Genomic DNA, 70,860 nt, shown 5'->3' with positions numbered 1-70,860 from the left:
GCGGGGCTGCGCGGCCAGGCCGGGCCCTGCCGGCCGGGGCCGTTGCGGGGTCGGGGGGCGCAGCAGGGCTGGGCGCTGCCTCCGGCCCTTCCCGAGAGCCGTTGACCGAGGTACGTGGGAACGGAGCGGGGACGGGGGTGTTAAATCTCCTCTCCGCTTTGTGAGGGATCAGCTGGGGGCTGACAGCAGCCGGGATGGCCGGGTGGGTGGCCCTGCCTGCCATTTCAGGTGGTCCCCGCCGTCCCTTTCGGGACCTCAGGGGCCCAGGGAAAGGGACGGTGGGAGGGGACTGGGGGCCGGATCAGGGCGCGGCGGAGCAGCCGCTGCGGCGGGGCTTTCCGAGCCGGTCCCCGGGCAGCGCGGGGCCTCTGCGGCACGTCTCCCCGCGGCGGCCGGGCTCGCCTCGCCTGGCCGGCCCGGGGGAGGGCCCGGAGCCCTACCACGGGGCCGTGCCCGCTGCCTCCCCGTTGCGCGGCTGACCCTGCCGCCGCCCTCGGTTTAACTCCCTCCTCCAGCATCGTTCCGGGGGGAGGCGAGCAGCTTGGGGGCAAAGTCAGGACCCCCCCTTCCCCCCCGGGCTCTGCCCCCATGCCCCCAGCCCGGCGGCCGGGCTGCTGGGCCAGCGCTGGGAGCGCCGGGCGGGCTGCCCCTCTTTCCCTGTTGCACTACTGTCACGGTCGCAGCGAGCAGTGCAATAATGAAAGGGCGTCAGTGCGCCGGGGAGCGGCGAGCGCCGGGGACGAGCCGGTGACAGCGGGCGGGGACGGGACGTCCCGCCGCCCCCCGAGAGCCACCTTAACGGGGGGGGGGGGGGGGCGGCTCCGGTTGCGCGGCTTTCTTTGTTTAAACACGCGGCGGCGGCGAGCGTGTGCGCAGGGGCAGGGCCAGGTGAGCGGCCCCGCGCCGCCCCGCCGCCCCGCACCGCCCCGCCGCCCCGCACCGCCGGCCCCGGCCGCGCCGCGGAGCCTGGGGCGGGAGGCCCCCCTGCTGTACCGGCCACCGCCGAATAAATAAAGTGACTCCCGCCTCCCCTGTCGCTGCCTTTTCTTCCTGGGGGTTTTTCCTTGCAGGTCGCCAGCCCCCTCCCACCTCCCCGGCGGCCCTGGGCAGATAAAGTCCCCTCGACGGGCTGCAGTCCGGTGGGCTCACCGCCCGCTTGGTCTTTGTGCGGAGAGGTGGAAAACGAGCTCCTTCCTTCACTGTGGAGCCTGAAAAACGGGCTCACTAGTGCTGGGTTCAGCAAGAGGGAAGCGAGTCTGGGGGGTGGGAAGGGAAGGGTTTGCAATAATGGAGATGAAAACAGCGCTCTGCATCTGGGAGCTGCGCTGGGAAGGCCAGGAAACAGCCCTTTGATTATTAGTGGCCATGGTGAAATGGATACTTCTGTAAAAGAGGGCTGGGGAGGGGTATTTCCTTTAGCAAAGGACCTTTCCACTCTGGCCTTTTGAACCTGCGCTTCTCCCTGGCACTGTTTCTGCTTCATCATGACTTTTTGCAGAGGAAGGTGAGTGCAGAAAGCAGGCTGGCTGTAGGAGGGATGCAATCTAATCCTGATGAAAAGGCTTTAACAGTCTATGCTTCATTTCCTATTTCTTTTGGATTCTCTCTTCCGTCTCTCACATGCACAAGCAGATATAAAAGCCGAATCCTTCCCCACAGTCTTTCTCCCAGGGAAAAGTCAGCCCCCTCCCCAGCTTCACCTTCAGGCTTTGCGCACACAAAATGGCTGCAGCAGCCTGTGGGTGGGCATGGAGAGCTCAGGAAGCCGCTTTTCTTTTTCCCACCCTGCCTGCCAAGGAAGCCCTTCTGCTTTTATTTTCGGTGGCATTTTGCTCTTGCATAGCTCTGTGCAAATCCAAGGGGGTCTCCTATGTGTAAGCTATGCATGGAATGGGAGCCGGGGAGGGAAACGGCCAGTTTGCATGAGAAGGGGACCTGTCGGGCCCCACTGTTTATTTTTTTGCTGACCTTCTGGGGATATGGTCAGTGAGAGCTGTGACAGCTGCTGGAAGCGGCAGGGGCTTTGAAGATTGTGAAGGTTGTGACCTCGAGGCCCCTTTCCTCCCTCTGTCCCAGGAGCTGCTGAGTCAATCAGGGAAAAGGGGAGGTGAAATGGGGGCTGCTCTTTAGCCATTTTTCAATCGGTGAATGAAACAGGAAAGGACAAATGCAAGGAGAAAAAAAGAGCGATTACTTCCACTTTGGTGCATTACTGAGAAGGGGGGAATCTCTCTTTGGCAAAAGATTATAACAATAATGGGAAACCACTGTGCTCCTAAGATCCAGCACCTTGAATAAAGGATTTAACTGGGCAAGGAGCTGATGGCAGATCAATAACAGTAAATTAGGGGGAAAGCCTACAAACTCCTCTTGGTTCCAAGCAAGAGGAAATCCACCTCTCATTTCCACCTGATACCAGCTCTAGATCTAGCAGCGGTAACATGTTCCCAGTTGGCCCACCATCTCACACCATCTCCTTGACCCGACACTAACGCATCTTCATCTTTGCTGAGCTCAGCTGGACCCTGTGACTGAGGTTACAGAGGCCACCGAGAACGGCTGCACCACACATGCCAAAATAAAACAAAGTACAAATGGACAAAGTACATTGTGCGGGGCTATATCCTTGATGTGCGTGCGCTTTCAAGTGGCACAAGCCCCCTTGGCAATCTGCGCCCCTGGGCAGCCCACGAGAAGGCTCTCGCTCAGCCCCAGAGCCCTCTCTAAGCCCAGTGAGTGGGGTTTAAGTCTTTTTCACTTTCTGGATAACATGATCCTATGGATCTTTCCTTTTAAAATAGTAATCAGAACAGCAAACAGAGCACCCAGCTTCGGTTGACCAATACACAACAGAGGCAAGGAAGGCAAACAGCAGGCTTTTCAGTTAGTTTACACAGGGGGCACTTAAATACTGTATTGGTTACATAATACCATTTAGGGGTTGGGATTTTACACATTCTTCTACTAAATATATCTGAGAGATTTGTTTTAAAGTGATCAACATAAATCCAGCCACAGCTTTGAGGGGAAAACTCCTATGATTAGACCTCATGCCACTAGGTAGCTCAGAGCATATTTACTGAAAACCAAGGCACAACAGAATTTTTTTCCTAGACCTGCTGGTCAGCACTGTGCTCGCTCCGCTGCCGTGGAGGGTGTACACTGCCTCTAGAAGGGCTGCTGTAGACAGCCGCCTCCCCGCAGGAAGCACAAGCTGGTGGTTTTTAGGGCTATGTGCTGCCACTGCTCCACATCCAGGCCTCAGGATTCATCCCAGCACAGACTAACCACGGGATGTGTTCTGGCAATTATGACGAACTAAGTGCTAAGAAAGAGGGTGAGGCATGTAAAAAATTTAAATCCTAACTGCGACTGATTAGGGAAAAAAAAGTATGCACTGTTAAGTCCTCTGGAGAACCCCATTCACATGGGATACCTGAAAGTATATTCCCTTCCTGATAAGCCCTCCAGTAAGCATCCTGTTCCCATCCAAAGGGAGTAGCAGGTGGCCAAACTGCTCCAACTGGAGGCTTGACAATGGCATTATCCACCCAGCTTTTCAGCTGAAGCCTAGCTCAGTCTGTACACAACTTCTGAGACTCCCGCTAAACCCTTCCCGGGAACAGCAAGCTTCCCCAGGCAAGGCCTGGATCCAGCAGCCCTGTGTCCTTGCAAAGGACCCATCCCCTCTGCTCAGAAGTGAACAGATGGGAAGAAGAGTCTCAAAGCATCAGAGCTTTAAAACTGTGCTCTTCTCTTTAGTGTGTTGTCACCAGAAGCTCCGCAGGCAGAGATCTCTGCCATAAGGAGCTAACAGAACAGCGGGCGGGCAGCTAATTGAGAATGGATGTTCCTTGGGGCAAACCAAAATAGTCTTTGTGGCGCTGCACAGAACTAGGTATGCTGCTTGGGCTCAGCATCAAACACCTACTCAGTAAAAATCCTGCTTACTCACTCACCTGGGAGGTGGGCGAGCCCTCGTCTTGTAAACCTCCTTAGACACACGGAGTAATCAGGTGACAACGCTAAGCTGTGGCACACAGTGCAAACTCAGATGTACCATCTTGCATGGCTGTAATAAGTCAAATATTTTAAAGAGTCACCCTGCTACTACTACGATAAACGGCAGACTCCTGCCTCCCTCAGACACTGATCTGCTGAGAAGCAACACCTTTGCCAGGAGTTGCTACAGCTTTGTGAGCAGTTTGCCCAATTAAAATCAATAGGGAGTTACACTGAGTACAAAAGTCACCGTCACATAGTGCTAGAAGACAAACTGGTTTGTTCCTCCACTGTGAATCCCCATCATATTTCACAACAAGTTTAGGGTGACAGCAATCTGGTTTTTACACAGCCTACCAGCAGAAAATACTGTTGCTTGGTTTTCCTTTTACAGTAGTCACACCTTTAACACACCTCTAAATTATTTTGAAAAGTTCAAACAAAAGGGAGGGTCTGCTCTGAGAGAAGCAGAAAGTGAGAGACTTCCCAGTCTGAAGGAAAAGGGGATCTCTCTGCAGCCCTGGGCAAGTATGGAGGCCACCTTCATGTGCAAGCTGTTACAGGCACCAAGCACCAGCAAAGCTAAGGGTTCCTCACTGCCCACCCCCAAACACCAAGTGATTCATTTAGGACAGTCAGAACAGCGTTTGGAGCAAGTCAAAGGGTAGTTTTGGTACTCCCCTGTTGAATCCGGCCAAATTCTGATCAGAATCGATTCCTTCTTCCCCTTCTTTCCCTTTTCATGCACAGGCATCCCTCCTGAAAGGTAAATGTTTACAACAAAACAAAAACCACAAACAAACCAACAACCACCAACCCCCAAAAACCATCTCACGTGCACACACACACACACACAAAAAAAAAAAAATCAGGAGGGAATTTAAATAGGGGCGGGGGGAATCAGGATAATATTTAAATCGGGAAGAGTGAAACCGAACTGTTTTCCATTTGTACTCTGTATAAGGGAGCTACTGGGGTAAGGGTTCTTCTTTAAAGCCTCGACCAGCTGAATGGCTCTTGGCACTACAGCAGGAAAACCCTTCGCAGGCGGGGTAAAGGTTGTCTGCCAGCCCCCTCCGGCACAAGAAATACGACGGTGCCTCCCCGCGAGGGATGCTCTCCCCCGGCTCGGCTCGGCTCTGCTCCCGGTGCCCCGACGGCAGGGCGAGCATCCGAGCGGCCGGCGAGCGGGACGGGCAGCGCCCAGCCGCCGGCGTTAAGAAGGGGCTGCGGTGCCGGGGGCTCATCTCCGGTGCTCAGCAGCCGGCCGAGCCCGGCAGCGGCTGCCGAGTGAAACCGACGCCCACCGAGGGACTGCACGGGGATTTCGGAGGGTCTCTGGCTCGTGGCTCTTGAAAGGACCCCGCTGACAGTCAGCCCCCCCGCTTTGTTCGCACGGCTCCGGCCACAGGGAAGGCGTCCGAGCCCGAGGAGCTGCCCCCGCCGGGCCAGAGGGATGCAGAGGGCGGCCCCCCTTCCGTCGGGGAAGGTGCGCTCGAAGCCACCGCCTTCCCCTCCGTGCGAGGCTGACGCAAAAAGTCACGTCCACCGTGGAGGCGAGGCTCAGGCGGTGCAAAGGGGACGTCGACTAAGGCCACTTCTCGACACAGGCGTCTCGAAATACTTTTATTAACTTGGGGGCACACAATAAAATAGATTGGAGGGGGGGAAGAGACACGCAGGAGGAGAGACGGTTCAGTAAGCATTCACGGGCTATTCACTCGCGCATTGCGGATTATTTCTGCCTAAACCGGCCCCGAAATCCAAGCACATCCTTCCCCGGCTCTTCCCTATTCAACTGCAAACCCACTCACGCACACAAACGCCCGAGAGACCCGCGCGGAGGGAGCCCGCTGCTGCTCCGGCCGTGCCGCCGGGAGAGCCCCTCCGGGGCACCGCGGGGCGACCCTGGCGCCGCGCTGGGCTTCGCCGCGCTTCCCGCAAAGAAGCGAGCGCCGCGGCTCTGCCGCCCGCAGCCGGGCGGTGCGGGAGGCGGGGAGCACGGCGCGGAGAAGGGCTGCGGGGAGTGGGGGACCCCGTCACCCCGCGGCGCCGAGCAGGGGCCAGAGCAGCCGCGGCAGGGGCGCTGGCTCCCGGCAGGGCACCCAGCCTCCCTCCGGCCGGGCTGCGGCGGCAGCGGCCGTGCCCCCGGTCGCCTCGGAGCCCCGAAGCCGCTGCCTTCGAGGGACAGGGTGGCCTTCGCCATTTTCCCCTGCTCCGAGCAGGCCCGCAGGAGAGAGGCAGCGGGTGATCTCCCGCCGCTCGGCGGAGCTGCGGGGGAAGGCGGGGGCTCGGCTGGCCAGCCAGGCCATGTCCCCCAGCCTTCCCGCCGGCTTCCCGGCCACCGCACCCCGGGCCCAGCGCACCACTCACAGACAAGGCAAAGAAAACCTACAGTTTTTCTTCCAGGTGGGATGAAGAGGTATGGCACGCTGCTTGGGATCACCCAGTTCTGCAGCTAGGACCCGCGTCCTGGTCATCGGTCCCCATCCAGTACCCTAAGCATAGCTCCACCTATTCCTACCTAAAGATCCCTCGACTTTAGCTAGCACTTTATGAGGATGGATCTTTTTTTAGGTTAAGTATTAAGCCATTCTTTCAGTATGAGCCATAGTGTCTCAGAGTGAACAACAGATCATCATTTTCATTCGGTTTCTTAAGGCACCAGATATAAGAAAATACAATCTAGCGTGAAGGCGGTTTTCTGGCAAGAACGGTCTAGACTGGGCAACTTTCTGCTGCTGGGAGAAGAGCGCAGAAAACAGCCTGGAAAGAGAGGAGCCATTCTGCATTATTATTTTCCCTTCAAAAGCATCTTTTAATGAAGCGTCCCACCCGGCAGCAGCCCTCCCGGCGCCCCGCTTCCCCGGCGAGGCCGGGCCCGCAGCCCGCGGAAGCTCCGCTGCCGGTGCTCAGCCGCGGGGCCCCGGCCCGGGCCGTGCTGCGGGGCGGGGCAGGGCGGGGGTTGCCCCGGCGGGCAGGGAAGGGCTGAGGATGCCGGGGCACCCTCCTCCGGCCAGCACGTCCCCTCCACGCGTGCGCCCCGCCCACGCAGCCCCCGCCCGCCGGCCCGGCCCCCTCCCACCGCCGCCCGCCTCCAGGTCCGCGCCCCCGCCCCGCTGGGGACCGCCGGCCCCGGAACCCTCCTTCCCCGAGGGAGCGTCAGAAGCCCTCGTTCTCCGTCGCTGGCGCTTTGCGCCGCTCTTTCCCACGTTCGGGGTCCTCCTCCCGCTCCCCCGTCCCCGCAGCGCCGCGGGGAGCCCGCGCCCAGGCGGGGCTCGCTGCCGGGCGGCGCCGGGGAGGGCGCTGGAAGAGCGGCATCGCGGACTTCCAGCCTCGGGAGGGTCTGCGAGGCTTTTCCCTGCTACCCACCACAGCTCTCCCGGAGGAGGGTGTCCCTTCCACTCCGTCTGCCGCTTCAAAAAAAGTCACAATTACCTCTCCCTTTCTGGGCAGGGAGGCAGGCAGTTGTGCTCCCCCAGCTGACAATGTATACCCTCAGGAGCAAACGCCTCTGTTCCGGCGGGTCCGGCCACCCGCCGCTCTTGCCGAGCAGCATCCCTCCTGCCCTCCAGCGCCCGGCTTTAGCCCCAAGACAGACAGCTTTCCTAAGGGACGACACGAAGCAGTTTTATCCCTAGAGCCGAGCCCGGGGCGCTCCGAGGCTGCTGTCGAGTCACTGCTGGGACTTTTTAGCATGGTTTCGTGAGGGAAAACAGCGGCCGTGTAGGGAGACAGACCAAGATTTTAGCATTTTAAGCTAATTTGCACCGGAGACTGAAGTCTCTAGGCTCGACTGAGAGTCACCCTCACCACCGTGCGTTTGTATTGCTGAGGAAATACAGCACAACAGAAACGTGTTTTGCTGTGCAGCTTTATAGAAAATTGCCTCCAGCTCGACAGTAATCATCTCCACACCCGCACCCAGCGAAGGCAGAGGTAATGCATTCAAAGGAATAATATTTGCAAGAGAGACAGCAGATGGTGCTCCTTTGGGTGCAATTTCAGGAGAAGCCTCGCATTCTGCACTTTCCGATGTCTTTTAGCCACACAGGTTTAATGCTACAGCAGCCTTTTTTTGGCGATGGAGCCACAAGCACACATGACACAAGCCCGGTATAAGATGTTGCTGAGAGGAATCGTGAGCCGTCCCGTTTTGAACAAGCGGGGAGGGTACCAGTGGAGTAGACCGGTGCTCAAAGCAAGCACCTATACAAATATTGTATCACACCACATCCCGTGCACCCCCCGAAGCCAGTTACCGAGCTAGACCAGTCTGCAGCAGGACGGGAGCTGCCGGAGGTGCGCTAAGGCACGTTTCCCTCGCCGTGTCAGCAGCCGGACAGGGCTGGAAACCCTCTCACAAGCTCTGCAACACCACAGTTAGAGTCTCCGCAAGCACGGAGCCCTCCGGACCGCTGGGAGCGGGACTGGCGCCCGGCAGCGCCCGGTGCCCCTCGGCTCTCCCTGCCGCGCAGGCACTGCCGCGCCGCTGTGTGTTCTCGGCACAAGGAGGCACCGCTCTCCTGCAATTCCCCAGCCCAACGCTCTTGTTTGTAGCCTTTCGGGCTCCTGAGCTACTGGGCTTTAAACTTGCCACCTGGCCAGAGGAAGGCGGGTGGAGGCAGCGAAGGAACCGGGAAGAGACCGCCGGGGGCTCTCCGCCGGCCCACCGGCACGGCGCAGCCCCGTCCCCAGGGCGCAGCCCCGCCACGGCCTTGCGGCAAAGCGTCGCCGCGCCCGGCCGGCGAGGAGCTGTCCCGCGGGTGCCGTGCGGCGCGGCGCCCGACCTCCCCCGGCTCCTGCCGGCAGCCGGGCTGTCCCGCTGCGGGGGCCGGTGGCGGCGGGGCCGGTGGCGGCGGGGCCGGCACGCGTGGCTCGGGGCCGCGCACACGCGGTGGGACCCCCCCCCCCCCGCCGCGGCGGGCGAGGCTGCATACAGAGGTGCCGGCCGCGCCGGCGGCGCGGGGGAGAGGGAGGACGAGGGGAGGGGGCAGAGCGCGGCGTCAGCACAGCTTCGGCTGCGGGAAAGCGGGGCTGGGAGGCAGCCTCCTGCGATCACCCGAGGATCGCCGTTAGCAGAGGCTGGCTCGCAAATACCGGCGCCCGGGGGCGCAGAAGGCGGCTATTCGAGATCATCTCTCCGCTAGACACGAGGAGTATCGGCGGGCGGCCGATGCTGAGAAACCCAAGTTGCACCGCCGGGCGGATCTGCAGAAAAATCCACGTCCCTCTGGCAAACGAGCGGAGCCCTCGGCAGTAGCTACGCCGGCAGGGAGGGGAGCTGGAGGCGGCAGCCCGCGGTCCCCACCGAGGACGGCTAGCGGGGCGCGGCGTGGGCGACCCACGCAGGCGGCGGGAGCTGCAGCCCCGCAGAACGATGGGGAGGAGCCGACGGGTGCAGCCCGGCAGCAGCTCGCAAGCCGATACCGCCTGGGCAAGAGACGGCGGCTCGGCTTTCCTCCGAAGGCCCGAGGGAGCCGGGGCGGACGGATGCGGGCCAGGCAAGAGCCGAGGAGCGGCGGGTTAGTTACGGCAGGGAGAAGGTGCGTTCGCCTAAGTATGACCACTGGCGTGCAACGTATCTTACACTGGCTAGAAACAGATCGTTCGATTTTGGCTTTTGCTTTCGAGATTTCGCAAAATGCAACGGGATTGTTGTAGACGACGGGAGGAGAAGAGAGCTCCCCAGTTAACGATCCTTTTGCGTCCTTCCTCCCCGCACTGAGAGGAAACCGGTATTTCGTTTTATGATACAGGTAACTGCCTTAAACGTCCGCTGTAAGCAAACAGACTTCAGCCCTGGCCGCACTTTGTCGATCCTACAGAAAAACGGTAAACAGAAACGCCTGAAGCCTCGCTTTATAGCCTGCGCTCACGTTCTAAACCTCCCTTTCCAGTAACCGAGTCGTGCGTGACGCGGCGGGGCGCGCCTCAGGCGAGACACGGCCGCCCCGGAGGCGCGGCAGCGGCTGATCGCCGCAGCGGTGCAACGCGGGGACGCCGATGTTATTTGTTTCCCCCGAAGAGCCTAAATCCGCGGGCGATCAAAGCCACGCCGCCGAAAGGCCGCGGGGCTGCCAAGGGCGGCCGGTTCCCCGGCGGCGCCCGGCGGAGCTGGCTGGCGGCCGCTCCCGGCCCGGTGTCGGGCTACCAGCGGGGGCGAGGGGCGAGCCGCGCCCGTCCCTCTTCCCACCGACCGGCCCTGCTCGCCTCCGCGCCACCCAGGCTTCTATACAGCCATCTAAAGGGCTGTCTCCTAGGCAGGACAGAGGAGTCACCCGGATTTACGTGCACAGAAAACAAACCCTACCGACAAGGGCTCCCTGCGGGCCACCTGCAAGCCGGGGAGCAGCGGAAGGCGCTGCGGTCCGCCCCAGCCTTCCAGCCTGCAGCGGCCGGGCGGCAGAGGTGGGGCCGAGGGGGCATCGGCAGAGGACAAACAACAACATCGGGTACCTGTTCTGCTTTGTGTTCAGCTGTGGTTCGACTTACACGAGATTCACCCCAGACACTTCCATTTTCAGCACAGCGCACACCTCTACTACTAATCGATACTCTCAGAAAATGAAGCTTAGGTGAGTAAATACATGACCATCACAAAGATCAAGCAAAGAGCCTTAGATCCAAGTCCAAGCTCGACAGCCCTCCAGCCATGCAAAGCCAGCACCTGCACGTTATTTTTATAGTTAGAAAAGCATATAGAAACTAATTAGCCAGCTTTATAGCTTGCACACATTATGATTAATTTGTAACGTGTTTAATGAGGGTTTGGTACCCTTGAGATGTCATACAGCTCCTAACACTTTTGACCCTAATGAAGCAGGACATCATGTTCCCAAAGGATTGAAGACAGCTGAATCCCTCACAGAACAGCAGCTTGAATCAGTATCCGAGCTGTCACAGGAGGGTTCCACTGTGAACTTCGTGCTAATTTAGAATTAGTACAATACCAAATATAGCAAAAGGTTTTTATAATCAGTTTAATTTGCTGCAATTTAAAGAGAAATAAGCATTGAACTGTGTGACTGTTGAAGTCTACTTTCAAGGTGCTCACTATATTCCCTCCTTGTGTCATACACACCCAGAGTAATTCAGTTCTGTCCTCAGAGGAACTGGTTTGGTTGCCCATCTCTCAATCAATTCCCACACACCACTGAAATTATTGCAAGTTTGATTAAGGAAACAGATTGGAAGGAGCTAACCCTGGTGTCCAGTCTTTTGCATAGAAGAAAAACAAGTTATTAGGTGTAATACTCAAGGTCCTGCTAAAGTATTTATAAACATGGGAGCACTGAGATGCTTAGAATGTCGGTGGAAGGAAGGGAGAAAGTATAAAATATTTATTCTTCTAAGTATTTAAAATAACCTTAGGACCCTAAAGTTTATTACTGCTTGTGACTTGCATACATAATAAACACTACATACCCTAAGGTAAGTTTGAATTGCCTTCTGTTTCCAATGCAATTCCAGGGTACTAAGGTTTAACATTTTATTCCTTTTTGAGGAAGTAACCCATGCCCTGTGCTTCAGAATAGAATCAAGGAGACTCTAAGAAGAAAGCGCATCCTTAGGTCTGAGTATTCCTGTTTAAGGGTAACTTTTTTTTTTCCCCAAACTGTTTCCTTAAAAAGCTTAATGACACAACCACGGGTGCTGCCTTGTAAGCCCAAACACATTGGTTCCTGAAAGGCAGCTGATGGAACAGCCATGTTATGAAGCAATTAATTATCAAAGATATTTGAGTGGTGGCCCAGAGCTGGATTACAGGAAGATGTGTTTGAAGAGAGAACTGCAAAATCAGAAGGGCACAGCTGAGAACTCAAAACTAGGAAAGAGGGGTGGGCAGCATCATGGCACCCTGCAAACACAAACCTCTCAGAGGCTCTTAGCCAGTTTCCCAGCTGCCAGCAGGGAACCTAACCAAAAAGCCAGCAAGCATGCCAACAGCGGGTCAGACACTGAGCAAGATGCTGCTTCTGGAAGGAGACAGTTCTAAGCTTCAGCCTCTGTCTAGTACAGCTGTGAAACATGGTACATCTACAGTGACAGCTAGTGCTTCAGTGCTGGAGAAGAAAGGCAGAGGAGAGAGAAGATTCAGCAAAACTAACAGGCTTAAAAATACTGCTCAGTAAGCATCACTGTTACAGGGTTGGTTTGATTGCAATGGTTTGTTTGTTTGTTTGGTTTGTTTTGACTTTTAAAAATATATGCTAATTTAACTTAATAAGAACAGATATACCCAGCTGGTATTCCCCAAAATAATAAATAAACCAATGTTTTAATTTCATCTTCAGCCTCGACAGTCAGAATGAAGAATCAATGAGCAGTACATCCCTTCTAGCACTTTTGAAGAACTAAACCCAGTTCTCATTCACACTGACCGAGAAGTCAAAACGTGTGGCAAGTGTCCATATGCTGAGCAGTTACACAGAGCTTTAAAAAGCTTCAGGAAATAAAGAGTAAAAATGTTTGTAGACACACACACTTGCCCTTCTAGTTTATTAAAGGAAGGGCAACAACATTGGCGCACCTTTTCAAAGAGTTCTTGTAATAGTAGCGAGCAAGAAATTGGAAAGCACCTGTCAGATATTTGAAAGAATTATTTTCTGCTAATATCAGAAGCCAAAATAAATAGTTTTCACTATTGTTTATACACCTTGAAGTGTATAGAGAATTTTGAATAAAATTTAGTTTATCACCTTAAAATAAAGAAAGAAGCAAAACAACTCTCATATCTACGTCTCTAGTATTTCATGTTGTACCCAAGAGTCCCAACATCCTTAGGCAGATGAAAAAAGCCATATGGAAAACAAACAGCAACAAACCCCAACAATATAAAAACTGGGATTCTCCAAGCCTCTAATCCTCAGCTGTGAGGGAAGGACTGAAAAGTTGAATTGTAAGCAGCCAAAGTAAATAAAACCACCTGAATCAGATTCTGAAATCTCAGCACTTTAGTTTAAAGCATAAAATATGACATTAAACAGATAGTAATGCAAGTCTTGTAAATCTAGAAGTTATATCGAAAGGAAAGCACATTAACACTTGCACAAGCCATAATTTTTCCCAGCTATAAGCTTTTGCACTTCCTACATTAACTTACGACTTTAGTAGTCTGCATTTAGCACACTATGAGTACCAATAGTTATTTTAGTACTATATTCAACCTTTCCAAAGTAAGATGTACTTCAACTGGCCTTATTTGAGACTCCTTCAGAATAACTTTTCTAGTGACAAGAACTGGGGGGGGGGGGGGGGGGGGCGGAATCTATTGTGACACATGCACAACTGAAATATTAAGGCCAAGTGACTTTTACACTTTGGTCAGAATCAAAAGTGACAGAAACCCAGTTCACAGAAATATTGTTGAATATGTCTTTAAATAAGGCATTCATGGATACATGTGTGTGGGGAAGCTTGGTTCTTTAGGAACAATGTTTTTGAAATGAGATCATATTAGAAAGTAAGCAATAAGAACCAAAAAGTCAGCCTCACCAAACCAATTTGGCTCAAATCCAGAACGGAAAGAGGAAGGTCCAGTGAGATCCCACTCAAGCATAACAAATAAGACCGATAAATACCTTTGCTAGGGACAGAAACATCCAGGCAGAGATAAACATTGGGTAGGGATAATACCTGGCACACAGACTGAGATGAACCACACAGCCCTGTCCCTTCTCAGCCAACCCAGTATTCCACAGGTGCACGAACACTAAGCCCATATGGTTTAGGCATAAAGCATTTAGCTCTTAGTGACAGAGAGCTCATTGCCAAATTTATTTCTTCCTCCTGCCAAATACTACCACTCTTTTCGTGTTTACTCATATACCAACTTCAAAAGAAAAGCCCTCCTTTTTAACAAAGGAAAGGAAAAGTCAGCTTGTTTATGCAGAAGGTTTGTTTTGTTTTTGAATAGTTATCCTTTATAGCTACAACTTCAATATCAATTAGTCTGGAATATCAGTGAACCTGAAACATTCGCCACATAAAAGTTTACTTCTAATACAAACCCAGCAAAAGCTAGTCTATTTACTCTCCAAAATGCTTGTGATCCTTAAATACCCACATGCAACTAAGATTCACAGAAAAACAAACAGTCTTACCTTTTTCTTCGAAGAAAAATAATCAGGTACACGAAACAACTGTTACAGAGGTTCCTTGTTCCATACGGTGCGAAGGTTCTTCGCTAGTAGCAAATCCCTAAATAAAACCTGAAGCTAGCCTGTACAGCACAGCCGCATGAGAGTATGAAGCACATATCAGTAGGTATACTTATAAAGCTTAACTGCAATTGCCTGCTGCACCTTCTCAACACAACACTCTCTCTAACACTACAGCACGTGACTGGAGCTGTAAAAGCAGTAAATCGGTTTCCTGCTTCTTTAACTGATTGACTAATTAAGACCATAATCAGTAAACTATTTACACATGGAGACAAGAACACCTGAATTTTCTGACTTTTCACACTCATTTTGTGAGCTTTTCTGTTTAAAGCAAACAGAAAATGTATGGTACTTTGAATTTTAGTCAGTATTTCCAGTAACAACGTGTAACAAACACATTCAAGAATTAGCTTTTTTCTCTTTTCACAGAGGGAGAAGAACACAGAAATTCATAACTTGTTCAGTGAAGATTCCTTGCTAGCACTGCAGACCATACCATCCCGTCAAAAATCCAGGACCAAGCCACTGTCCAAGATTCTTTTTTCTCTTCTTCTGGGTTCACACAAAAAAAACCCCACATGGGTATATGCCCCACTATTTATTCATCTGGATTCTCATACTCATCTTGCAGAGCGACATGCAAGTACAACATAAGTCAAATTCAACTGTTCCTTCGCACCACATGGCATTTTATAAAATTCTAATGTTAATTAAACAAACAGTAGCTTTCTGCACCAGTTCATAGAGCAGAGCAGTCTTACCATTTGACAATTAGCAGTATCACCATTACCAGAAAATCTGAACTTCTTGGAGAAAGTGAATAAATTAAAACTTTGTCTTCTTACTCCAACATACACAGTATTTTCAACTCTTCCAATACAGTACACAATGAAACTCATTTTTCTGGAAGGCTGAATGGCTGACTTCAAGCCATTCAAAAGACACCATACTTGAGAACTATTTTTCTCTTTCTAGACTTACTCCATCTCCTCATTAATAACGTTCTCTCACTAAGAAGTAGAAATCAGTTTCCAAATATTTAATTATAATTGGAAAAAGATTACAAAATACAATGTTTCATTGTACTTGGGACTACAGAAATGTATGACTTCAGTTTTTCCATTTCCTTCGAATTCGAGAAAAAGTAACAAGCAAAACAAATGACAACAAAAACTAACAGATGTATGAACTAGTTTCATCAATTAAGCTTGAAAATTCAGAAAGGATTTTGCCAAATAAATTTCAATGGCTGAACCTGGCAGATGCCATTCCCCACAGAAGCGCTGCATTCCTAGAATGAACTAATGCCCTTCAGTAATACAGAAATTCAGTCACTTAGGCAAGGGGGGACTTATAAGAGACCAAGGATTAGCATCTCCGAACACTGGAGTAAGCTGAAGCATTTTGGATCCTCTGTCAATTCAGAGCTCATCATGTTTTGCAGGGTCCATACTGGGTTTGATGAAGACTCCTTCCATTGCTTTCCAATAGTTGTGATGATTAGCAGTAGGCATGCCATGAACTTCCCGCTGGCCTCTAATGGGATGGCCATACTGTTCCCCTGTTATTGAAAGGAACACCTCGGTTCCTACGTGCTTGAAGCGCACTGCATCCTCCCGCTCCCAGTAAGTCCCACTGCATTGCACAATCCATATATCGAGGTCATCTCCTTCGCCATCATCACCAAAGGCACTTACTTCCTGTTAGAGACACAAACTTCCTGAAGTGAAAATGTAAGCAAACACCTCCAACACACACACAAAAATATCAACCACAAAGTCAGCAGAGTTTAAAGGCAAGGATGGAGAGGAAGGAAAAAGTGTTGTCGCATTGCTTTGTCAACAGTTGTCAAAACCTGAAGCAGTAACTTTCTACCACCACAATCTGAACACCAAGTGCCAACAAACTCCAACATGTAATCTGAGCAAAACGTGCCAACAAACTCCAACATACATTACAAATGAAATGAAAGAGGACTTGAGCACAGAGATCAGAACAATCCTTCTGAGGAAAAATTCAAAAGAAACAACACTTTTGCTGATTTTTTTTTTAATTTGTTGATGCAAATTTTCCCCACTCAAAAAAGTTTATAATTGCAGACATTTAATTTTTTAACTGTGACCATCTTCATGGTTACCATTGCAACAGTTTTTTTCAGCATGCATTTTTATCACAACGTCCCAACAATTCAGCTTATTAAGTAATCATATTCCTTTTTTACTTAATTGTACCAAGCTTACAATTGGTCAACAACTATTCGGGTTTATGCTCTTTCTTCAGATAGACAGCCGAATAGCTCTTTAAAAACATAAAGACAACCATTAAAGCAAATGAATTCCTGCTAAAACAAAAGTTAGAGATTACATTTCATTATGCACCAAAAAAAATTCCAAGCGTTTGCAGAAACCGGACAGGCTAACCTCCAACTCTTTAGAACTCCAGACAGACTTTAATTCTTAAAAATCTGATAACTAGAAGTGATGAACAACTTGAAAATAGAACTGCAATAGCTTGTAGCCAGCAACCTAAAATTTTAAGGTCATGTTAATTCAAGTTTATGTAGTCCAAAAAGCGTGAAAGACAACATACTAATTGAAAATCCAACTTCTGTTAAGAATATGAAATAAAAGTTTGTGTTCATAACTACATCATGTTTCAATAATGTCATAAGTCACAGTCCTGTCAATCTCTGGGAAGTCATGCGAACCTTCCTTTCGCTTAGATACTGTGCAAACACATAGCAAAACCAAAGAAACACAATGACAGTTGCTGAACATTTTTACATTAATGACAACGTTATAGAAATTGTCTAAACTGACAAATGAAAACTGGGGAAAGGCTTTAGAGTCAATCTGTTCCTTAAATAATTATTCTGAAACACTATTTTTCCATCACTTCTTTCGTTTTGATAACCAGATCATCTAGATACCCTACACAAAACCGGACCTTATTGTTTCAGCCACTTTACTCATGGTAAAAGATAAACCTTTTTCATAAAGAGTCAGGTCTTCCAACTTTGAATGTAATGACCTATCTACATAGCCTGAAGGAAGCCTAAAATGACTTCTAACGACAAACTTCCAACAAGTTTGCATTATTTATTTTAAGAGAGATCTTCAATCTTGGAGAAGCATTTCTTCAAGGACAAGACTGGAACCTAATTACAGTTCAAAATTACACTCTTCTAGGTATGTACAAAATTATAAATAAATACGATTGTGAGAGCAGATTCTTTTTTCCTGTGGAAGGAGGACAGATGAATAAGAACAGTGAACTAAAATAGGGATAGCGAGAAGATAACTGAGACTAATAGATTGGATCACCAAGGAACTTGGATATAGGAATGCACAGTGCTACAACACATGATTAGTTGCCTTGCTCTAGAGCAATCTTCACAATGTTGAGGGAGGTGCCCAGCCTTCTACACCTTGAAAGTGCTAAACATTTCAGAACAGTCTTCCCAGTAGCAATGGTGCAGAATAAAAAAAAATGTAGATTTGTTAAAACTACTGTGAAATACCGATACTGGTACATATTAAATGTTACCTCTGTCAAGAACTTAAATACATTATTCCAAGATGCAGAAAAGCATATACTAGAACTCTGGATATGCATAGACATACTGTTTCTGGCAGCTGATACCCAAGCCCGACTCTTCAAAAACATGAAAAACTGCAGAGAATATTGTCAATAGCATGCACTATTTATACAAAAGCTTGAGATTTAAAACTTACTTGATTATTGGAGAGTGGTGATGGGAAGTGATGAGTGTGTAAATTTTTTCCAGTGTTAACGTGGGTAAGTCGTATAGCTTGTCCACATTTCACTGGTGTTCCGCGTTGGCAACTGCCATCACTCTTCCCACGAATCCGCCAGTAACTGTTAGCATCATCTGAAGCTTCAACTCCTGTCACTGACTGTTGCCCGCTTCCTGTTTGAATAGAATTAAATGGCAGGAGACTTAACCCACTTCTCCAGTTCAAAAAGTCCTGAAAGAACTAAAGAAACCTGCCTTAATGTTCTTATGCCTTCATGTTTAAACGTTTAATTCTCACAGTCCATTTACTGACTGCAATGGGAACGCAGGTACCAAATAATTTTTCAGATTGAAGAAGTTAAACACAGCATGTGTTAGTAGGTGCAAACTGTCAAAATTCACAGTGAATACATGAGAAGAAAATCTGACCCATAACGGATACTATTCTTTGTGTCCCCAAACAAACCAGCAGCCTTGTTGCCAAAACTGATGCTAGGAACTGCTGAGGCCCTAGACACAGAACAGGGCTCACCTCAGGGATGAGGGTAAAGCATCCCTGGGACATCCCCACTCCAGGACCCGCGGAGCCCAGCTGCATCTTCCTGTACCCCGGGCCTCAGCATCCTGCTCTCCCTGCCAGGCTGCCCGGTCTCCAGTGCACCCTGCAACCCCATCCCCGGCCTGCTGCTCCCTCTGCACCAGGGACACGAACCTCAGCAACCTCTAACCCCCTCCTCCTCCTTCCCTGCCACCCCTCACTGCCCGCCCCCCCATTTCTCTGCCATCCCGCCAACTCCCTGCTCCCCTCACGGCCTGCCCCCCCGCCATTTCCATGCCCCCCTCACGGCCACTTTCCCGCGCCCCCTCACGGCCTCTCCCCCCGCCATTTTCCTGCCCCCTCACCGCCTGTCCCCCCAACGGTTCCCAGCTCCCGCCATTTTCCAGCCCCCCTCACGGCTCCCGCCCGCCATTTCTCAGCCGCCGGCCCCTCAGCGCGGCGCCCCCCCGGCCCGGCCCTGCTCACCGGAGCCGTACTTGACCTCATGCGAGTGGAGCCGCACGCTGTGGCGGGTGTTGAGCAGCTTCAGCACCGATCCGCAGGTAACAGCGCTCGGCGCCGGTTCCCTGCCATGACACAGCCCGCGCAGCAGCGCCAGGAGCAGGAGCGGGAAGAGGCGGCAGCCGCCCCGCATCGCGCCGCAGCCCGGCCGGTACCGCCGCCCCTCCGCCGCCCTCAGCGGAGCGCGCTTCCGCCCGCCCTCCGCGGGCCCAGCCAATCGTCCCGCGCCAGCACCACAGCCGGCCAATCCTCGCCCGCCCTCTGCTCGGCCTCGCTCCCGCATTGGGCCACGGCTTAGTGACCTCACCGCCGGCAGCCCCCAGCAGGAGGAGCTCATTGGGCCAAGGGAAAAAGGTGACCAATCAGGGCAAGCGGCGTGGCGCCTCCCAGGGAAGGACGCGGAGGAGGACGACGCGGCGCTTTTACCTCAGCGGCGCCTCAGGCGGATCCGCGGTCTGGGTCGGGCCTGCGGCCCCCGGGACAGGCCGCGTCGGTCGGGCGAGCGCCCAGCGGGGCCCGCAGTGCCTTTCCCCCGAGCATTGCCGCCCCCGGTTGCCGGGCCCTCCAGCAGGCGGTAGCCCTGAGCGCCCCCGGGCAGCGTTGACAGGAATCCTCGTGCTTCTCTCACTGGGAGTTTGCTCCTGCTGAGATTTGGTTTATGTCGGAGGAGAGCAGGCCAGGTTTGTTGCAGCAGTCCTCTCATCTAACCTGTAGTCTGGGTGGTAAGAAAAATACTGCCCGGGTCAATCTGACTGACCGTTAAGGGCCTTGGGAGCAAACATGCTGTGAGGCTGGTAAATCAATTATCATCAGACCCTGGGATGAATAAATGCCTTCACAGTGAGAGCCCTGTCAGACATAAACCAGCTGTAAGGTTACTAGCCCAGGTATGGGTAATGGTCTCAGGGAGCTGGAATTGGCACAAATACGTCAATCAGCCCGTGCTGTTGCATTCAGACTGCTTCTAGCTCAGAGCTGGCAGGTGGCACATTCAGGTCTGCTCCTCCCTACAGTTCTGGCTCTTACAGTTGTGGTAAGTGTGTCCCCATTTGGGGGATTTACAGACAACTGTAACATAATGTTGAAAAACAAAGGAAGTTCATGGTAGTGAACTGTCTTGCATGAAAATATATCACTGGTCCTGTAATTTCTGGATTATATTAGAGCTTCTGATGATAGGGCATACATACTATATGAAGAAAAACTAACAATGGTTGCTGTAACATTAAGCTGTAGTGATCACATCTTTACTTTTGGATCTGGAAGTTTACCTTCTGTGATTCACTCTCTTTCGTGAAATTCTAACAAAAAGAGATTATTAAGCTCTATTCTGTATAAAAAAAAAAAAACAAAAAAAAACCCCAGCAGCGTAAATTAAGATACAGGCTGTCCTTTGTTGCATAGTTTTGCAAATTGAAGAAATCCCCCCCCCCCCCCCCAAAAAAAAAAAAAGTCTCCATTATCAATGGGAAGCAACCAAGGACAACGGACACAGGGACTCCTACATGGTCCCTTAGCTTTTGCCTCTGAAACTGCTCATTGGATTGACCCATGTAGCACATCACAGACAGTCTGGTCTGAGTCTCATGTAACGCTCCCAGGAATACAAAGTAATTTAACAGACCAAAAGCTTTTGACCTTAGCAGCGAGGAAACAGGTAGAAGGGCACCTGCCTTGGGACTTAAGTCTTTGTAACAATGGTATTCTGCATGTGCAACAGCAAAGAACTGCAACACTGCTCTTATAGGATGATTTAGAAAGCACATTAGTGTTGCTGGCTAGCGGAAACATCGTAAGATGCTCAGCTGACTCTCTAGCTCTTCCACCAGTCCTGGATCTGTCAGGCTTTTTCCTACCCATGTGATACCACTCAACTGAATGGTTAGTTTTCTTTATGCTGTCTTTGCCCCATTTTATATAGCTAAGAAAAATCTGAGTTAAATGTCAGGCCTGCATTAAAACAAGCCCGAGTCCTAAACTCAGTTATGTATGTGCACATGTACACACGCACACACACAGACTCTGTGTTTTTCTGAGGACTAAAAACTCATTTCCTAGTGCCGGAAGTATACGTGTTTGCTCACAGAAAAGCAAAAGATTACCCATTGATAGTCAAATGCCATACTTCTATGTCATTCTAAGAAGCCTTGCTGTTCTAACTAAGACAATGGCTCACATTTGCTGCTGTTGTTATAAATGGGGAAAAACCAGATGTCTGTGGTTGCCATTTTAGCCGTGGAAAATCAATCATATGGGGCTTTAGCTGGCACCTGTCTGTCTTTCTGGGAGGTCGTGCAGTCTCAGTGCATTTAGTGCTATTTACATGGTGATCCCTACAATGCTTTTCAGTCCTACTTTAGAAACATAATTGGGTTAGAACGGTTGCCAACAAAGAACCCCATCAATGCCAAACACCCGTGGCAATTAACAGCCACCTCATTGCTACAGGGCCCACTATTGTTTCTAGTAGACTGCTGTAAGCTACAGGTAAACTCGCCTCAGAAATTATGTGACGGTGCACATCGGTAATGGAAACATCAGCTTTTTTGATAGGAATCTCATTATAATTCTTGTTTATGCACACAAACAAAATAATTCAACAGTGCTGTAAGAGGGGAGAATGTAAACTGTAACTAGAATGCCTTCTGCCTTCAATCACTTAACCCTGCAGTCCTTGTGTACACTTGATTTTCAAGGATTTTGAAACTGCCTACCAGTTCCACTCAGGTGCACCTGTAGGTATAACCTGGCCCTCCCTGAAATACAGGTTTTAGTGGATTCTGCAGTGCCAAATGCTTTCAGCATACAGGGATCTGTGGCACAAGAAAATTTCCGAGGGCATATGCTGGCCCAAAGCAACATGTTATAGAAAAGGTTTTTCCTGCTTTTTATAGTGGCCTTTGTTAAACATGCTTTAAGCTTTCTGTTTGCTTTGCATGACAAAAGCAGTGACTGACAACTAAGGTAGCATAGCAGGCAACTCAGAGGCTTGATCTACATCCAAAAAAGCACCAGTGCATCTTTGGGTATAGACAGCCCTTGATTTATATGGAGAACACTGCAGTAACATCGCCTGGATTCTTTCTCAGATTGTCACAACCTTAGGCAAAATATATAGGGCACAGTTCTGAAGATATTAGTACCTGGCACAAAAATAAGTCCATATGAGCTCTTCCATTGACTTTTCTCTGCATCTGGTCCTTTCTCTGATATCAATAAGGATGAACTGTACTGAAATAAAGGGAGTAACAGCAGAGAATCAGGCCTGTAAACATTCTGTCGTTCTTTCTGTCTTCTTTCATCTCTCACTGATGAACTGATGGTTATAAACTTCAGATCAAATATTTTTATCCATTGCCATGCCTTACAACAAAGCTCTTCTAACTGTGACCCCTAAGCATAACACAAATAGCAAACAGTAGTAATAACAATAAAAAACTGTCACCCAGGGAGAAACAGAAATTTAAAAAAAGATGGCTTACCGATAATTTATAGAATTACACAGTTTCTTGTCACTCAGCCCATGTTGTTTAAGGACTAGAGACCCAAAATCAGCTATTCAGATTTTTGTATCAGTAGATACAAACATAATGTAAGAATAAGCAGAGTAAGTAAATAAGCAGAAGACATTTGACAAAAAAGTATTAACATATCCATATTTAAACTGAAGATTTTTTCATGTGGCAGAGAAGAGTTGATGACTTTTTTATTGCTGTCTTCTGTTTCTAGTCTTTGAGGAAGGGAAGACTTCCTTGAAAGTTCTGCAGAGTCCTGGCGATCTATGTCTGGTAACATTGTCAGCATCTCTCAACTCCTCTTCTGACTGATGCTAGTCCTTCAAGAAGATGGGATCTCCCCTCAGAGCTCCAAAAGAATTATCGTCCATTTCCATTCGATCAGCTGAGATTTTCCAGGTGCTTTCAGTGATGCTGGGAGACAACAACAATCACTGTAAGTGATCTGCCAGATTAACTTACATGTGTAGTAATGTTATTGAGGAGTTCCTGATGTTCTCATTGGTAACACTAGCTCCTTTGTAGAAGGAACTCTTCTGAGATGACAAGTAATACTTACGGTTCTACAGCAGTCTCTTCTTCCATGTCCGATAAAATAGGTAGTTCTCCCTGGCTATCATTTGTACTGCTAGATTTTTTAGAGGTTGTTTGTTGTTTCTCTTAAAAAGTTCAGCAGTAGCCTGCTTTAGAGTCTTCTACCTCCCGTGGTAGACTTTCAGCGAATTTTGGAGGCAGTAGTTTTGTCATCTCTGGCAGAGGAGTGAAATTTTGGCTAATGGGTTTCTTGGTTAATTCTACTTTGCTGATACTCGTTTTTTGTTTAGGCAAAATCTTTTTGTCCCCCTCTTCTGATGTAAGCTTTTAAGATTTCCAATAACTCTTCAGATTTCCTTGCTTCAGCCCTATTAATTTGTGCTGATAGCCTTATGCCATTGCCCTTCAGTTTTTTGAAGCCAAACATCATCTCAGGGTGTACCTTTGTAACAGGAACAAACATAAATCCAAGCTAATCTGAAAGTATTTTTTCACAGTTAGATAAAAGTGTGTCTGACTGCATTTTCAACAGGAGACTCAACAATCTCCTCGTGACTTCTGAAAAACCTGTATCCTCCCAACTTTACTTTTTTTGCTTCCCCACTCCACACCTTTAGGAAGCAGAGTGCTTAGAAGTAGAGGAAGTGCAAGCTGTGAAAAAAAAAAAAAAAATCAAAGACAATGTTTAAAAATTTTATGCATGAATACTTTATATGTAAAATATAGCTTGCTTTTTTTTTTTTTTCCCTTTAACGTGAGGACCTGCCCCTGGTATCTTTAATTTATATTAATGGCTCCTGATCAACATTTGTCAAAATCAGATTCAGGCTTAACTCTGCTCTTGCTTAAATAGTGTAAACTGAAACTGAGGAAGTTATTTTGAATTTCTAGACACAGATTGGAATTGTAGTTCTGATGACTAACTTTATTTCAGTATAAGAAGGTAAAAATACAATGTATGTTACATAATTTCAGGAAGCTTTTAAAATAATTTTGTGCTTAATGGGATTTGAAAAACTTCTAGACATCTATTTGTTTCAATGGTAGGTAAATACTCAAGTAATTCTTAAAATTCCACTGAACATCTATGCAACTTTTATAAAATCTTCCCCTTTCTGACCTCAGTAAATGTGTTATTCCGTGTAGAGATCATTTCCTCTAGGTACCTTTATCATAAATACCAAGAAATGAGCTCCAGATAGTCTAATAACTTCCAGAGAGGGCAAATTGAAGTCCTGAGTTTTGATGCAATCAAACAGTTAATGGAATCAGATAGTCTAGGTTAAGCTATTAATCCCCACAGTTAAAGAGTACCTATTTTGGACCCATCATTTAATTGTCTAGTAGAAGGATTCCCTGCCCCAACTCTTTTTTGACCAGGCATCTTTTTATATTTAATAGACCTCAACATCAGGCAAAGAGGCATCTGGAGTAGGAATGGGCAGGCTTTACATCATCTCAAACCCAGTCAGAAATCACACATGCTGTAGCTTAGCTCACATTCAAATTTAATTTTTACTCTACCTTAGACACTCTGAAGGAAATGCAGCAGAGAGAAAATAACCCTCTGAAAAATGAGAAGGTGGATTAAAATTCACTATCAATGAGCAAAACATAGTCTCACCGAAAACCAGAGGCCTGCTATCTGCATCAGGGAGGATTTGGGTTTGGTACTCTAACAGTACGCCATAATTTAATGCAAGTGTCAAGTTAATAATAAGGTCATAATGGCAAATTTTGCCTTTCACTTTCTGCCGCCTTGTTAGCACCATGCACCTTGTCAGGTGTGGACCTTATTTTGTACTGGTGTAAATTCGGGTGATTTCAGAAAAGGGAGGGGAAGGCGACAGTATACCGCCCAGCCGGTCTTACGTGGTGTGCAGGGAAGCCTTTGCACTCTTAGCAGACGTACCCTAGAATTTGGGGATTTCAACCCTTTTGCATGCAAGCTGGAGGAAGCTGTTATATGGAGCAGATTGCAAGTCCGAAGTAAGGGGACTAACCACAGGATTTTGGTGTGTCTGTCCAACATTATATGATTAACTTTGAATCAATTTGGAGCAATGCTCCTTGCTGCTTTCATCTCCGGTACGGTGCGTGGGCCCAGGGCTCAGACGAGCTACTCGGGAATAGGCTGCTCGTCCCCGGGCTTCTCTTCCCCGCTGCCGCCAGCTGCGCTGGAAGCGAACCCCCCCGCCCGCAAAATGGCGCCCCCGCGCCCGGCGGCCCCCTCCCCAGGCCGCCCCGCGCCCGCTGCCGGGGCGGGAGCCGGCGCTGCGCAAGGCAAGGGCCGCCCCGCCACGGCACGCCGGGAGCTGTAGTGCGGGCGGGCACCGGCGGGGGCACCGGCACCCACCGGCGGGCGGTGCCTCGGCGGGCCCCGCGCCCTCAGCGCGCTGGCCCACACCCTCACGCCTGCCCGGGCCCCACACGGCACGGGCTTCACGAGAGACCCAGGACAGCCGCGGTTCTGTCTCACCCAAGGCTGGTCACGTCTGTGAATTTTAGGAAATCCGGGCACCTGCAGCCCAGCTCTCCTCGCAGTTACATTTCTTCACTTCTATTCAGGTTTACTCAGCTCGGATGCTGAAAATTATAGCTAATGAACACATGCTCCTACAGCACTCTTGCATGTCGCCTACCTCAACCTCTGCAAAAGCCCGCTCATTTTCTTTTCCTTTCTGCACTACGCCTCACCTCAGTGCCCTCCTTCATCTGCTGCCCTGGCTGACTGACCAGGCAGTTTTGTACCTGGGCTATAGATCATTCTGGGGATGGCAGCCTCAGAGCTCCATGCTGCATTGGCTCGTTGCAGAACCTCCATCTCTGCTGCAAAGGAGGTTGGAATTGGCCAAGGCATCCCACTGCTACTAAGAGGAGACTGAGACGGGCGCTGACAGCATGAACACAAATGTCTTGTTTCCTCTGAAAACTGGCCTTGATAGAGGGATTAAAAGGCTTTAATTTAAGCATTTCTACAGAAGCCACTGAACTTCCAAGATTTTGTAAATCTTTGAGGCTGAGGAAGACAAGAAACTGTTAACATCCTTTCATTTAAAAAATTGATTTTACTTTGTCTCATTCAAATGTCTTTTACAATTCACATTTTCAACAAAATTTCATGCAAGGAAAAGACAAACCAAGTCCTACTGTGCTACCATTGTAATCCCAAATGAACTAACTCACTGCAACCAAGGGAACAAGAAAAAGAAAATACATTTTTTATGTCAACATGTCAACAGATGTCTTGTTGGAAGCATTAATTGTTAGGAAATGCTTTTGTGAAATACAGGAAACCTCTAAATCTGCTACTGAATAACTCAAAGTTCAGGGAAAGAAATTCAAGCTCAAAACCAGCGAAGCACTTGAGGGTGGAGAGAAGCTGGCTGGCTTCTGCAGCTAAGATAACGTAGGGCTGTGTTTTGTTTCCTTTAAGCTGGAAGATGCACCCTGTGCTTAGTACATGTCCTGGCTTATGCAGCTCAACCAGAAATGCTGGCCAATATTCTCATTCATGTCTTCATTGAAGAGGAGAGACTAGCCAGAGGAAGCCTGCCTTGCCTTTCAGCTCCGGGTTGAATCTGTAAGAGTCTTTCCTCCAGACTGGGGGGGCTTGGCTGCAAGGGCTATTTTGGCAGCCAGCTGGGGTACGCAGGCTGCAGAGGAAACATTGTGCTGGGATCCCAGGGGGATGTGGCATGGTGGCGAGATTTGCTTGCTGGGGAGTGTTTCCTTCCAGTCATGGGAAGGAGAGCCGGATAAACAGGAATGAAATTGGAAAAGAAAAGCCTCCAGGAACTGCATGCGGTATTTAAGAAGGATGTTACTGTTAATAGCATTAAACGCATACTAAGGTTAAGAAGGCTGAGAAGCCAAACTTTCTCTAAGATTCTTATGTCGTGCCTCTCACCTGTAGAGAGGCAAGCAGCATTGACAGTGCTAGAAAGAGGCAGAAAACCCCAGAGTTTGCACTGGCAAAAGCAGAAGGTACTTGTTTTTGATTCACGACATTATTTCAGAGTTGTGCTGGTTTCATCTGTTACAGTAATAGCCCTCATCAGTAAGCAAAGCCTTGGGGGAATGTGGGCAGGCTGTGAGGTTCATCTCCCAGAAGGGGAAGGAAGTAGCGGTTGCACAAATATCCACTCCAAAATGCCGAGGGCACTGGAAACCCTTACAGAGCATCAAAAACTTTTCTGTAACAGAGCCATGACTACTAAATGACAAATGCTCACAGGAATTGCTAGAATGAAGACTTAGAAAGTTCTCTACAGTATTTTAGCATGATTTGTTTGGACTTGCATTCCATATAATTTTTCAGTGAGAAAGGAGTCACTAAGGGGCCAAAGGCCGACGCCAGCTCTCACCGTGGTTTCCTGTAGTCAGTGCTCATTTACAGGCCAGGGAAGAGTAACCTCTACAAAGTGACAGGCAGTTGATGTCCACTCTAGATCCAGCACAAGTCTCCATGCTGCCCATTTCAGGGCCTATAGGGAGAGCACAGCCTAGGAACCAAATTCTTCCATGAACATTGCTACCACCCATTCTACTTTTATTTTCCTCCTTCAAAGTATCAAAATACTCTTACAAACAATCGTCCAAAACTTAGCTGCCCCTGCAAAGTGCTCTCAGGCTAATGGAAACGCTTTTACTGCTGCAGAGCAGTCTGAGGTGGGAGGCAGAGGCATTCCCCTTCCAAAGTTTTGTAACAGTTTGCTATGTGGACTGGAATCGATGAGAGCCTAAAGATCAACAGGGCTGGAACCTACCTCGATTCACTGACTCCAAAGTCCTTGTGGGGAAACGGACATGGAGAACCACTTTTAGGAATTTAATTCTGCAGAAAGAGGGAAGACCTGGAGGCTTTGATTTCTTCATGCAAGGACTGCCCAGAACTGAGAGCAGGATTGCGGTTGCGATGAGAGAGTGCTAAGTTAGCCCAAATGGCTTTGCCTTAGCTATGAATGAAGCAGGAGGATGGTCAGTCTGCTCCCATAGAAACAGCCCTTGAAGCCTTTTCCAACCTGTTCTGCCCCAGCTGCTCTTCCACGAAGCCCATGCTTGGCCTGACAGCTGTTTCTTCTCTTCCCCAGCCCTCTTACCTCCGTGTTGGCACAGGTTCAGACATGGAAATCACCATCATCCATGCAAGGGTCCCAGTCCCAGTGTGATCCCTGCTTCCTAGGACAGGTTAACAGCAACCACCAAGACAGCTACCCTGAATCCATGGAGATGTTACCCCAGCGCTTTCTGAACTATCACTCTCTCCCTGCCCCTGCAACAGCAGGAGTGGGTGAATATTTTGGAATAACGTTACACCGAGAAGGGACGTGTTCTACTCTCATAGAACTTCATCTTCTCGTTCCACAGGTGAAAAACACAGGCTGATAGTATCTGCCATTCAACATGTCTAAGCTACTCAGTGCTTTCACTTTCATTCTGGTAGATCAAGAATAGCTTTTCTGCAGTAAGAAAAAGCAGCAGTTCAATGCCAGGACAAACAGGATTTTACATGCGGCCCGATGGAGAACTGGCTTACATCCAGCACTAACGACAGCACGTTAGAAGTTGCCCTTCCTGGAGCTCCCTGTTCTCCCCGCCCTTCCCCAGCCCCGCAGTGAGGGCTACGGGCGCTCCCTGACCAGGGTTTACCGAACTGCAGCTCCGAACTCACACCGAGTTCACGCTGCCAGCAAACCAAGGGGGGGAAAAACAAGCAAGTGGCTACTATGGAGGTCACGGATTGAGGGATTATCTATTCGTGGCATTGTTGGGATGATTACTTTTGCACGGAAGCAACCAAAGAGCGCGAACTGAGCTGCTTATCCCACCTGCAGCTACAGGCGCGAGCCTCGCCTCGGGAGTCCGGAGCAGAGGAGCCGCATCCTTGCGCTGCTCAGCGCCGCGCACGCCGAGAGCCGGCGGCACGGCAAAGCGCCTGCCCCCGCCGCAGCGCCGCGGAGGCGACCCCCGAGGCCCCTCCCCGGCGCCAGAGCCCCCCGGCCACGAGCAGCGCCGCGGCCGCCCGGGACCTGCAGGCAGCCCGGCTACCGCCGGGCCGGGCCGGGCCGGGCCGCGGCCGCCAGGGGCCGCCCCGCTGCTCGCGGCGCTGCGGAGGCGCCGGGCGCCGCGGCGGGGCCGCCGCTCGCCGCGGGTGAGCTCCCGGCTGGGGCCGCTCGGCAGCACCGGGAGGGGGGATGCGCGGCGGGGCGGCGCGGGCGGAGCTCCGCCGCCGGGGCCGGCGGCCCCCCCCGCCGCGGCGGCGGCCGGGGCCGCTGCGCGAGCAGCCGCCCACACCCGGCGGCGGCGCCGGGCACGGCAGCGGGCAGGAGCGGAGGTACGCACCGCCCCGGGGGGGGGGGGGGGCTGCGGGCCCCCCTCCGCCCCCGCCGCAGCGGGAGGGCAGGGCCCGGCCGCGCCGCCGGAGGCCGCGGCCCCCCGGGGACACGGGTCTGCCGCGCCACGGCCCGCGCCTCCCTGCGGCCGCGGATCGTTGGCGGCGGGGCTGCCTCAGGTGCTGCGCACCGGTGCCATTTCACCGGGCACCGCGGGCGAGGGCGTGCAGCGGGGAAAGGATCGCGAACCGCGGACGCACCCTCAGGCGATTAAATCAGCCCACCGAGCCCCTGACCTTTTGCACCCTCCTCATCTGCAGCCGCGCAGGAGCCTGCGCTCCCGCAGGGAACGGCAGGGCTGCGGCGGCCGCGGGGCAAGCGGCGGGCCGAGGTGGAGCAGGAGGAGTTAAGGCAGGGGCTGAGTCACGACTGGGTTCGCCCCCGTTGAGCCTGTCTTTTCCTGTTTGCCTCTGCTCCGCAGACTGCTGATCGTTCCGATTTTCCCTCCTTCACTTTTTTGCTAGGGATGACCTCTAAGGATGCTTCAGGTGAAGCTAATAGTAACTGGAGATGACTTTGGCTATTGTCCTCGGAGAAACCAAGGCATCGTGGACTGCTTCCTGGCTGGTGCGGTATCTAACGTGTCCCTTCTAGTCAACGGAAGTGCTGCAGCAGATGCAGCCAAGCTGGCAAGGAGGTAAGCTACTTTCTTTAGCTCCTTTGTGGACAGCCTCCACAGGTCATCCACGGAAAGCCAAGCCTGTAAAATTTAGTATTTTGTAGCCCCAGTATAAACACTGTATCATAGCCCCGGGGCAGTATAAGAAAACTGGATTCCAGGCATATTTAGTAAGACTCTTCATAGTAAAACCAGTGACCTGCCAACCATACCCATAATGGCTCTTTCTCTGGTATTAGCCACTGCACCGCACCGTTTTTTCCTCGGGATAGAAAGGCACTTACACAATTTGACTAATAGAGTTTGGGTTTGTTGGACTTTATTTTTTCACACTTCTAAGAGATGCACCATCAGAATAAAAGTCCACACTATATACCCAGGCCAAGCTGCTAACCCTAAAACTATTAGAGCATAAAAGCACAAATCTTTAAACCTCATTTAATTTTATGCATTTCAGCCAGGCTGAACACAGGGTCAGCCAGACTCACTGCAGAATCAGAGAAAGGTGTGATTCTGCAAGGGCTGGTATAAGTCTGGGCAGTGGAAAACTTGATTTTTCCACCCCAGAAACCTTTTAAAAAAGCACCTCAATATTTCTATTAATTCTAGGCTTGATAAATCCATTTGTAAAAACTGCATACGTAAAGAGAGGGACGATACCTTTTACCTGTCTTGTACCTACCACCTTTGCTCCTTCACGAACTTTTCAGAGGTTGCTGGCACAGTTGGCTCCGTGGCAAATCAAATGCTATGTGTCATTCTCATGGACTAGCCCAGCAAATCCTTTAAGAGGAAGTATTACTTGTATTTAGAAGGTAAAACCCAGGTAATGTTTCAGCTCCAGCGTAGGCAGGCACTTGCAAGCAGGAATATGTCCTGAAAGAGAGAGCAGCAGGTCTGAGAAACAATTTAGGAAAGCAGAAAAGGAGAGGAGCTGTACTGGTACTAGAAGAACCGAGACCTTATGCTTCAAATACAGCTGCTGCAGGAGACAGTTTCATGAGAGTTAAGCTGTCCCTGTTCTCCTTGAGCACCTCCTCATTTTGGCTGTGACTGTAGGGGTACTTGGAAATTGTTTGAAGCCTGTAGCTTCTTTGGTGTTGGGTGGTACAGGAAAGCCAGGGTGTGGTGTTAGTGGCAAACTGGTCTTCTGTTAAAAAGCTTAGAGATTAGAAACAAACACTGGGAGAGGAACTGCCTCTGGGGTAATAAGGGGAGAGGCAGAAGGACACAACACTTCACAAGACTTCACAGAAGGACACAACACAACAACTCTGGTAGTGTTGTCAGCTATTTTAGCCATGGTCTTTAGCAGGCTTTTAAATATAGAATCCACCTGGCCTCATTTCCATAGCCAGAAAGTAGGCCATGTAATCAGAGGTTTAAAAAGCATCTTTGAATCCAGGTCATGACACTTGTGCTGACAGCTGATACGGGTGTGAAGAGCCAGGTTGGAGGGCAGGTGACAGCAGAAGCTGCAACCTGCTGCTACAATTTCATTCTTTCGGGGGGGTAGTTTTGAATTGTAAATGTGAATGAAATGGATTTAAATCTCTTTCTGAGAATATAAGCAGGGTGACTTTGGGAACATCTGTCAGCACTGAAGATCAGCAGCCCAGGTTCTGCAGTTCATTTGTGTCACTCTGCAGCTGTATTCAGCCCTACCCACGCACGGGGGAGGCATTTGCAAGTTTGGGGAAAAGGGTTCCTCATCTTCTAATGCAAGCCCCACTTCAGGTGCTGCTAGTACACATGCACTGAATTGGCATCTGTGCATGTAAACAAACTCTTGTGTCACCCCCAAGGTATTTGTTCCTCTACTGCAAAGGTTCACGCAAACTCTTTTTAAACACAGATGTCTAATAGGGCAGACTTACTAGAAATGTCATTGAATTCTCCTCATCTTGTGGTGCGAAAATGGGAAAGTATCACTGTTGCTTGACTGCCGTGCCACTGTTACTCCCTCTTCCCCTTGCTTGGTGTTGTCTCCCATCCCACTGTGAATATTGAGGCTTTGCAATATTTTGTGTTTTATGGGATGAAAGTCTGCCCTGTTTTTTCTCCCCATGTTTGTCTTCCCCCACAGACACCCAACTAAGTGAGTACTATATATACACAATATATATATATACTCACATGCATATATGCCTAACTCCACAGCAGACATTTCAGCCTTGAGCAGTGGGAGTAAGCAGGGAGACTGGATCTATCGCCAGCTGAGAGAAGAGGCTTGAAGCAAGTAGCTTGGTCTTTCCTGTGGTGCATTCCAGTGTTGTGGGATTTGGTCTTTTGCACACATGGTGCCAGGATTGTCCTCTGACAAAACAGTGCTGGGCTGTTTCTATGGCTTGTGGAGATTATCTGGGTGCTTCTTGATTAACTGTCTATGACATGGTTGCTCGTCACTGCAGGTCTTGAGCTCTCTCTCCTCACCTGGTTTTCAGTCAATTGGACACAGGCAAAGCTAATTAGTAACAAGAAAACTTTTCTTGCAGGCTAGTCCTTCTTAAGCATCTCAATGCTGCCCTGCAATGTTAGGACTTGGCATCCTTCAGAAAGGAACACAGTTCCTCTGGAATTTCATTCTTCCCTTCATTTTCACAATAATTCTCTAGGCTTCTGGGTATACCATCGGTTGCCCTGTGTTTTGATTAGAAGCCCTGGCAGAAATGTGATGGTAGTCAGCAGATCTTTGTACCACCTCTAGCACAAACTAATTGTAAAACAGCAGAACCAAGCAGTAAATAATACACCTTCCCTAACATCTAGTGTCTGGATATTGGGTTTTTCTCATTCACTGTCACAACTGGGCTAAAAGGGACCCAGTCACTTCAGGCAAAAGAGAAGCTTCAGCAGAGGCCTGATTCATCACCAAATGACAAACCTATTGATAGCAGCTGCTAGAGCAGTACATAACCAGAACAGCAGGCAGGAGAAAAGACTTCCATCACAGGTTTTTTTTTCAGTAACTCAAAACTTTTCTCTTTATGGGCACAGACTGACTGCGACTTCCTGGTTATCCATATAATATAATCTCAATTTTCTACTTATCAAGCCCCACCTTGAAGTCAGCCAGTCTTCCTGGTGCTTATTCCAGAGCCTTTCCCAGAGATTGGAAGGGTTATTTTGTTACCTGAAATGAACAGGTTCCTTCATTTTTCCTTAGAAATATGGAAATAGCAGAAATAGAGAGACCTAAGATTGTTTGCTGCCGTATTTTCCCTCCCTTTTATCAGCCAGCTCAGTTGTGACTATTAGGACCATTTACCAGATTATTATATCCAAATACTTGATGAAGAGTGACGTATTTTAGAACACAACCTCAGTCTTCCCGCTTTTTTTTGCAGTTTAAATGCTGAACATCAGCTACACAAAAGCTGAAGCCCCCACAACATCTGGGTACGTTTAACAGAAGAGTCTAACAAAACCACATTTAATTGCTGTCTATGTTTTCACTTCCTTTCCCATCAACACTAATTGCAAAATGTGTGTGTAAATTGTGACTTAATTCTGACCCTCCCCATCAACATCTGACTAATCTAGAAGTCTCTCATGCTTTCTCATCACCCTTTTATCTGACTGTTAATCACAAGGCAGACAGTTCCACTGCTGAACTGTGTTTGGATTAGAGGTGGGGCCCAATCTGAGGCCTTAAACTAGAATCCGAGATCATATTAATTTTACTGGCAGCAGCACTTTTTGCTGATGTAAGGTCACGGACACAGGAGCTTCAGTTGGTACAAAGGTGTAATTAAAAAGAAAGTCACGTCCCTAAGCTATGTTACAGTACCAGTTCTTAACACTGCAGAGGCTTTGCAGTGTTTTGTCCAGCAGGAATAAGTTCTTAGCAGTAATGGAGTAAGAGAAGATGCTATTTGATGACCGACAGTTAGATCTTACAGTTTGCTGAAGGGTGAAAGTGGAGGGGGGGGGAAGTATGAAAATGCCAACATGGAGAAACTAAGAGGTGCACTTTTTTGCACAAAGCACAGCCTTGCTTTGTCTGGCTTCAGACACTTGGATGTTTACTGAAGCAGGATGTGTAGATACAGATATTTACATGAGGCTCTTAATTGTGTCACACTTGGGCTGAAACCTGATGAACCAGTGATTTCCCAGATAAGAATACAAACAGGATGCTGAAGGTGGGATCTGTTTACCCATCAAGGAGAAGGGTAAGTGCCATGCTTATGCCAGAGCATGCAGCCTTCAGCAAGACAATTGGGACTGGGCTTGGGGAATCACCTAATTCCCACAGCCACTGCAACTGCTCCCAGGAATGCAGGGACTGCACAGAGTCCATGCCGTGGCCAAGCAGGACCCGGGGCACTGTTATTTATCCACCAAGCTCAGAAATGTGCAAAGCTGGTGGGCACTTTAAAGAGTGACTCAGTATAGTAACACTCTCCAGGGACCCTTTACTGCTAAGGATATGAATGAACAGGGATTGCAATGGCACAAAAGCCCATTGCCTCAGCAGAGACATTTGTTCAGAGCACTCATGTGGCAAAACAAGCAACTACGTGAAAAGGAAGCAGTTTAGCTGATTGTATTTCCTCTCTCTATTTGATAACTGGGCTGGGCTTGTTGGCTCAGAAATCTTTCCAGACTGAATTCCTTGTTGCCCCTTGTAGCATTTGTTGTAAGGGTATCTCCTTTTTTTTCCTTCCCCGCCCCCCCGCAGATGCTGAGCAGAGAACCACAGAGCCAGGCTGGCTTTAACAGCCAACTTTCTCTGAGTGGAAGTAGCACTAATGGACTGACCTTAGTGGCTGCAGAAGCTACTGGCCTGAACCTCTTCTCAACAAGCTCACAGACAGCCCAGTCTAACGCTCCTTATGCTACAGGAGCACACGCTTCTAGACACTGTCCTTTGGCTTTATCAGGAGTGAACTGAACCCTTGTGCTAAATCCTGCTTCACATCTGTGCATTCTCCAGAGCAGTGGGACAGACTTGCAAACACCTAGACATGGGCCTCTCCAAACAGATTGTAGAAGGGTCATTGCTGCTTAAAACAACCACCAAAATGAGTTTACAGACACCAAGCAGTTTCCTCAGCATCATTCTGTTTTGGCAATGGTAGCTGTTACTGCAGTGCTTTTATTGCAGAAACTGAACTGTTGCTTGAAGCTCAATGCCAATCCTTTTATTCTGAATCTTGGGTGGAACAATTAGCAGTTAGACTTGACTGGCAATGACCAGCAGGGCTTACCCTGCCCCATCTATAAAAGACGTAGGCAGAGGAGTGGTTATGCGGCCAAACCCACAACAGCTGAGCTCTGTTCCCCGTGTGGCATCACATGCTATATAAGCTGCTTGAGCTGCTGGTCTCTGCTTCAGTATTTCAGCCAATAAAATAGCAGATACTTCATAGTCTTTGAAAAGATGTGAGCAACTATAAAGTATGTTTGTGTAGCAGAAACAATCACCTGCCCTCTGAAAAAAGGGCCATTCCAGGATATTCCCATAACTCGGCTTTTCTCCCTGCCTTTTTTACAATACAGCGTGCCTTGGTGTTGCTCTTTGCTTGCAGAAGCTACATTTCAGTGGTGAGAGGCACTCAGGAGCAGGAGTTAGTCCAGTGTGTGTAGTAGTCAGTGGGGAAAAAAGCCTGTTGGTTCAGTCTTAAAGCCCAAGCCTCTGGTCAGGACAGAGCATGATTGGAGTCCTGTCTCCCAAGGTACAGCCCAGCTAATTACTATAATGTTTTAAGTTTTGCTCAAGTTTTCATCTCATTGTGCTTAGGACTTCAGATACTCATGTAGTGTCAGAACTGTTAGGAATGGGCAGCAGGACATTTGGTGCTGAATAGGAACGTCACCTGGCTCATTGTATCCAGAGGAAACACAGGTATTTAGGTACAGGCAAATGCTAGCCAGCAGCAGAACCCTGCTGTACCTGCTGCGTTGTCCTCCTTCCCATATCCTTACAGCTTTCCCAGCATGCCTGCTTCCATGCATCTCCCACAGATGAATATTTCTGAACAAGTTTCTCACATGCTGTGTTTTGAGTTTTGGTTTCAGTCCCTGTATCCCAGAGCCATTAAACTCTAGCAGCTCCTAGATGCCTCAGCATGGTCAGTCTGTCAAACCAGCCAGGACTAACTCTAAGAAAAAACTATTAAGATATTCAGCTGGTGCTGGCCAAAGCTCCGAAACATGCTCTAATGTTACAGTCAGAGTCTCCCCTTACAGCAAGAACAAGGCCAGCTCTCTCTGCACTTCCACATTCTGCACATTCTCAGCTCTGGGGCTGGTTTCAGCTCAGGCAGAGGAGTAGCTCTAATGTTACGCAGTGCAGTGCTTGGCTCCTTGGTGTCCCACACCTGTCAGAGGGGCTTGCCTTTTCCTGGAAATAGCTTCCCTCGCAGCATTTGAGGCATTGCACAATTGGAGGTAGTTCATTCGATGCTCCTGGGAGACAACGCTGAGAGGCTCAGCTGTTCATTTCTTGCCCTCCCACAACATGTGAGAAGGAGAATGCTCAACAAAAAGTCTTCCATCTGCTGATTCATGGTAACACATGAATCCTTTTTCTTGCAGACAGCAGTGGCTGTGGTACAAATAATGCTATCAGCTGATGCAGTCAGAGCTTCCCAGAGACATGATAAAGAACCTGGGGTGGACTTCTAAAAAAAAACCAAAACAGAACCACAGGCTCCCCCTCTGCCTTTGGGCTCGTGCAGTGTACACAGCAGATCGCAGGATGGAGGGGAAGCCCTCCTGCCACAGCACCCCTTCTGCGCTGTAGCTGCCTCCTGCCCTGCCATCAGCTGCCTGACAGCATCTTCCAGTTCTTGTATTGGCATGGAGTTAGTGTGCACCTGTCATGTGCTTGGGCCCATGTATGAAAACCAGATGAACATTTATCATCAATTATACAATCAGGCCCTGCTGCAGAGAATCAGAAAAGCCAGAGAGGACCTTTTTTCCCACAAGCTGTTTTGCTCCATTAAGCAAACATTCAAGCTCCCTAATCACACAGTGGACTGAAAAGACATGGACTCATTTTGTTTCACAGAGCTGTCCATCCAACTTGACTCATAACATTTATGTCTTTGAGAAGGAGCAGTATCTAGCAACAGACTACACCATCCACCTGGAGCACAAGACATGGAGGAGCCAGGAAAAAAAGACTTTAAGTTCTGCAAGGGCCAAAACCTTAGGACCTGAAGGAGCTAAATGATGCTGACTTGGTCCAATCCATCCACAATCTTTCTGTCTCCAGCGGTGCTTCACTAGTCAGCTTCCGGGCAGCAGACAGAAGGGGAACATCTGTTTTTTGCACACTTTGCCTAAGTGGAGATTGCTTTTGTTTTCTTCCTTGTGGTACAAGGGCTGTAACAGGGACAGGCCATGCCCAGTTTCAGCAGCTCCGTGCAGAAGTTCCAGGAAGGATTTAAAGCATCACAGACTTGTTGCCTTGAAATTAACTCTGCACTATGACTCAGACTGGGCAGCACAGAAGGAACGTTGCAGTTCTGTCATTTACTTACTGGGTCAGCCAGAGGCCAGGGGTTGTCTTGGAAAAAGTTTCAAAGCATCATTTTGGCCACTGATTCTGAGGATTTCCAGAAGTGCTAATGAAACTCAGCACAAAGCTGAGCACTCGCAGGTCCTGTTTTTGTTGTAGGGGAATCCATAGCACAGACCATGCAAAGCCCTGTGGCTGAGAGGAGCTCTGCAGATACACTAGCTCCATAGTTTGTTTCTTTTCTTTTTCTTGTTTTTAATGTTGCAGAGTGCAACTAGTTAATAAATTGTACCCTTGTGATTCCTTAGCAAGGCTCTACACTTACACTGCTGACCTCCCTGCAGTAATCCTTCATCTGTGCCAGAGATGCTACTTGTTACAGCTTAGCTTTGTCACTCCATAAGTGATCACCTGCACCACTAGACAGAAACCTGGCCACTGCAGGCAATTTCAGCTGCAGTCTCTTGGACCAGGAAACCCTTAAACTCGGACAGTATTTACACTTGTAGCTTATGCTGTTGCCATAATGGCTGCCTTGGGCACTGTTTATATATGACTGGATTCTACTAGGGCAGCTTTAGAAGTTGTCAAGTAAAACTCAAATGTCTCACAAATGTAGCATCTCTAACAGGGTAAATAACTCAAGGGAGTACCTAGCAAGGGCTAATGAAGTGCTTTAGAAAAGGGTTGCAAGGTCCAGATTTCTCTGTTAGTCACTAGTGACTGCAGGGCAGTTACTAGTAGCATGCAGTTACAGCACTTAGTGCAGTTAGAGCGTTTTAATGCAGTTACAGCATTTAGCCTGAGATACCTCATGGCTGCTCTCTCCGTAGGAGTCAGGGTGAGAACAGAGTTGGAGTCTCACAGGCTGGCCCTTGGCAGACTGCACAGGATTTTTACCTGGAGATACTCTGCTCTGATTAGTGTTGTTCTGCTTTACTTTCTACAAGAGCAGAGATACAAAGATGCACTCCAGTGAGTACACCACCACTCTTAGATCAGTCTAGATCTTTCACTGAAATCCTCCCCTTTGGCCACCGTAAGGGAGGTGGAGGTGCAAAGCTTAACAGATATTTCATTCCTATTACAGATACAACATCCCAATAGGCCTGCATGCCAACCTCTCCGAGGGCTCTCCTGTATGTGAGGTGCTCAAGACAAACTCTTCTCTGCTCAACCAAGATGGATTCTTCCATGGGAAAATGGGATTCAGAACAGCTCTATCAAAAGGTCTCCTGAATATGTCGGAGGTAGGAGAAAGCCACATACAGCCAAGCAACTTGCTTTCCTGATACAGATCAGCCTGCACTTACCCCAGCACATAACAGCTGAAGATCTTTCCCAGGTCCCAGTTGTGAGTAGGCTTAGAGATGAATCTTAACTGTGTTGCCTGGGCAGCTGGAGCTGGCTTTCTGGGTCCTGGGCCTAATTCTGCCAAGGGCTCTGCAGCCTTTGAGAACTCATTCCTCCCTGCTTCAGTACCTGCGTACACTAATGTCCTGCTAAGTATTTATCTGAGGGGGCAGAAGAGGCATTGGAACAGATACTTACAAAGAACCTAGAGATAGGTAAAGGGAAAATGCCAGAGAAGTGCTAAGTAGGCAGCAGGCTTTTCATCACTTTGTGAGAGGCTTTTGTTCTCTAGGGAGATGGCTGGTTTTGCCCCATGAGCAAGGATGAATGTGTTCAGGTGATTAAAACTGCCTATGGGATATGAGTACACATTTCCCCATTCATTTTAAAGGAAAATGGGTCTTCAAATATCCTATGTATTTTAGAAAATCCCAGTATCGGCACCATCCACATAACCAGTACCATAAAGAGACCCACGCCTAGGGGAGGTTCTGGGCAACCCAGCAGCATTGATTATACAGCACAGCACCTTGTGCCTCCGAGGGCCAGGTCCCGAGTCCTGGCCAGCAAGGTCTCCAGCAGCCCCCTTCTGCTCTCCTGATCTCAGCCTGCTGACAGGTCTTGCTCTCACCCTTCTCTGCTGCGCAGGTGAAGCAGGAGCTAAAGGCCCAGGTGGAGCTGTTCCATGAGCTGACAGGTCACCTACCTCCTCACATGGATGGGCACCAGCACGTCCACGTCCTCCCAGGTAAGAAGGGAGTCCTCTTCTTCCCAGCGCCGAGCAGGTGAGAGTTGGAGAGTCAGCTCAGAGGGGACCCCCCTTGCCACGGCTCCCTGTTTGGGCAGTAAACCTCACTGTAAGATACTTGCTCTACAATTGCAGCTTGAATGTTCCCACCTGGGCCCAAACTGGCTGGCTGGTGACCTCCGTCTTCCCGTAGCAGCACAAGGAGGTTAATGGCACAAATGGCCCAGGTTACACCTTTTCCTCCGAGGACTGATAATTCACCTCAGCATCCTAATTCCATGCTCCTGCCCACACTGAAGGAGGCAGGCCAGGGCCAGCAGCAGACTGGCCAGTTTAAACTGGAATGCTTGAGTCTGGGAAAGCTGGTAGCTCTTTCAGGTGCTAAAACTCCATCCTGTCAGTTGCGTTTCCACACCAATCTCTGTCTGCAGGTCTCTATGCTGACAGATTTCCCCACTCCAGCACTGAGCTGCCATATCGCTCTTGGCAATTTACCCTCACAACAAATCTGGCTGTGCAGGGACTTGAAGAAGAACTTGTTCCTGACAGTGCAGTCACCTCTGGTGCACTCTACGACCAGAGTCACTAACTTAGAAGGGGTTGCTGGACTAAATGCTCAGCACTGAAGGGGAGACAAGGCACCTATAGCAGATGTGAGGGAGTAATGTTTCCAGTATAGAAGGGGACTCCTGTCCAGATGAAGAAACCATTTCAGCAGAAGAGAAGCCAAATGGGATTACATTTTCTTAAACATGGAAAGGAAAGACATCTCTGTGCTAACAGCTTTCAGGGGACATGATGAGCTGGTTAGCTAATTCCTGACTAAAGTGTCCCTGTTTTTACTTACAGAGGTCAGGCACGTATTTGCAGAGGTGCTAGAGGAATATGGGATTAGGTACACACGTGTCCCAATAGAGCCAGGCCTTCATCAGTGTGACTGGATTCCACCATCCCTAATGGACTTTTATCTGGGAGTAGAAGAAGATTCTTTTAACACAGTGGATGTGTTTACAAGGCATGGAATAAGGTAAGACAGGCATTACTCATCCTTTTTGTAGCAGAGCTTTAAGATCTTACCAGTTCCTGATAGCATCTTTTCAGAACGGAACACCACCTTTCTCTTTCTACTTCAGGGCTTATAAGAAGGTTCAGCAGGAGTAGAAAAGTGCTGGGGGCACTAGGGCTTAGTAAGCACATTTGTTTGAACAGAGATGACTCACTTCCCACCTGAAAGGGATTGTTCTTTTCAGGGTATGTTTCTCAGCCTTTCTAGTGAAGCAGCATTAGCCTGGCATCTGGGACTGTAGGAGGCTGAAGTGCTGCATCAACACTGGAATTTTAAAAGTAAGATCGAGGGAAAGTTTTCAGGAAATAACTTTTCATCTCCCTAGAGTAGTGGAGAAAGGGTTTTAAGTAGCAGGAAAGAGACTAATTAGAAACAAGTGTTTGTTGTTAAGGGGAGGCAAGAAGCTCTGCTTGCGGTGCCACAGCAGGTGATCCCTGCTCTAAGCAAAGTCTTGTCAGTGTCCTGCATCTCAGGGGCCAAACCCAAAATCTCAACCCTTCCCCCAATAACATACTTTTCTAAAAAGCTTAAATCAGATAGTGTTTTATGGATTAAAGACATTTCATTTGAGACCCTTGCAGTCACCTGTCCTTTGGGGCAGATTTCATTACTTTCTCAGTCTACTGAAGAAATTCTTTTCTTGGAATTTTTTTTTTATGAATTGTTCCGCACACTAGCAGCAGGTTGGCATTTCACTGTGCTCTTTCTAGCCAGAGCACACAGACTGTACTTGAACAGCCCGTTTCTGAGGGAGAGAAGGGCACAGCAACTCACAGAGCAGTTCATCAGGAGAGAGTAAGCCTCCTTTCAGGGACAAACAGTGGAAACCTGCATGCTGCAGGGCTCCCCGCGCTACCGAAGGGGCAGGGGGGTGCTGATCTGCCTCTGAGAGCCGCTGCTCCGGTGATCCGCCTCTCCAGGGGCGCAGGGGGGAACTGGCGGGGCTGCCCCGCACCTGCCCGCCTTGGCTCCTGGCGTCGGGGCAGGCGAGGAGGGCCAGGCTCTTACAGGAGAAACGCAACACAGGGAAACCCAGGAAAATGAGAAGAGCGCAGTCATCTGAAGTCACAGGGAACCCAGCTCTGCAACTCAATTTCAGCATCTGTGCAAACAGGTACCACACCGAGCCCCCAGAGTTCAGTTTATGGCACTGGAGAGCGCGAGAGTGTGCTTACTGCATAGCGACGAGGCATTAGCAAGTTTAGTCAGTTTACAGTTTAAAAAAGTTAAACTTTTTTTTCCTAAGTCAGTCCTGCAAATTCTTCTCAGAGCTGAGTGTTCAGCTGGGCTCTTCCTTGATTAAGCAGGTAAAGGCCCCAGCCTTGGTTTCTTCCAAAACCTGTCTCATTCTGCCCTCACACAGGCTTGCACAGCCCTCCTGGGCTTGTACGCACCACGCTAGAAGAACTGGGGTTTGTAGCCCGACTAGAACAACGAATTGTGTTGAAGCTACACAAAAAACAGCCTCCAGCTGGTGTCCTCTTAGCTGTATGGTCTTTAGCAGTAACAATGTTTCGTCCAGTGTTGTTTTTATTACGGGTCTTTGATACATTCTAGCAGAACGATTTGTTAGCAGGGTGGCTTCCATTTGTATTTCAGTCATTTTTTTGTTTCCACTTAGTTGAGGGTTATTATTGAGAGATGGTGGTTATTCAGGGTTTAATTGGCCTAGCAATAGTAAGTTATCTTGACAGCGTGGTAGTTCTCAGTTTAGCTCTGCTCTTCCCTTTTGTGCCAACAAAACGCACCTGTAAGCTCACAGATGCCAAACAACGCTTGTGCTGTGACGCAGTACACATAAATACAGTAATAATAGCAGTACCGGTACTGGGGCTTTGCTGGGACTTTCTGTCAGACTGAAGAACTGCTGCTTTAAATAGCATCCTGGTTTCGATAAGGAAAGAAAAAGCATTACTGGCTTGTTCTGGTTTTACTTTTGTTTATAGTTAAAAGTTTTAACACCCACCTTCCCCCTCCCTTTCTATCTTAAGTTTTAGGTACATTTTGATTCATAATCCACTGGATGTAACAGACTCTTTTCTAGCTACCTCAGCATTCATATCAGCGTTCCCTCCTCTGGCTACAGGTGGCCAGACATTTACATAGGTTTGAGTACCATGGGCAAGAACATGTCTGTCAGTAACATCTGGAGCGCCATCGACACTGCCATCGTGGAGTTCACGTCCAAGGCGCCCTCGCCCGCACACCCGACGCCACAGAGCGGGACGGTAACGATTGAACTGATGGTCCACCCAGGGTACCCGAGTGTCCCACCCGTCGGCGGCTGTGGGGAAGGACCAGATGATTTCTCACAGTCCTGGGAGCGCCTCCATGAACTCCAGACGTTAATTAAGCCAGAGTTGCAGAGCCATTACAAAACCAGGAACATTCAGCTTTGTTCCTTCAAAGATCTTTAAGTAAACAAGCACACATACATACATACGTACATTTATTCATACTCTGAAGATAGGCAGTTGTAATGTGCCGAGAAGCCAGACCACTGTTACCAGTGTAATACCTGCTGGTACAGCTGACAGGAGCTGGGAACAGCATTAGGATGTTCATGGAAGAGCAACACCCTGTGAGCAGCTACAGGCAGTACCCCAGAGCCCTGACTGGCAGTTTTTAGGCCACAGCATCTGCTTTGAGTGTGACAAACCTGTTCTGCGTCACCCACTCGCACACCATTCCAGCGCAGCGTGGCAGCCGAGGTCCAGCCCTCCTCCCAGGGCTCAGGTCCTGCCAACGCGATGGCGAGCAGCACGAAGACAGGCTTTGCTGCGAGACCAAGCAGCACACCAGCACCCCGAGCGTTCTGATCATTTCTCTTTTTGGACTTAACTGCAAAAAAAAGAAAGATACTGGGGAGCAAGCACGGCTGCTGAGCAACCACTGGGTGTACGTTGCTCACGGGAGGCCTGGAAACCTTCAGCATTTGGTTTTCTTAAAGCACCCAGTCATGGTCCCTTCCCCTCCACTCGTGCTTGCCTGTCGATGGCGAGGGGCACATTACTTCAGAGCATTTCCCTGGTCAGAGAAGTCAGGTCACGGGTTTAGCGTGGCAGCGTCTGCAGCCATATTCCACGTACGGCCTCAGCCAGCAGTAATTACAGCGCTTCCTATTTATGTTGCCTCTTGGCATTAAGCCACCGTAGGAAAGTAACATCAGCCACAGCCCTTTCAGAGAGGCTTTTCTTTCTTTTTTTTTTTTTTTTTTTTTTGGATGACTTTGGAAGAACAGCAACTGTTGACCCATCTGCTATTTCAGTAACTGCTGCATAGGAGAGCTCACCAGCAACTGTTCCTGCGCTGCCCACTGCCTCTCATGAAACACGCGTGGACGGCTGCATACCAACTACGAGCAAGTTTTCAAGTGGAGAAGGTCCTTGCATTTGTCCATTTTTATTCCCGTCATCAAAGCACTCAAACTTCAACAAGCCCTATTAATACTGATACATTTAACTGCGTTCGTAGCTGTACCCTGTCAACTCACATATAACTTTCACACAGGAAAAAATATTTTAGATTGTTTATGCTCATTTTCTGCGCAAAAGTGATGTATTTAATGTAATCATTTTTGGGTTTTTTTTTTTAATATTAAAAATTTCAATATGGTCATTCTTTTAGTGAAAAATAAACTCAGGCCTTTTTCTATTGTAATGCTTCAGGAGGCTTTTGGTTTTAGTTATAGCAGGAGGGCAAACTAAACCCCCTCACACCTATCTGCTCTTACTGCGACTGCCTGCGGAGTGCTGAAAGGACGTCTTTTTCTATCATTAACAGGAACCATTTGACCTTCCCTATAAAACATCTGAGGAAGTTTTTGTTCTGTACCAATATGAAAAACAACATCAAGGATGCCTTAGAAAATATTCTTCCAGGTTCTTTCCTAAATTATTGTCACAGAATTAATTTGATACATGACAAGTTTGTTTTTAAAAAAACCCCATCTACTGTACTGTGCAAGTGCTACACCGAACAGCCGAGTCAGAGGAGAGCAGTTACCTTTTGGAACGACTCGGCTTCGGAAGCTGGTCCCATCGGTGTCTGACGGCAGAGCTGCGGCGCGGTAACGGGGCGTAGCAAAGCCCAGGAGGGAGCAGACCTGCAGGGAGCAGCTGCGGTTCCGGAGCGCAGTGAGACCTCCGAGTGCCACCTAGCGACTGCTGATGCCTCCTTCTCATGCGGGGGTAAGCCTGACCGCAACACTGGTTATTTAATACCAGACCTCACCTTTTTATGTAACGTGCTCGTATTTTGACAGATATTTCTTAACCTCATTTTTAACATCTAAATTGCTCCACATTCTAACCGATGAATTTGCTCTGATCACAAGCCGCAGGACGTTACACGCCTGTTGACCGTCGTATGCATTTTCTGCTAGCTGAACGCTGCAAACACACTGGCACCCTTACCCGAGTTAGTTCTGTATTGCAAACAAACAAACAAATTTTGCAAATCCCATATTTTTAAACGAACAGCATTAAACCCCAAATTCTCTTTTAAATTCAAGGGAGTTTTAAATGGAGAAATAAAGAACGAACTACTGAAAGACTTCTAAATAAGGAGCCTTTCAATTGCGTAAAACGTACAGCGATAAGGAAGGAAGTTTCTCACTGGTTCTATGAAAGCTTTAAAGACAACACTGAGTTCAAATTAAACACACATTCAGACCACTACCTACAAATGTCGTTGTACCAGCATACTTAAAAAAAGTCTAAACCCCAAATCTCTCTGAAAATAAAACCATGCCACAAAGCCTTTGAGAGCAATTTTTATTAGGGTAGCAGAATGGAATTGCAGAAAGCCTATACCAGTACTGCTGGGTGTAGTTTCACCAGTACATTGTTTTTATTGTGGATATTAAACTGCACGTTTAGAATTCAGCATGGCTTAGGGAACCAGAGAGAACAACAGCTTGATTTCCTGAGTTAACATAGGACTTCGTACTTTGATTTTTTTTTCTCTTCAGACTTCAACCGTACAGTGCAGTATTTGATCTCTGTCTCTTTTCAGAGGGCTGCCTACAAACAAAAGCCATCACTTAGGTTACACATCTCGTAGTTTAGAAATTGCGCTATGAAGAACACACAAAGAGAACTGGTAGCAATATCGGTCTTCTATGTGGCCTTTACAGATGAAATCGGAATAGCTGGTATAGCGCTGCCGTAGGCCTGTATGGATCGACTGGAGTTCCTTCGGTTACAGAGCCCTTCCAGTTCCCTTGCCATGGCATCCCAGTCACACCAATTCAAATAAATGCAGTCTTTGACCTGAGAGGCTTACAACCAGAAAGTATACTATTTAGTAGTAATGAGGGCAGCAAACTAGTGCTACAGTTTTGTTTTAAATAAAAAGAAAATTTAGGGAATGGCAAGTTTCTATGCCAATGGACATGATCGAAAGGTACAGTGACTCATGGGATGTGGAAGTTATACACACTTCAGTTTGACAGATAATTTGGCATTATTTTATTATGAATCCGAGTGAGCGTGAATGAAACAAAATCAGTACCAACTTTCTGCAAATGAAGACACAAAGATGTGAAAATTTGGTAATAGACAGTGCTCTCACAAGCCTGAAAACACTTAGGAAATGCGAGTTTCTGTAAATAAGGTGAATGTGGTTTAACTTTATTTACCTGCCAAAGAATCTGTCTAAGAACACTTAAACATAACGTTTCTTAGCTCCCTAACTTATAAAAAAAATTACTGTCAACAGAGGTGAGGTACTGGGCTGTCATTGTTTACACTAAATCAGAAATGAAAGCTGGATGAGAGGGATGAAGAAATAGCAAATATACAAGACATTAAAACCAAGAGACCTACCGCTTGACACACTAGTTCTGAAAGGTTGCAAAGGCAGAGGCTGTATTAAAACTGGATTTCGGAGTACAGACAACCATCTGGGTGTGAGGGATTTTCTAATTCAACTTCCTGCACATCAAAATGGTACGTACTCCCAGATCTCTAAGAATTTCCGGAGATAAATCTGTTTGCTCAATAACATACCCAAGTTCGACAGGCGGGGAAGAGGCGGCAGTTTGATTGTATGGCAGTTTGACGGTGGAGCTACGATCACACTTTACACTGGGGAAAAAAGACAGGCAGTCAGGAGAAGAGCGGAGACACAGCAAAGGATGCTCAGTTCTGAACAGGAAGGGCTTCCTGCAGCATGCGTAGGTGTGCCCTGGAGCAAGAGGGAAACAGCTCTGCCTGATGAAGTTGGAATGATGGAACGATACCGGAAGTGCTCATTAAGTCATCTAACCTGTGTGTTTTTAGAACATAGGAACGGTAGTACTGAAGCGTGCTCCGTTACAGGTTATTGCTTAATCCTCCTCTCATACCATTTTCGGTAAGAACCGTACAGCAGCTGGGCTGGGAAGTGGCGAGTGCCATCCCATAAAACACAGATGTTTCTTACGCATTCTGATGGAAAAAATGTTCTAAGATGACTAGCAGTGCCGTCAGATTTAGTACTTCTGAACTGGTTGCAGTGTGGTTCTGTGCACGTTTCCCTCGCTACTCTGCATAGGTATTAAGAATAGAAGTGAAAGAAGTTTGTAGTCACATTCCACTACGCGTTGGCTACAGATTTTTTTTCCAAAGTTTTCCACAAGCAGGACGTAAGCCATATTTTAATTCAATGACGCACACAAAAACTTGGGTTTCCCCGTTTAATAAACATTTTGTGGTAACATCAGCCAGATTTACATAAGACCTGGACATTATTTCTGATTGTTTTTGTGGGGTTTGTTTGGTTTTTGTTTATTATGTTACAAACTGAAGTTAAGGGGAACTTGCAACAAGTCCCACAAAGCACAGTGCAACATTTAAAAAGAAAAGTAAACAAAACTGCCAAACACTCAATCATTTTCTGCCAGAACTGGGATATTTTTTCTAAGACATCGGTTTGGGGAGGGGGATAAAATCCAATGAAGAATTAAATGAACTCAAGATAGTGCGAACTGCAAGTAAAAATAAGAAATGACAGCCACAACCTTTTCAATTTAAGGGCAGAATATAAGTCTAAGATATTTTTGATAAATTCTGACAAGAAAAAGAAAACAGAATACTTTAAAGTATATTGAAGCAGTGATTTTTAAACAAAGAAAGCAGAACTAGAACATCTTAAATTTTAATCCTTTCTTTACAGGTTACCTAGCCCACTTTTGATTAAGAAAACTGTAGAAAGTTAGTAACAGCCACAAGTTAACATCGAAAGGTGGCACTTGTCAATTTTCCAGAGAGTCCTGCTTTACGGGGTGTCTCAAATGCACTGCTCCGATCTTCTAGCATACGTTGCTGACATCGATTGTGTCAGATTTTAGTCCACTGGTCGCTTTTCACCATATTTCTTTGTAAACTCTTCAGCGTTCTTACAGAATTTTTTACGGTCCTTAGAGTATTCTTCAGCTAGGTCAGCCCGAAGGGGATGCTCGGGCTGTGGATCATTCACCAGTGCTATGAGGGACTGGATTACTGTCAAAAGAAGTATAAATACCGTCAGAGACTAAGATGGTTCATTTTTAAAAATCAAAATGCAAGCAGAATTCCCCAGTAAGAAAAGAGATTTAACTGCATTTAAATACATCCCCATAAACCTAGGGTCTTTTCAAAAGCAGAGCATGGATAAGCTATAGCAATATGCCAAGATTTAGGTCAATGACCATGAATGAACACCAGAAAATCATAAACCAAATCAACTTGAACAGAGACCAAAATGCACTACAAATTATTTCCCATGTAACTGTCATCCTATCCGAAATACTCTCCTATGGCTAAGAAAGAATGGCTTCTTCAGAGCATCAACCTTTTCATGCTCGTACTCTTTTCCACCCTTACCTGATAGGAACGGGGAACACACCTCAAAACAAATACTCGAAATCCAGAGAAGTACGCCTGTCGCTATCTTGCTAAACAGGAACATTTCTTACCACAAACCAGAGTTTAAACGGCAACAAACTATCCAAGGAATGCAGAAATGATATTAGCTGACTTCTAAGTCCAGGACTGGTGAGTTACTGCGGACAACTGCCATCATATTAATGACCAGTTATGAAACTAGCGTCAACTCTGCACGCGACAATCCCTTTTCACTCAGTAAAACACTACAGAGAAAAGCGTTACTGTGTTACTGAGGTTGTTTAACACACAAGCCAAAAAAATTTAGGATTGTCATAACAGGAGTTGCCTCAATATCCACAGCATTTTAAAACTATACTGTCACAATAGTCTGTTTTAGTATTAAGCATAAATTAATAAAAAGTACAGCAGTGAGATGCACATTTAGTACATGAAAGGTGAGTTAATGATTTATGATGAACCTAATCCCTCTGCTTTCTTGACGCCTGACTGATCAAAACCAATCCCTCTGATGCTGTACTAATAACGTTGCATTATTTCCTTGAGAAAGGCCCAAGTAGCAAACAGAGTGAAGTTTATTTTTCAGTGCAGAAGAGTTCTGGAGAAAAAGGAACGGACACTTCAGCAGGGCTGTAATAACGTTGCCGCAGGTTCATACAAGGATGCAGTAACAACAGACATTGACACTAAAACGACTTCTTGAAGAAAAAGACAAACAAAAGACCACAAAACAGCAGAAACTGAGAGATTTTCAATATTTTGGCACCCAGGGTTTGTTCCAAATTCTGATTTTAGCATAGCTTTTTTTCACTCTCTCAGATAGAAAGGGAATTGCTACTCATCAGGGAGACACGGACTGTTTCCTGCACGCAAACGACTGCTTCAGCAGTTCCAACTGATGCCGACTTGCATTTCGAGCTAGGTAGGGACGTCGCTCCTTTACTGAACTAGAGAAGGCTCATAAGATTAAGCCAACTGCTAAGGTGTTAACAGAAACCTTCTACACATTGTTTCCACTTCATCTCTCCCAAGGATCTTTGTCCTGTATAGTCCGGGATAAACCAACAACAAATCATAAAATCTTCACTGACCTATTTGAGTTTAACAGGTTTTTTGCTGCCACCTCTGCTTGCCCCAACATTCTGCTGCTTGATCTTTTCCGAAACAGCTACAGGAATTTTCCTGTTTTGTCTTTGGGGCAAGATCATGCAAGTAGTTTTATTAGTGTACAGAAGTACACAGAAAAAAAAAACCCAAACCCTTAAGTACAGCATTTTTTACTATCGGGAACACAGTTCAAGTGAAAACCACCTTAAAGAGGAGCCTGGAAGAGGGAAATACTTTCTCCTACAGAGCAAGATACTTCAGTGTCACTGAAGCTCTCGCACTGGACCAAACTGCTACTCATTTTGAATTAATGCTATTAAAAAATACACAGTTTTTGCAAGGATGTTTCCTCTTTCTGTGTGTACTATAATAAATGCTTAATATCAAACTAATCATTTCCTGCCAGAAAACATGAAATTCTCACCCCAACAACTAATGGAAGCAACAACAACAGAAAAAACCTACTCGGATCACACAGTCTGCCACAGAACCTCGTGAAACTTTTTTTCCTTAAAATACTTAAATTCTTATCCAAAGACACTCTACACAGTAAGCCTCACAGCGGCAATCTTTTAAGAACTAAGAGTTAATTGGTGTTATGTTTTGTTTATGACTCCCTAGATATTTCAAACCATACCTTCAACTCACCAAACCACATGGCAGAGATTATAAAACATACAAAGCCTTAAGGTTTTAGACCCTTTCTTTGAAACATCCAGGAATGAAGAGGATTATAAAGTCACTGTTTAAAAAGAAACACAAAATAACCCCCACACAATCTACCACCAGAATTTGTAAGCATGCTGAGGCCGCTTCCTTAATAAACTCCTCAGGCATGAAGAGCTTTGTGGTTTCCTGGAGGTGGACGTGCCACGCGTCAGTGTCATTACCTTACGTTCCAGTAACAAAACGAGACTCCAAAAGAGCTGCAACGCTGTGCTCACAACATGTGATTCATGACACAAACCTTACGACAATGAATATACCATACGAGCAGCGACCAGCTGACAAGCTGAAGCGCTATTAGCTTTGCATTTAAACACAATACAAAGTTTCTTGATACCGAGTTCTTTCTCCACACAGAGTCCTACCTTGGTCAGTTTTGGTTGCTGGCTTCCAGTTTTCAGCACTAATTACTGGCAGACAAACCTGCCCCTTTTCATCGATGTTAGGGTGATAGATCTTTGTTTTAAATGTAATCTTAGGAGGTTTGAATGGATATTCTGCTGGGAAGTTGATTTCGATTCTGAAGGCTCCTTTATCATACGGAGGATTGTCCTGCAACAAAAAGGCAGAAATGTTAAGAATCTGGCATATTCTAATGGATACAATTAAGAAAAAGCACGCTGCAGACCTTGATCTATCAAATGACCTCTTTTAAAGGCACCTTCTTCCAACACATACTGCCATGTCTATGAGTCAGGAAACATCAAAACCGATTTGGTAAGAGAGAGGCAATACAACCTCTACAACACTGGGATTCACCCTGGAAAAAGCAGATTACCATTGTTCTGAAGCTGGCTGACATTTCTACTGGTAAGAAAGCATCCAGTCCCATTTACTCCAAACTCAAGGTCCTATCTAATAAGTAGTTTTATTCCCAACTTTGTATTTCAAAAAACATTGTAAACCCTTTCCAAGATACAAACAAGAAGCCTGACAAGGAAAACTGATGTCTCTAAACCTGGTTATTTCACGTGTCTCACAACACGGTGGTACCAACAGCAAAGCAATTTCATTTGTCAGATCTCCCTATACGTTCCAAGAACTTTTTTGTGCTGGCTACACAAAAATCTGCTGAGCACTCACTGGTACTAAAGATAGATATTCCCTGCGTCTGCTGATGAGAACATTCTGAATTTGTATGCTGGTTTAGCACCCACTCTTATCGGATCATTTTTGAAGGAGCATGATGAGAGAACCGTGAAGCAAAGTAGTTCTTCATGCACAGAAGCAGAAAAAACAATGCCCAGAATCTCATTTAGAAAACCTGTGAGACTACTGATACTGCTTCAAATACTAACTGCAGAAGAAAGGCAGAAGAAAAAATAAACCATTGCTACATTTAAAGCTTACGAAAATAACCATTCTGCACTGAAAACAGTAACTATGGCATGAAGCCTTTCCAAACGCTCTGGGAACAAGAACCAAAGGATGAGTTTCCAGTTGGTGTAAAGTATAATCACACACATTCTTCATTAGCAACCAGACCATTCCCTGCAATCAAACCCACTCCAGAAGTGAAAAAAGGTTTACCAATATTTGGGGGTGGGGAGTGTTCTGTTAAAATATTAGTCAACAAAAAACATTTTAGTTTCATCCATATGGAGAAGTCTGGTTGCGTGTTTCCAAGAAGTACAGCACAATTTCTGCAGTCAAGGGAAGAGGTAACTAGAGTGGCTTTAAAATAACTTTTTATCCAAGCAATCCTAAAAGCTTTGGAAGTTTAACAAATAACTTTTGGTGGTGGTGACAACTTAGGCAGTTAGTGCCCTCCCCCGTGGCTCACTTGTTCTTACCTCCATCACATGCTGCAAGTCTTGTGAGGCTGTTCAGTGAACTGATATGGGAACTGACCTGGCTTAAAAACATCCATTTTCTGCTTGACTCTCAGTCAGAACAGTTCTTCATTATAACTCACCAATAAATTGAACCAAAAACGTATGTAAAGAGTTGCTCATGTTTTAAATAGACAAAACACAGAACAGTCAAGCAATTAATTTCCAATAATTTGTTGTATTTATTTTGACACTGACAAGGGAGAGAAGCAGAATTATAAATACTGAAACACAAGCGACAAACACGACTCCCATTCACCTGGAGTATTTTTGCTCTGCAGAAGTTTGTCCACAGCAAGCAGTTTTGATTAAGTGAAATGAAATCCATAGTACACCAACAGCATCTCTTACAAGAACAAGGAGCCTGGGGTAGATAGTCTCGTTTTGATGGCAACATCAAACAAATAGCGTACCTTTCCAACACACAGTACATAAACTACCTTAGCCTACAATTCAGAACAGGAAAAGAAGTTGACAATTTGCTTCTCAATTGAGCAAACACCCTTAAAAACTAACAGTTGTTCTGAAGAACAAAATACGTTACATACAACAAAAACTTTAAAAGCAGTATCTTTCACAGTAATTCTGTATGAACACTGTTAAACATATTAACCTGTGTATCTTTCACACCTTCATTAAGGAACTGACCAAAATAATGCCTAGTTATACAGTTAATAATCAGTAACTGGTTAGTCCTACTAACGTGTGAGTTAGTATGTCTTTAAACCCTAAGCAAGAACATTTTCTAAAATGGAAACAGCATATAAAACTTCAAAAGCAAAAACTCAGCAAAAAAATTAAACTTGCAACCAGCGTGTATACTAGATTTTTAAGCCAACTCCAGCATTGCAATAGCTAAAAAAATTACACTGACTAAAGCATCTTCTATAGCATATCCTCAAAATAACACACTATACTACTCTCTGAACACGTACAACACAACACTTCATTAATTACTACAGGAAGTACAATTTCCTGACAAAATTCCCTCTTAACTCTACCAGTAGTGAATTTAAGGCTATTGCCCTTGTAACAGGGCACATGATAAACCAAAGGGCAGGTACCAAGCACAGTTCACTGCAACAATGTTCAAACACTTGTGATGCTGTGAACCCTTGCAAAACAAACACTAAGCTCATACTCCGGTGAGCAGAAACTGTTAAAAATAGATTCTGTACGCCACATATTGCTAATTTTAACAGAAATAAACAAGTATTTTTGTGTTTTGCTTTATTAGTCATTTTACCAACCTTATACTGCTTCAAAGTATCATCAAAGCAGTTAACTGTTACACGTGAACCACGAATATCAGAGTGGCTTATTGAAGCGTGTTGTTTCGCAGCTCTGTCAAATTTTAACGTCAAATCCTGCTTGCTTTATTTGCAAGAGTAGCCTCAACCACTCAAAGGAATTACTTGCAGGAATAGAAGTAAACAGTAAACTAAATGTATTCTACAGTATTTAAAGTGCAAAGGCCTAGCCATTATCTCAGCCTGTGCGATCCGAATTCGGGAATGGTCTCCAACTAACAAAGCAGAGGCACGGCTAAAGAGATGTTTCAAAGTCTTATAATAAAAAGACAGACTGACACCGGTCGGGGGACCTCCTAGGCAGCACCCAAGGGAAAGCAGAACTGATGCCCGGTGGCACAGCCTCTATTCCTGCAGACTTAAAAGTAGCTCATGTCACAAAGGGAGCATGAGCTATGGCAGTGGAAAATAAACCCAAGTGACTTTCAACCAAGGAATTCAACATACTAGATTTCCTGCTTTCCCCTTATTAACAAATCCCTCTCTATTTGACTAATACAGTGGTTATTTACTTCTATTAAACATTCTCTTAAAAGATTTTAGTGCTTTTAAAAAATTAAAGTGTTGGGTTTTTTTTTTTTGCATTAATTAATGCCTAAATAAGTAGACTTTCTTTTAAAGAGCTCACTTCTGAAAATCCAAACCTTTTCCTTGCATCAAACTTTTTCCAACACTCGATTTCATCCTAGAAATAAATCTAGTCAATTTAAGGAAAAAAAAATCTATTAAGGAGTAAACAAAATATTTCATACTTCAGGCTTTTTCCTATGATAATGTAGATTTTGTACTTCTAGCTTAATGTGATAAACTACAAACCTCATTTGCTACAAACCCCCTTCCAACACCTCTCCCAAGTAACCCAGTGCCATCGCTGATTCCACAGCCCCCATCAGCTGTAGCCATGTGTCGCACCAGGCCTACAATTATGAAGCATCCAGGCAGGCACTGATCAGAGAAGTCTAGAACACCTTTCAATTACGTACGGCTTTTCCTTCACACTAGTTACAAGAAACACGTACTACCGTCATCAGGCTTTGATAAAACAAAACACAGAAGACACTCAAATAAAATGAGACAGGAAGATTACGCTGTTTGCCCAAGATTACACAAGATGTCGGAAGAGAGACAAGAATTAAATCCAGGACCATACTTCACCACCCAGAGTATGTTTAAGATGCTGAAGTATAATCTATATAAACGTAACGCTGTATTTATAAATGACTAGCTTCTGCACAAACCTGCAACTCTGAAAGCCAGGTTTTATAATAATAACAGAGATTCTTGCCAGGGTGCAAAAATTACCTAATGGTCACCAGCAGCACTACTAAACTGTGGATTTATGAGATACAAATGATCCTCATTTTATTTTAAAGCTCGTTAGAATAAGAAGTAGTCTGTACTCACAGGAACAATAAGCCCTTGCCAGGTCAATAAATTAGCTTCATCGACCTGGATGTTACGGAAGTTTTTCATTCCACATTTGCGGATTTCTTCAAGCTCCTGAAAAGCAAGCAAAGTGTAAGTGTAAGTTAATAACAGTATTAAGCGAGATGCTTATATTTCTTTTTCAAAATGTTTAAAGGTCAATGTGGGTTTCTTTAATGTTAAAGAAGCTTGAGGTTTTAGCAGTGGCAACCCACACAAATAAAGAAAATTTTGCACCTATGAGAAGTAAAATCTTCCAAGACAAGGTATCAAAAAATAACGTTTCTTTTAATATGTCAGGAAACTACAAAAATGCCTTGTTATTAACATCATTACAGATACAATGAAGTATTAAAAAAGTGCATTTAAAAAGGTTTTTTATCTCAAAAGCCTTTATATCTCTCAGTGCCCTTGGTTACAGACTATTGATAGCTTTGCGAAGCACAGAAATAAAGTGCATCTTAGGACTTGTCTGAATGACAACAGTGATTTGGAAGAATTATTTCAGAACAGTTTTGAACAGGGATAAAGTCACTGAACAGGCCAATTATTTCAACTGAAAACTAACAAAGCCCTGCATTACCAACTTAAATTGATGCAAACCCAGAAAAATACCAATCTAAGCCAAACTAGCCTTATTTAGACCCATAACTTGAGAAGATACAGCTTCATCTCTGTTTTGTACCTGAAAGTTAACAGTATATATTAAGACACCTCTCTTTATAGCTGTATCACTCTTGAACGAGGTATCTTTCTGTACCAGTCAATCACCAGTCAAACCATTTTTGATCAGCTAGTGATCCAGGCATCACCAGAACAAGTATTTAGGCATTTTTATATTTAAAATTATGTATAAGCCGTAGTGTAGCAACTGTTTCCTGGAACAGAGCAGTGTTTTGAGCGGCTCACTCTCTACACGTACAGAACTGTGAAGCCCTAGCAAACCACTGCTCCACAGCGTATACAAGGGATAAATCCCATTCCACATTAGATGTAACAATGCATCAAACATTGCAAACAAAATAAGCTAATTAACCAGTACTTATTTAAGCATGAATAAACATGCATCACAAGTGCCTTCACTCTAAAACAAGGAAAGGAAAATGGGTTTAGACAATTTTCTTGTTACTATATTAAAAACGTTACACCTATGACAGAGATCTCCCCCATAATGTCCCAGTGGGAGTGCAGCTTCCCTCCTGAAGCTTTTATCCCAGGTTCAGATGATAGCGTTACACTGCTTCTGGCCCACAGAACAATTGCCCAGACACAGACAAAGGGAGGACTACGACTCCATAATTCAGGTATGTTATTAAGCTAATAAAACAAATTAGAAAAGCAGAGCTTCACATTACTGGAAAAATTAAACACCTACATTTTATAATTAGATTCAGGTTAAAAAATTGCACGCTGAATTAGGAAATGCAAGAATCCAGTACAGAGATCATTACAAAGTTGTAAAACTTTGTATGAAAGCAAAGAAAAGTTTAAAACAAATATGCAAATTGCTCCCTATTTTCCCTCAAGTCCACCACATGAGAGAGGCAATTAAACAGCCTAGGAGACACTAAAGAACTAGCAGAAAATGATTCAGGACATCTTCCTCTTCAAACTGACAGGGAAGCCTTTGCAGCAGTTAACGTTCAAAATAAAAAAAGTAGCAAATGACTGCAGTGTATCAGGACTATATCCTGTGCTTCCTTCTGCTGCCTTGGCTCCTCTGGTAGCAACCGACAACCGAAAAAGGGAATAGATGGGGATAAACCAGGCAAGGCTTTTCCTCACACACAGGCATGACTGCAAAGGTCATGGAGAATCAAGCCCACCTTAGCAGAGGACTTGCCTGAACTACGCGCTTAAGACAGGTTCCAATTTATATGAGAAATTACTTTTCTTATACTAGAAGTGTTTCAGATTTCATACTCCACTCCAAATTCATCAATTCCACGTTAGGCTTATTTACAAATAGCTTTTTTCCATACCACTATCCCCACAAATACAATGTAATACTATACTTGCAAGTCAGGCTTTTAGTGTCTAGTACATCAGCAGCGTTAAGAGATTCAGCATTCACAATTCAAGGGTTGGGGAGGGGTGTTTTGGTTTTGGTTTTCTTGGCAACTGCCAAAACCCGTAATAAAGACCTTACTGCCTCAGAGACACAGAGGCAGACACAACTACAGCATAAATGTGCTGTTAAAAGAGTGAATGAGCTACTAAATTCTTTCAAACAGCACAGATTAGAAGTTAATACTGCATTTAAAATCGGCTTGGGCAACTCCAAAGGGACCAGAATTACTTTATGAGGTAAAAGGATATAGTCCAGATATTTATTTCAAAATAATACTTAAGAGTCTAGGCAGACAGTAAATAGATTAATTCCTTTTCTTGTCCTCCACCCCTTAATTTTGTCAAGTAACATAATTAAAGGAGCACAGGAGGAGCGTAACTAAAGGTTAGAAGACTGCAGTAAGAATTTCAATCAGTCTTTCATTCCCCACACTGTTATCAACCTTGCACGTGACCTTGCTGCGCTGCTTTCCCCATTTGTAAAACAGAAATGTCGTCTTACTTCACGGGGCTCTCTTGAGATGCGATGTTTGTAGTTTGGATGTGTTCAGAGAAAGTGTTATACACAGCACACGAAACGGAGAAAACATTGTTTCAGAGGTGGTCTCTTACCTTTAAGTATAATGCTGAAGGTAGTCATAAAAATACATACTACCTCTCATATGTAATCAATAAGGAGTTACAATTTTGATTTTCAATATTGTGCAATCATTTGTGCTGTTCAAAGCAAAAATTAGATGTTTGAAATTAAAAAGAAAATTAAGTGGCATCAGCTTAAAATCTACTATTTTAAAAACCCTGCAACTGCAACTGTTTTGCCCATGCATCTTTCAAGTTTTGGGACTTCTCTTAAAAAAAAACAAAAAAAACAAAAAAAAAAAACAAAAAAAACCAACAACAAACCAACCAACAAGCCAGATCGGAAAATGCAGTGAAGACAAACGGGAATAAGTGTAAGAGCTCATACTGACTTCAGTAACTTCTGCGTCAAGCCCAAAATGCCATTAAATGCACAAAGAAAAATAAAAGTCTATGAAATAACTCTAAACCATGTTTCTCTAGTGTTTACACTTTATGTTTACCTGTTTATAAATACATTCTCTAAGAGAAGTGTGACAAAGTTAAACAGGCTTCAAGACACTGATAAGGAACTGCCCAGTTTTACTTTCTGAATCTCATACAGTACAGAGAAGTGTTAAAACACCTTAAAATCAAATGTAATTAAAAAAAACACAAAAAAAAACCAAAAAACCAACCCACAAAACCAACAAAAAACCCAGATTCTAGCTCTCATAAGAACTAATTAAGTTTCCACTTGCAACATTACAACCCTGTATATTCACATACCTTTTATTTACTGAGTAATGCTACTTATTGGCAAACTATTTTCATTTGATTAAAAATCCTTTTGTCGATTCTCAGTTTCAAAAAGGGAAAATGAATCGGTATTCTCACTTCTGCGTAAGGACAATCACTCAAAACCACATTTCCCTTGTTACTGAGAACCAGTGTTTGGATCCATTTAGAATTGTTTTTCAAATATCAAAGTTGTTTAAAATCCCTTTATTTGAAAGGGCTACGGTGCTTACAAGACCACAGCATACTGGAGATTGCAGGCCATTACGGCAGGTACCTGGGTGTGGCCTTGTGTTTGTATTTTATCCTGGAGTTCAACAGTTGCATAAACCTTTGAGTATGCAATTATGGAAACAGAGTAAAACCAATAAAATAATTGTCTACGTACCTCACTTCATAGGTGAAGTGTTACCTACTCTTTAAATGTATTTTCAATTTTTAATGCTAAAGATACTTTTGAACATCTAAAAACCAGGAAACAAAAGCGCGGATCTTACAGACACAGCTCAATCATACCGCGGATCAACGCGGACGGGAGCAGCTCCACACTTGGGACAGGACAGCCTTCCCAAACGCTACCTAAAAACGCCTGCGGAAGGTGCCTCTCAGTACCACACGTTACTACACCACCAAGTACGTACTACGACTACCCAGCACCGAAATAGCCTTCCCTTTGCAACTACCCACTACCTCTCCACAGAGCATTTAGCTACGGATCTCGCATGGAAAACGGCTTGTTTTACATCAGTGGGTGGTAACTGTGAAAAGCATTTCATTGAAATCTCTGGCATGTCTCTTGGACATCTATGTTCCCCATCATATGTGTTTGGAGACAATTTGCTTTGTATGAGAAAGGGTCATGAAGCAAAGTAACTCCCTTAAAAGAGAAGCCTTAGATCCTTTCCTAAATACAATTACTCCATATTTGCCTGTTTTTACCCTGAGAGATTGTCCGTAACAACATATCCTTGACAAAGACTGCTTTATTCCCACCTCTCACATTTCATGGAGTCAAGATTTGACAACTGTGGCTCTTTGAAGAGGTGTAATGGTGGCTCATAGATCAAAACTCCACCTCAGATGTCGCTGGAATATGATTCATTAGCTATGTTTATTGCACATTTTTGCTGACCTAAGTGTGCTCCTGGGAAGGATACACCTCCACTGATTTTTTGTAAATCGGTAGAGAAAACTTCAGTTAAGACTATTTCATGGTATAAAACCCTGCAAAAATAGGCCATAAATACGGTCTTTGGCCTAGGAGATGTAATTTGCTGAAACAGAGCCTGAGATAACAAGACAATCTTATTCTTGTTATAACTTGACTTAATGTTTAAAATTGAACTGTAGAAGTACAATGGCAAAACTTGTAATACTTCTTTCGCAAGGAAGATTGCAAATTGAAGGATACAAATGGCTTCCACAATCCGAAAAGGACACACGCTTCCACCCGCAAGGTGGAAACTATACTCATACTCCCAGTTTTCTACAGGCAGACAGCGCGTTACTATGAACTTATTACATTCAGCTTTTCTGAGCCACTGTGATTAATACGAATAACTACGATGCAGGTCACGAGTCCAGAAAAAATGCAGTACTTCAAAATGTTGGCAAGACCCTAAGGAAATAGGAATTGCTTTATTTTATGTGACCTATAAAAGCTTCAAAGTTTATTCTCAATTACGAAAGACAAATTCGATATTTAGCTCAAAGAAAAGGCAGTTAATGCTTATCCTAAATTATTTTAAACATAATTGAGTGACACACTGAAAAATTCTATTTCTTTTAGTTATAATCACTCATCGTTCTATGACCCTGAGAAAGGCACACCACAGACTCTTCTATATTGCAAAACAGTGAAAGACTTTTTAAAGTGGATCTGTGAATTTGGAACTTAAATAATGATATTAGGTTGATACACATGCAAGTTTGGACCTTCAAAACATTATGGTGCAGCCACCCAGACTGCATCATCTGTACAAGAGCCCTACTTCGTTCCTACTGAGGTGAACGGTAGAACTCAGAGCCGTGGGGGCCGACTCGACTCTCCAAGAGGCCGGACGGTAGCTGCTTATTTAGTAGCCTCTACAGGTCCTGTGATACAGCACCTCACAGCTCTGGAACTGGCATGAAAAAGGCACCAGCATACACAACCCACAAACATCAGGCAATAAAAATGAAAGTAAAAATGTAAGAGGGAAGTTATCAATGTCTCCTTCCTTCCTACACCACTCCCTCTGAAAAGCGACTGCCACACCGTTTTTCTAGAAAAGGAGGAGGTCATGTTGTCAAAAACCATTTTTACGGCATTTTAGTGAAAGATTAAAGTACTAACTAACATTTTAAAAGTATAGTGGAACTGGTGGGGGGGCTGAAAAGCAAGAGGTACTGCAGATATTAAGAACAATTTTTCTTGCCTTTCGCATTTTTATGTTCTATTTTAAATTTTAAAAGAAAAAATAACTGGAAATATATTTTTTTCCTACCAGACTAGTAGTGATGTGCTTTTGAACAAGTAATGGATTTTTTTCAGAACATGCAAAAAAGCTGCCTTACAAAAAGATAAAATTAAATGCTTGTTTACTATCTGAAACTAACGGAAACCTTATTTGAGTATAAAGCAACAGACTGATTATGACACTAAAGCTGTGACAAAACATAACAGCTATCAAAAAATGAAATAAAAAAATGAATGCCATCTCATCAGGATCCTTAAGGACAATTAAAGGTTTATGCCTCATGATTTAATACATATGAATGACTCTGCACACAACGCGTTTACTATTTAATTTTTAATCGCTCCATAGCACATTTAAGACAGCAAAACTAGCGTTATGAAAGCACTCTTGAGCTACTGGTTTCTTCAAAAATGACCAAGTTATAATAATTAATTATATATCTGGACAATTAAGGAAATGCAACTTCAAAACCTGCTGTCTACGTGACCTAGTGAAATCCCAGCCCGATTACAGGTCCACGTCCTTGAAGCCAGATGGAAATCTGACATTAAAATACTAAGTTTAACGGAAACGCCTGTGTATCTGCCAAATCCTAGTGCACGGTTACGCTGCACCCCCACAGGGACAGGCTTTTAATAAGGCTAAAACATCGCCCGACAGTTACAGGGTCTTTCCCCTACGTTTCACAGGACTCGCCTGTAAAGTTCCTTGACTTACGTTACAGGTACTTTGCATGCAAATACTGTAGCGTATTGCCATAGCATTTTACAGATGAGTAAATTTTATGCCACTATGTACGCACGTCCTAGGCGAACCCCACTGCGTGCAGTTTGTAACGTTAATTAGCAATTATATACAACACATAAAATAAACTTGTATGCTTTGGGAGCAACGGTTATCGTTTTCTTTCTAAGTACCACCTTACTCCTCAAGCAAAATGATGAGAAACACAGTCCCAAACAGCATTTTACAACAAACTACACGCGCTCCTGGTTAAAGCCCAACCGAGCCCGGGCGGACGTTTACGAGTATCATCCACGCGTGAGAACAAACAGAGCGAAGACAAAAACATCACCGCGTCGGCAGCCAATGAGGAAACTTCTGAACCCGGGTCCACGTTTCAGGGCGATAAACCTCTTACTCATACAAGGAAGAGGTTACTCTCCGAAACAGCGAAAACGAAATTATTTCGTCCCTGGGCGTTTGCGGAAGGCTCCTCACCCAGGAAGGAGCGGGGGGAGCGCAGAACCCCCACCCGCAGGGAGGGAGGAGAGGGCGCTTCCCCGCCGCCCGGCCGAGCCCCCCCCGCGGGCAGGGCCGGGGCCGGGGCCCGCACCGCGCCGGCGGCGCCGCCGGCGGCGGGGCGACCTCTCCCGCCGCCCCGGGGACGGCCCCGGCCCGGGGCGGGGGCCGAGGCCGAGGCGTCCCGGCAGCGGCGCTTCCGTCCCCCCCGGCCCTTCCTCTTTGCTTAGTCACCGCGGGAGCCCCCCGAGGGAGGGGGACGGGGCGGCCCGCGGCGGCCCGGGCCGCCCGCCGAGCGCCCCCGCCCAGCCCCGGGCGGCGGCCGGGGGCCGCGGAGCGCTGCCGGGGCCCGGGGCGGCGGCGGGGGAGACGGCGAGGCCCCGCACGGCCGCGGCCTAGATGCCGGCTGCTCCCGTTCCGGTCGCTCCAGCCCGGGGTGCCGCCGAGGGGAGGGGAGGGGGCCGCCCCGCCGGGCCGCGGCCGGGGAGGCGACCCCCCGCACCCGGAGGGCGGCCGGAGCCCCGGGGGTGCCCGCCGCCGCCCGCCCGCCGGCCCTGCCCGGCGCGGCGCTGCCTGTTACCTTCATCAGCCTCCTGCTGGCCGCCATCTTGGCTCTGCTGCTGCCGCCCCACAATGCATGGCGGCGGCGGGCAGGGCGCTGGAGCCCTGCGCTTCCTGGGGCGGCGGGCGGGGCCGGGCCGTGCGGGGCCCGGCGGGGCTCGGCTGCCCGCCCCGGGCCCGCCCCGCCGGCTCCCCGCGGCGCTGCCCCCGCCTCGGCGCGGGGCGCGGCTCGGGCAGCGCCCGTGCGGGGCGCACGGCTCCGTCCCGCGGCAGGAAGCGCTCGGCGCCGGCCCGCAGCGCGGCCCGGGGAGCGCCGCCGCTGCCCGCGGGGCTGCGGCCCCTGGAGCGTCCTCCCTCTGCAGGCTGGTTGCCTGCCCTTCCCCAGTGTCGCTGGCGTCGTTTGTCCGAGCGTGTTTCTTAATCATCGATCAATGCTTTAAAACGCTGGCGTGGCTTCTTTTATCTACTGTGCATCACCCCAATTCAGTATCATCTTCCTTGTGGGGAAAGAGACAACAACCTGTAGTTACAGGTTTTATCAAAGAAGCCCACCTGATGTTCAGAGCCCTTCACAACCTTCACTTCTTATTTTCTTAAAATACTCTGAAAGGAGAGGGGAGGGAGTTTCCAGAAGAGGTACCCGACCCATGGAAACCATCGCCAGGCCCGCTGGTCCGACGAAACCCGCCTCCCGAGCGCATCGCTGGCCTTACCTCACCATGACCAGGTCAAGCCAGCCTCGCCCCCAGGCTCCCAGCCTGCTCTGCCCTGCTGCCATCTCCTAGGGAAAAGCAAGCTGTGGAAGAGGAGATAATGTCCCTGTCAGTATTAATCAAGACTGTAATTTACCATGTGCTTTTTAGCTTTAACGGAGCTCTAATTGTAACTGCTCTCCAGCGCTGATCCTCCCCAGCTGGCCTCTAGCAACCACTGTAGGAGCAGTTCAGATGCCTAACCATAGGCACCCAGTGTCATTTCGGGTGCCCTAGGGTATCCAAGGCACAGGGCTGGCAGATATGGCATGGGACAGAAGTTACTATACTGTATGGCATCTAAAATGCCACCAGACATCTGTGTCCAGGCACCTGACTTGCTCCCTAAAACGTTCTCTGTTGACCCAGTGTACTCAGGAATTACTCCAAGATCTGCTCTGCTGATGCGTGGCCTTATTTCCCCTTTCCCCCTCCCTCATGTCAGTTGATGTCCTCACTTGATCTAACACTTGTTCTATGGAAAAAGCTACTTTTGTCACCTGAAAAAGCTCTAAGCTCTAGAATAAGCTTTACAGACTCAGACAACCTGGAAAAGCAAATGTGGTTGTTACCAGCGGCTTTCAGAAACTTGTGAAAATGCAACAAAAATTGTTAATTATGAAGCATAGGATTCTAGTATGCTAGCTTAAAATAATTCCCTGAACAGCTATTTGATAATCAATATTTTTGCATTAATACAGTGCTTATTGCTCTAAAACTCAATTAACATTTGTTAGTGAAGCAAGCTATACAGCACCTACAGGAACCAACTTAATACTCACCTACCTCATAGAGGTATTATTAAATAGTTTGTAAATAATTATATTATGATCTGCAAAGATGTTTAATATTATGATAACTTTATTCTATTAGATATTTAAAGATTATTGCATCCATTTTACTCAAGGAAAATGGAGTCAGAGGAAACTGAAAACGAAAGAGGCAGACCATCCCGCTGAAGCAGCGGAGAGATGTAAAGCAAGCACGCGTGCTGACTGGCTGGAGAAGTCACACACGTGCCAGGCAGGTACACGTTATGTGAAAGCAGAAGCTGCAGAGACTCTCTGAGGATTCATGATGTGCTGCTGAAATGAGATGCTGGTGGTGAAGATTTGAAAATGCTGACATCTGATAAAAGGGCTAGTTCAGATTATATGCTCCTGAAATTTAGAAATGTCTAAATCTAAATCTAATACCATGGTAACCTGAAAGAACAGTTCTTACAACTTATTTTCCAGATGTCTACAAATATGAAAAACAAGCTGCTTCAGATATTAACTTGATTTCTTTATTTGCCAAAACTCTATTCATATCTTCATCTCCTCTTTATTTGACTGCACAATTTTCCAAGATCACCATATGTCTTCGAGTATTCTCTAAATATTTTTTCCTCCAAATACAGCTATTCAGGTCCTCACCTATGCCTGCACTGAGACACACACAAAAGACAATACTAGAAGCACCACAGGGAATTCTGAATTTACTATCTGTAATTTTAATCCATGAATTTATAGCTTGTAAGAGAGTGTCAGAAGTATCTGGGATAATTATAAGATAATCCGCACTTCCTTTGACAAGAAAAAATACCACCCACACTATAACTAACAATAGCCCAGCCAGTTCTTAAGAAACAGTTATTGAGTGTAGCTGTCCTCACAAATTGCCACTTAATGTTGAAATCCTTTATTACAGCAGGGTGTTTGAGAAGTTTACACAGAACTAGGCACGTTTCACTGCCTGCCGCCAGTATCCTGGATCCTTTCAGTGTCTTGTTTCAGATGGGATCCAGAGCAAATGATGCTAACACTGATACATATCTCATTTATGAACAAGGGCCGTGCAATCATCCTCATTGCTGGATCTCACCTGGATGCTGGTTACTGGCAGTCATGACGTGCTGTCGTACAGTCTTGAAGAAGCAGCAGGAATTCTCTTTCAGACAAAATTTCATCAATTATACCTCTTACTTTCCTGTTAGCAACAAGACCCAGGCCATTAGTTATACTGAGTTTTGCAGATGGTTCTGCATTTTTTAACCTGTTATTTTGGTGTGGTTTCCAGGTTGTAGCCATTATTTTACTTGACAATTAAGAGTGTTCAGATATGGATTTTAGTGCTTATCCTGGGATATCTTCAAGGGACTGGACACTACATTTATGCCTGCCCACTCCCAAAGATAACTTCCTATCACATTTCCACTGTTTCAAGGAACATAACTGTTCAACTTCAAGAAAAGAAATTATGTAAACAGTCTTTCTGAACAGGTGAGCCACAACACAGCCCAGCCCTTGAAAACTTCAGGAAAAAAATCTCCTTGCTTATTTACTGTTATGAAATGGCCACCTGAAAGATAACAAAAAGACTCATGAAAACTGAAGGGGAGGAGGAAAGAGTAAGAATAATTTTGTTGCTGTATGAAACCTCGGTACCCCCACATCTGGCTTACAAGAGGGACAGGTCTATACACCTCAAGAAGAATACAACAGAATTAGGGAAGGTGAAGAGAAAGTCAGACGCAATGATCTGTGTGGAAGTGCCAATGGAAGGGTGGAATAGTGCCGTGTTAAGAGAGGCTAAAATGGCTGGGGCTCTTCCACCTGCAGAGGAGAAGGCTGAGAAAAGATAGGATCAAGGCTTACGAAATCATAAAGGCAGTGGCTAAGGTAAATACAAAGTTTTTATTTATCAGATCTTACAATACTAGAACGAAGGTGCACACAGTGAGACTAATCAGGCATTACTAACAGCCAAAAGACAGTACCTTTTTTCACAGCAGGTAATTAATGTCTGGAACTCCCTACCACAGGCTGTAGTAAAGGCAATAGTCAGCAGGTTCAAAAAGAAACTAGTCAAACTGGGTAACAGGTGTATAAACAGATAAAAAAAAAAAAAAGAGAATACGCATGGAATCATCATCTAACTAACTGATGCCCACTCATAATTATGGATGCCTGGGAGTATGAGATGAACAGACTGATTCTAATTCATTCAAAACACATTAAAGGGATCTACTTGTAATCCACAAGGGCAAAGCTCATCTCCAGGAGCAACTAAGATAAAAAGTTATAAAAATAATTAATGCCTTAAATCATTACATGCCTCTCCATGGGAACTGTTAAAGGTAAAATGGATTAAAAAAATGAAGACATGCTTAATTTATTTTTTGTTGACAATCGTCCATCCTATATTCCTGTAAAATTGCCAATAAATTAAAGTTTTTATATAGGTTTTCTTGTTCTTTCAGTTTCTTAGGTCTCTAATGACAAGCATTTTAAAGCAATTCATTATGTATGATGATTGTTATCTGACATTTGTTCTATCAGGTATCCAGTATAGAATGATAAACTCATTTTCTTCTTCCTGCATTTTGTATGTCACGTACTTTAATAAAGTGATTCTGTCCTACACAGACCCCTTTCCCCTTGAATGCAGTATTTTGTAACTGCTTATGAAAAACTAAATGCATTAAGTCCCCTTTGCCTCCAAGAAAAAAAGAGAAAAAGGGAGTTCTGTTGATTTCCTTTGTACGAACAGTAAACATGTAACAGACCCCAGCTCAAGTCCACACTGCACAAGCCCTAGTAGATTCTCAAGCTTTTTTAGTAGTATGGGTGTACCAGCTCATGACTGATTTCTTTCATCCCTAACATTGTGAACTGCTTCCCCTTCCATCCGCGATCCCATAACACCTAACGGACTACGTAGGAATTTGCTTATGTGGAAAAGTCATGCATATCACTATGTTTTTACCTGCCTTGTAACGAAACACAGCAACATGAAATAAAGGGTGAGCCCGCACCCAGGCCCTGGTCAGTGCTGCAGAACCAGGCACAAAGCAGAGAAAATACAGAGAATTGCTCAGCAGGCGAGAGCTCAGCTCAGCCCTCCCCTGGGCCCAGCAGCTCCACAGTTCCTCAGTGCTACGGAACAATTTGAAGAACATTCTCTCATAACTGCATAACTGTGCTAACAAGATTTTGGTAGAAAAACATTTAAAAATAGCCTTAATAAAATCATTGCCAAATTAGACTGCGTTTCAACAGCAACTGTTTAAGTGTGCTGCTGGAAACTGATGTACAAATGGTGAGAGGAATGTACAAAGTATTACAGCAACTATACTATGAACTTTATGCTGCAAGTATGTGAGTTTTCTATTCATGCTGCATTAGCTTCTATCAGCCTGAACCAGAGACAGGGTCCCACAGCGCTGGAAACTCTGAATATCACATAGGAAATGTTCAGTCTTTCACTGAAAAAACCTGACAAGCCAGTAGTGCATCCCTCTCAGAATAACCCAGGAGATAGATAGGACAGCTGATAAATGTGCGCCATTTCTCGGAAGACCATTTAATGGCGTGTTACAGCAGATATCCTGGGGCCTTCTCTGAATGCAGAGGCCGGGCAGCTCGCAGCACCTGAGGAGTTGCTCCCCTGCCCTAGTTTGGGGGGGTGGGAGGCCTGTCCTGATGCAAAGGTTTTAGGTGGCCCTGCTGAGTTACAGTTCAGGATGCAATAACAAACACCAGACCAACAGCTTTTCAGATAAATTGTTTATCTCTAAATAACAGTACAGTAACAACTACTAATCAATAGTACAATTGTCTGGATTGAGATGACAGCAAATCCAGTAGTTCACCCATACTGGGCTAAACTTAATACCCAGGCACACAAAGACTCCCATACTCATGCACTACCCAGCGCTACCTGGACTTGTTAATGAACCATCATGTCCCACCTCTGCTCTCCCTCTGTGCTGGTCCTGTCCCTGGTGGGCACAGGGCCTGGAAACGCCATTGCTGAGGGCTGACCCTGGCCAGCAGCTAAGCACCTGCACAGCAGCTCACTCCCTCCCCAGCAGGACCGGGGAGAGAATGGGAAGAGCAGAAGTGAGAATGCTCCTGGGTCAAGATAAAGGGGGGGGGGGAAATCTGGCCAGCAGCCAGATCGAGCCTCAGTCTTCCCAGTCAGTGCTACAGAAAATACTGCCTTCCCCCCCCAAAAGCCACAGCACAGAGCAGCAGAAAACCTGCAAGGATTTAAAAGATGCTCTCCAGGAGGAAGGGAACAGCATGGAGTTTCTGCCAGAGACTGTGGGTGAAGACATGGTGCTGCATGGCTTGAACTCCCTGCCAGAAGTAAGGGCAGGCAGCGGTGGGTCTGTGGGAGAGAGCAGTATGCAGGCAGCAGGGCAGCAAGAGGCTCCTGGCAGTAGGGACAGCCACCCCCAGAGTGCCCGAAAGGGCCTGGAGAGACTACGCAATGTCCTTCAAAATAAGAACTGCCTTCTGAGGAAGGGAAGCTGTCCGGCAGTGTGGCAGGAGGCAAAGTGGCTCAAGCAGAAGAATACTAAACTGCTTCCACTACCAAGCAACTGGAAGAAAGATCCAGGCAACTACATGAGACCACTTTCAAGGCAATCAGGTCTTGACTTTGAGATGAGGATGCTAAAAAATGAGACACAGGAATCAGTAATGAACAAGTGTTCCTTAATCCTAGAGTCTCCCAGACAACAACCTGCAAAACTTACAGTATTCTTAGCTCGACATAGCTATGACCCTTTTGAGAGTCCTGATAAGCACCCTGTAGTAGAGCTTCCTATAGCTGCTGAAGAATGTGGTCTATATCTTTGAAGACATGGAAGAGGATGGTTTCTTTGAGGGAGATCTGACTAATGGCAGAGGATGACAGGTTCCCTTTAACGTGACAGAAGTTTCAAAGGATGACATGATAACAACTGATCCTCCAGAGCCAAGTGAGCTCTTGCAGAATGCAGATCAGTAAGTGAGATTTTGCAGCAGAAGCATTAGCGATGGAGGAAAAAGGGATGGTCTTGACAAAGGAATCTGTGTCATTGTGTTGGCTGATAGACTAGGAGACACAGAGATTCCTCTTAATCATGCAGCAGTACCTTATCCAAGAAATCTCACTCTAATCAAACAATTTGCAAGAAGTATTATTATTGGCCAGGAGCCTCTGCTTGTGCTAGCTGTGTGGGAGGAGGTGCAGAGCTATAACATTTATGTAGATACCAATGTAGTTTATACATCCAGAATGTGAGATTTAGCTCAGAGACTCAAGCAGTGATTGAAGACTTGGATTTTAAAAAAATCAGACCTACCGAATTTTAGTTTGAAGCATAACAGGAAAAGGAAATTCAGATAAGAGGCAGCGTACTATCCTAGTAGGGACAGACTTCCAAGTAACTCCAAAATGTTTGAAACTTAGCAGCATCATTCCTATTTCAACAGAGGTCACTTGAATGCCAAGCAGCAATTATTTGCATGCTGTGTACCTTAATGAAAGAGACTGTGATGTGGCAGAGGTCCACTGCTCTAGTTTCCAAAGCTTGCAAGCCAACACTCAGCAAGAAGCAAAAGTGAAAGCACGGCCTAAAGACATGAAATGGCACATTAACCAAGAGAAGCAGGAGCAAAATTCAGCAACAATGAGATTTGTTACTCCATCTGCACAACTACCTCATGCTCCACTTGATATTCAGGTGGAGCCTGGCCCATCAGTGGATGTTCTGCTTATCAGCTGACTATCAGGGACAGTCAATGCTGGAGGATCTCCCAAAGGAATACAACTGCTGTGTACATCAGTGGACAAATAGAGACAGAAGTCACATCTCCAACTCTGGAATTACCCTGGTGGTTTATCTGAGAGCTTAATATTATGGAAGACGCTCCTTTCTTCAATCAATAAAAGAAAACCTCACATAGTTGTTCTCACTAAATTTCATTTTATCTGGACAAAACTTAGGAAATTTATATTATTTAATTAAAAAAAACAACCAAACTAAACTTGCTTTGACTTTAATTGTTAACACACAAATGTCTCTCCCCCCATTAGATGTGTGTATAGTGTATATCTGTATTTAGAAAACCAAAAAAGTGCACCATTTCCTGTTCCAATTGAATTAAGTAGTTTTTTCATTGACTTCTAAAGTGTAGGATTAACGTACCAATTCTTTTCTATCTCTAGATCTAAATACAGACATTTGTACCATAAATATGTATGTCTTAAATGAAACTGCACAGAGGAGTGACTGCCAAAAACATTCTTCTGCTAAGACATGACTTAAATAACTTTACACACTATAAGGACTACATACACTCAAGGAAAAGTTTTCCTTAGCAGAGATTTTTAAAAGAAAGGATTCTGTTCAGCTAGCACTAAGGATCCGATTTTGCAGCAATTCCATCCATATGTGGAAGTCCCCCTACACCAAGTTACATCCAGCATCGGTCACCTTTTGTGCACTTTGTAATAAAAATGTTTTTGTCTCCTGTAACTGATTAAATACTTTTCCCTGTATAGATCTGTTTGCTTGAAATGTTACGCTATTTTACTTGTTAACTTTAAAATTTTTTTCATATATAAATACTTGCCTTATTTCTAGTGTAGGATTGGCTCTGACTATAAATGCTGTAAAGGGTGGCTCACAGCTAAATTATATGTGG

At 46.2% G+C, this 70,860-nt stretch overlaps 3 protein-coding genes across 4 annotated transcripts; 1 reads left to right on the top strand and 2 right to left on the bottom strand.

Annotated features, from left to right (window-relative positions):
- Positions 1 to 14,522: 14,522 nt before the first annotated feature.
- Positions 14,523 to 19,148, bottom strand: SDF2L1 (stromal cell derived factor 2 like 1). The gene is made up of 3 exons (XM_082324965.1): positions 18,950 to 19,148; positions 17,903 to 18,099; positions 14,523 to 15,868 (listed from the first exon to the last, which is right to left on the bottom strand). The coding sequence occupies exons 1-3, from the start codon at positions 19,116 to 19,118 to the stop codon at positions 15,590 to 15,592; spliced, it is 645 nt and encodes a 214-aa protein (XP_082181091.1). The 5' UTR covers positions 19,119 to 19,148; the 3' UTR covers positions 14,523 to 15,589.
- Positions 19,149 to 22,702: 3,554 nt separating this feature from the next.
- YDJC (YdjC chitooligosaccharide deacetylase homolog) lies at positions 22,703 to 44,006 on the top strand. 2 transcript variants are annotated; one of them, XM_082324627.1, is made up of 6 exons: positions 22,703 to 22,936; positions 29,894 to 30,066; positions 38,613 to 38,772; positions 39,524 to 39,623; positions 40,473 to 40,650; positions 42,776 to 44,006. In XM_082324627.1, exons 2-6 carry the CDS (start codon positions 29,909 to 29,911, stop codon positions 43,104 to 43,106), a joined length of 927 nt encoding a protein of 308 aa, XP_082180753.1. In that variant the 5' UTR covers positions 22,703 to 22,936; positions 29,894 to 29,908; the 3' UTR covers positions 43,107 to 44,006. The 2 variants fall into 2 exon arrangements, with proteins under 2 accessions (XP_082180753.1, XP_082180754.1); XM_082324628.1 differs by lacking the exon at positions 22,703 to 22,936 and adding an exon at positions 29,154 to 29,188.
- A 2,130-nt stretch (positions 44,007 to 46,136) lies between these two features.
- UBE2L3 (ubiquitin conjugating enzyme E2 L3) lies at positions 46,137 to 62,761 on the bottom strand. Its single transcript, XM_082325147.1, has 4 exons — positions 62,665 to 62,761; positions 54,937 to 55,032; positions 50,756 to 50,942; positions 46,137 to 48,173 (listed from the first exon to the last, which is right to left on the bottom strand). Exons 1-4 carry the CDS (start codon positions 62,689 to 62,691, stop codon positions 48,019 to 48,021), a joined length of 465 nt encoding a protein of 154 aa, XP_082181273.1. The 5' UTR covers positions 62,692 to 62,761; the 3' UTR covers positions 46,137 to 48,018.
- Positions 62,762 to 70,860: the final 8,099 nt, after the last annotated feature.

Source organism: Platalea leucorodia (assembly GCF_965183815.1).
Source record: "Platalea leucorodia genome assembly, chromosome: 12".
In the NCBI taxonomy this organism is placed as follows: domain Eukaryota; kingdom Metazoa; phylum Chordata; class Aves; order Pelecaniformes; family Threskiornithidae; genus Platalea; species Platalea leucorodia.
This window is presented reverse-complemented; position numbering and strand designations above follow the sequence as displayed.

Bases quoted from the DNA above. Each gene is read 5' to 3' on its own strand.
- SDF2L1 (XM_082324965.1), bottom strand. From the start codon at position 19,118: ATGCGGGGCGGCTGCCGCCTCTTCCCGCTCCTGCTCCTGGCGCTGCTG. The intron at 18,100-18,949 runs GTGAGCAGGGCC...CTATTCAAACAG, and splicing joins TGAGGTCAAGTACGGCTCCG to GAAGCGGGCAACAGTCAGTG. The intron at 15,869-17,902 runs GTAAGTTTTAAA...TGTCTCTAACAG, and splicing joins CACCACTCTCCAATAATCAA to GAAGTAAGTGCCTTTGGTGA.
- YDJC (XM_082324627.1), top strand. From the start codon at position 29,909: ATGCTTCAGGTGAAGCTAATAGTAACTGGAGATGACTTTGGCTATTGT. The intron at 39,624-40,472 runs GTAAGAAGGGAG...TTTTACTTACAG, and splicing joins GCACGTCCACGTCCTCCCAG to AGGTCAGGCACGTATTTGCA. The intron at 40,651-42,775 runs GTAAGACAGGCA...CTCTGGCTACAG, and splicing joins TTTACAAGGCATGGAATAAG to GTGGCCAGACATTTACATAG.
- UBE2L3 (XM_082325147.1), bottom strand. From the start codon at position 62,691: ATGGCGGCCAGCAGGAGGCTGATGAAG. The intron at 50,943-54,936 runs GTGAGTACAGAC...TTTTTGTTGCAG, and splicing joins GGCAAGGGCTTATTGTTCCT to GACAATCCTCCGTATGATAA. The intron at 48,174-50,755 runs GTAGGACTCTGT...TTCTTTTGACAG, and splicing joins AGCAACCAAAACTGACCAAG to TAATCCAGTCCCTCATAGCA.